The sequence below is a fragment of the Notamacropus eugenii genome, chromosome 6 (genome assembly GCF_028372415.1).
Source record: "Notamacropus eugenii isolate mMacEug1 chromosome 6, mMacEug1.pri_v2, whole genome shotgun sequence".
NCBI classification, from domain to species: Eukaryota; Metazoa; Chordata; class Mammalia; order Diprotodontia; family Macropodidae; genus Notamacropus; species Notamacropus eugenii.
The window spans coordinates 13,986,566-14,049,129 of record NC_092877.1 but is presented as its reverse complement, the minus strand read 5'-3'; the positions used below and the strand labels follow the sequence as shown (position 1 = coordinate 14,049,129).

General features: G+C 36.3%; 1 long non-coding RNA gene across 1 annotated transcript; it reads right to left on the bottom strand.

Annotated features, from left to right (window-relative positions):
* Positions 1-6,620: 6,620 nt before the first annotated feature.
* LOC140511966 (uncharacterized) lies at positions 6,621-28,107 on the bottom strand. Its single transcript, XR_011969735.1, has 4 exons — positions 28,010-28,107; positions 19,302-19,405; positions 7,780-7,891; positions 6,621-6,825 (listed from the first exon to the last, which is right to left on the bottom strand). It is a non-coding gene; the product is annotated as an uncharacterized lncRNA (long non-coding RNA).
* Positions 28,108-62,564: the final 34,457 nt, after the last annotated feature.

Sequence of the window (62,564 nt, the reverse complement as noted above, 5' to 3'; positions counted from 1 at the left end):
ACTTCCCTTCTTAAAAAAACAGTTTAAAATTTATTCTAATGTTCACTAAACTCTTATGAAGAAAATTAGTTAGAAACTTTTAAAATGCTTAATCTTTCTTTTTTTTTTTTCTTAAGCAAAAATAAACCTTTAAAACTGGAATTCATTAAAGCTGAGTTGTTACAAAAAAAATGTTCTTAAGTAATATGAATTTCCAAAGTATCATAACAAACTGAATTCTTAATTACTGCAGTATTCTTAGATACAAGAGACTGACTCACAGAAAAACACTTGCTTTTAAAAATCCTTTTAAACAATGGGAACATCTTAAGATGAGTCTTAAGTAGTTTACATAAATTTCTGCATATGTTCTAATTTCAGGTAAAAAATAATATTAGATTTTCCAGTAAGATTACACAAAAGGCTCACATATTTTGCTGGTCACTTGTTATTGACCACAGAAATTTGCTATAGAAAGAAAAAGCAGGGACATATGACATACCAAATACGACAGGATAAAACATCCTTTACTCTGTTTGAATTCAGATATGAGTGAAATTCTCCAGTCATGCAGTATCTGTTCATAGTCAGACTCAGGAATAGACAGGTGAAAAACATTTCTTTTTAAAGGAACACAATAGGGAAACTGAGCCAGGGGGATCCCATCCTAGATTGAGTTGAGAATTGTCCCCTCAGTGTTTAGTCAGGTGAGAAATATTCCTTTGTGGCATATGTCTCAGATGCTGATTTAATGCAGAAAACTATACCCAAATTCAAACTCAAAACCAAAAATAGTTGTGGTCCCAAATGCCTTTTACCTTAAACAGCAAGTTTCACTAATCACAGCTTAGAGTCAGATAACAGTTATTTCCACTCTCTTGGAGTTACAATAAACAATAAAGATTTACCAGGACACACACACATAAGGGATTCCATTTAACATCTTTCCTTCTCAAATTTAAAACTTGTCCTGATGTAAAAGCCAATTATTAAAAATTTTCTCTATTACAACTTCTGCGCAAGTAATATTCATTGTTTAGAATTTGTATTAACCAACCAAATTCCTTTACTAGGACTGATGATCTTACCCACAGGAATGGGAGGACTGTTCTGAATGAACAGAAGGAATTTAAATAGAGTTCACTCCATTCCCTCCTTTCCATACATAGGAATCATTTAACAGTTTTAGGTTTCAACATTCAAACAGTAACCCCAAATAACTTAGTTAACAATCCTACAACTTCACAGAAGATAGCCAAATTGTTTAGCTTTAACTTTTTTAACAGACAAGGGTGAAAATACCTGGTTTTCTAAATGACAGTTACAAAACATTAAAAGACAAGGTTAGCAGGACTGATAAAGTAACACAACTGGTGTTACACAATTTTCCCAACATCTTTTAGTTTCAACAAAATTCAAATTAAAAATTGCTTTGTCTAACACTATTTCTAGATTACAGTGGTCACTCAATTTTCACAATCTAAGAGAAATTCAGAAATACAATCCTAGAAATACAGTTTTAAAACAGCAATAACTGCAGATGGTATAATTTGCATTTCCAGAAATTATTGATCTTATTACTTTTAGCAATTAAAACCACTTCAAAGGTAACAATTACATTAGAGAGATAATAATGTTGTATGTAACATATACCAGTCATTACGTTAAGCATTTTACAATCATTTTTATCATTTTGATCCCATAACAACAAGCATAATTATTTTTACAAATCAGAAAATGGGTCAAACAGAGATAAAATACTTCTTGCAACTGAACAGAGAAGTGAAGCTTACCAAGAGCAGAGAAACTGAGGTCCCAGCCGTGACTTTTGCAGGCAGAGTTTAGAGAATGCTCGCTACAGGCCTGATTCTTCCATCTCCCCCAACCTCCCACTGCAGCAGAATTTACTGAGCCCTTAAGGCTATGCAGGTGATGGGACAGGGTGGGCGGAATGTCTAGGACCTGGGTGGCATTTCCAAGCTGTACCTAGAAAGGTGGGCTATCCACAATCTTAGGAGTAATTTCAAATGATCAGTTCCCGAAATATTTCTGATTAATTTCACAACATACAAATTTGCTAAAATGATTTTACCTAAGATGATCTAACTTTCCATTGTAATTCCAGGTTGGCCAGACCTGAACAACAAGGAAAAGTGTTAAACTTTTGTTTATTTCCCTAGCTGCAGCCCTTGAAGTCTGGCTGCTTGCACTTAAATCTTACAAGATAACACACTCATTCACAGCACACATGATACAGACAGGGACATACACCAACAGACAAACTGACAACAGGACAAATACAAACGTAGCTCACAAAAAAAAACAACCCAGAGAGAGAAGGCAATTAGAAGCTTGCTAGAAATCCCCATCATGAATTGACTATTATCATTCTGAGGAAAGGGGGTTGCAAGAATCCAAGGTCTGATAATAAAGAGGAATCCTGCAGCCTTTGCTCAGAGTACCCCTGCGGTCTTTGGAGGGGTTGGGGAGCCTTGGTGCTCCAAAGTTTCTGACTGTCTTAAAGGAACAGGCCCCATAGGAATAGGTTCAGGCCTCTAGTTCTTAGGTAGATTGTAACTGTCCTCTTCAGGACCAGAGCCCTTACGGGAAAGCAGGGAGGGGTAATGGGGAGGAGGGAGGCAACGGAGGCTTGAACAGAGGCTACCTTCCTCAGGTCTAAGGTAGGGGAAGGCGAGGGGGAAAGATTGCATCTAGGTGCCCTCAGTTTCCCCAGATCAGAGGCCTTCAAGGGGAGGGGGAGGAAGGAAAGGGATGAGGAATAGGACAGAGGGAGTGAAGGGAAGGACAGACTGGAGCCCTTGAAGAAGAAAGGATTTTTGCCAGGACACAGCTAGGTGCTGAAGCAGCTCCCAGCCTTACAGGGAAGAGGCTACCTGTCTTTTGTTCTCGCTCAGCCAAGTCTGCAAGCCCAGGATGAAAAGTTCTCGCTGCTGGCTAGTTGTTTTGTTGGCCTTTCTTAATTTGGTTGTAAGATAAAGTAACTTTGACCGGTCCAAAAGAGCCCTGTGGTGGCCAACATAGTTTAGGGCTATCTTTAGGTGATTGACACTAGTGCTAGCAATACCTGTACTAAGTTTCCTGAGATCAATCGCCAGAGGAGACCTAAGTAATACAGAGGGATTTAACGCGACTTGGTCTCTGGTCCCCAGAGTTTCCTTTAAAGGGAATTTAAAGTGAGAGTTCTTTGGAAGCTGGGAATGGAAGGACTTACCCCGACCCCGTCAAGGCCCAGGACTCTAGGAAAAATAGTTCCTATTGGCGCTGGAGTCCTGGCGTTGGCGAGATGAGGCAATGTCCATTTGCTTCCTCAGTTCCAATCCACGTTTGGGTGCCATAACTGTTGACCTGAAAACTTTGTTAAGAAAAAGGCAACAGGCTAAATGCATACATTTTATAATTTAATTAATTAATCAATTCCCCATAAAGAAAACAGTAACATAATGCATTATGGAGCCAGAAATGTTCTGGCTACCCAGTGCAGAAATCTTCTGGCTTATACACATTTTGCCGTGAGAAAGGAACTCTCCTAGTTGAACAAATCATAAATTTAGTAAGACAAGACAATTAACAAAGTAATGTTGGTCAGGTCTTGGGATTCCAGCTGGGTAAACATATGTCTCGGTGATAAAGAAGGAAATCCCACCACTTGTAAGTGGCAGGCTTCCTGCCCTAAACAGATAATTGACATAGGAAAGGGTAAACAAAGTTCAATAGAAATTATGACCTAAGATGTCTGTGTTTTCTTTACCATTAACATGCCATAACATAGTATATGTCTACAAATATTAAGATATGGAAAATGTCCCATTATTCAAGATAGTGTCTTAGGTTAAAGGTCTCCTAAGGAATGTTAAGTCAGCCTGGGCTGTCTTTGTTGACATAGGAGGAAGCATTCTCTGAGTTTGCTTCGGAGAGAACAAAGGGATTATTCCAAAATTTTATATTAAACATTATCAGTTTCAAAAGGAATAGAACCAGATTGAATGGTTTCTTAAATGCCAACTTTGTATGGTATACTTAAAGACAATATATAAGCATTGATTCATTGTGATAAGTAATGTGACAGGAAGAAACTTGTGCTTTAATGAGATTTTTTTTTGTGTGTGAAGGATTGATTAGGAATGGGAAAGAATGATGTTAGGCAGAGGTCACATGACTAAGTTGCAGAGCTGGGTCTAGGACTCAGTCTGACTGAGAGCCTAGTACTCAGCAAGAAAATCACAAATAGTCCCCTGGTTACTGTATAAGCTGATTTCTAACAGGTTCCACGGGGTAGCACACAGCTGTTTAATTTGGAATATTAGTGTCCTTATGCAGAATGACTCTTTGGGGGATTTTGGCAATATACTGAGGTGGCCTTCATGGAAAGTGATCTCTGCCCATCAGTAACTGATTTAGACTTCTTTTGTGAAAATGAGTTTTTTTTTTCTCTTTCTCTCTCACTTTTTTCCACTGTGAGCAATGGCAACTCTTTCTGCTTGGAAGATCTTTGCATGTCAAGGCATCTCTAAATGAATTCTGTAGCCAACTTATCCTGTACTTATATGATGGATGATTGTACTCCACTGTGATTGGAAATGACCTTTTATTAAAAAAAATATCAAAGGAATAGCTTTTAGATGTCAGGTTTTCTCGAATAGAATTTTTTTTCCCCAAGGAAGAGAGTAAGCTTTGTGCTTCACACCTCCCTTTATTGTGCTAAAATTTACTAGTTGTTATTTAAATGATGTTGAATAAGAGCCTATTTCTGAGATTCAGAATTAACAGCAGGCTTTCCTGACATTTGATTCTTGTGCATAGTGCTTGAGGATAAAGAATCCAGTGAATTGCTTGTCAAATTCAATATAAGCAAAATTGAGGAAGGTGATAAAATAAAAGAAAAGAAAAATAAAATAAAATCAAAGAGTTTCTCACCATTTCTTTTGCTATTTTGAAAAAGGATGACCTTTTTAAAAATAATCTATTCTGGTTATGGAGAAATGTGTGGAATTAAAATAATAAAAAAAGGCATTTCAGCAATTGCAAATAGATCATTGGAACATTCCATGTTCTGAATTTATGCACTTTTTAAATGAGATTTATAAAATCAAGAGTTTCCTATAATTTGGGGAGCTGAGAGTGAGAAATCTTTGTTATCATCATAATTGTCTTCATCATCAGCCTCATCATCATCATTCCCTTCTTCACCATCACCATCACCACCACCATCACCAGCAGCCTTTATACTCTCATAGTCTTTTAGAATTTTCAAAACATTTTCACATCTATACCTCTAGTGAGTTCTTCATAAATGCTTGTTGACTTATTCTCTCTCTCTTTCTCTCATTCATCCCATTCTATTTATCTACCTATGTCTAATCTGCATATCTGTATTATCTCTCTCACTCACATGCGTGTGTGCACACATGCATACACACACACATATTCCGTCTGATCCTTATGACCATAAGAGGTCGGTAGAAATGATAGGTTAGTGTTGCCCCCATCATGCAAAAGAGGAAACTGAGTTTTTAAAGACTTTGTAATTATCATTTATCATAATCAATAACATCGTCACCACCACCACCGTTATCCTGATCACTGCCAGCATCATTATTTGCTCATTGAAAAGGTTCTGATATGAGCTTCTGCTATCTCATCATTGTTCTATGATGAATGAGATATCACATGATAGTTAGACTTATTTTTGTAATTGAATAAAAACATAAGCATGTAATTTCATCTTTCTAGGCCTACTGACAATATATTCAGGGTTAGTAGATGTGATAATTCAGGTAGCACATGTGATAATGGAAATGCTACATACTTCATTCTGCTCCCACATGGTTTTGATTTCTTTGCTTAGAAAACACTTGGAGTGCTTTCTATTGTCATTCTGAGCTTTTGAGTACGGGGTTTGGTGACACATGTAGAAGTGTCCTGAATTTTTTGGATCAATTCTATTTTGAACACTTGGTTAAAGTAGTGTTGGCTGTAATTATTTTCCATTTTCAATAATCTGACTCCCACAAAAATCAAGGATATTTTGTTGTCTGTGTTCAAAGAACAAGTGTTTTTTCTCAGTTCCTGAATAGCAAGACTCTTGTAAATAATACTGGTCGCTTGACCATGCCAGTCCAAGTACTTAGCAAGTGCTAGATATTTGTAACTGCAGTAACACACAGTGTTTACCACTTCTTTGAAACAGCTCTTTTAAGAATTAAATTAATCAGGATAATACATTACCACCTGTTAAATATCTTCCGCCTATCAATGGATGACCACTTAGTGCCTTGTAGCAGAGATTTTTATTCATGTTTGGTTTGGACTAGATGGTCAATTTGTTTATTTTTGAGATTCTTTGTGTGTGTGACTCAGTGACATTTCAGAATTCTAAAAAATCTCATATGTACCATTACTGAGGTATTGTGAGGGATTTGGAAGACTGTGGAGACTATAAGAGATGTTTCAAGATTAAAGAAGGGAATATGTTACACCAATTTAAAAAAAAGTAAAAAGTAAAAAGAGTGAGGTCTACAAACTATTGTCCCAGGTTATTTGACATGTGTTTGTTGATAATATTTAGAATGAGTCAGTTAAGGGATGGTTTACTAAAATAAAAAAAAAAAGAGAAATAGTGATCACATAGTGCTAACATGATTTTATCAAAAATGTGTCTTGAAATAACAATGTAATTTTTTATATAGGGTCACATATTGGCACATCAGAGAAAATAAATGGATTTAACTTGCATAGATTTTAAGAAAGCATATGTGTCTATAAGCCTGAGTTTATTCCCAGGGTAGAGAGGATCTGCATGCTATACTTCTTCATACTGGAGGTCCTCTGTTGGGAAAAAAATGACCAACATTTTGTGTAATTCCAGATCAGAACTCAGTCCCATGCTATATTTGTGAAGGATAATAGACCTGTAAAGCTACCTCCTGTGCCAATATTTTTGCTTGTGCTAATTTTGTACCTAGTGACATATGAAATGCTGTTTTCCCCAAATGCAATGACAGCTCTTTGAGTATTGAGACTGTTCCTTTTGTCTTTGCATCCCCAGTACCTAGTGTGGGCCCATAAAAATAAATGTTCAGTCATTGATTCAACCAATTTTCTAGCCAAAACAAGAACTTTAAGACTTGAGAATTATCAATTTACAACTGCAAAGTATCTTATGTCTTCTATTTCAATCACTTATAGATGGTTCAATTGACTCATAGCTTTCTGTCAACCTCAAACTTGAAAACACACCATCTCTATCTATATAATTTTTTCCTTATTCATTGGCAAAGCACTTTAAACATCACAGGGCCAGTCATAAAATCCTGTAGAGATTCCTTCTGTGTGTTTGTCCTTCATTGCCAAAGAAGACCATGCCATCAGAGAAATAATGACATGACTTGTAATTGACTTTGTTTTGAGTGAGGGAGGGCTGTGCAGATCACCAGCCTCCTTTCTCCTCCAGAGCCATCTGAATTCAGTGACCAGATATTCATCAGGATGACTGGAGATGACCCAGGCTGAGGCAATTGGGGTTAAGTGACTTGCCCAAAGTTACACAGCTAGTGAGTTTGAACTCAGGTCCTCCTGACTCCTGCACTGGTGCTCTATCTACTGCACTGAGCTGCCCTTAGATTTCCTTCTACATTGACATTGGACCACTAATGAATGCTCTTTGGGTTAAGCTAATCAGTCCATTCCAGAAACTCCTAATCTTGCACTCTGTCTACCTTAACATAGCATGAGAGACTGCATAACTCACCCATATAAATAATAAAAATAGAGACTACTTACATATTCTTTGTCACTTGCTTTTCTCATTGCATGACACTCCCCTTTCCCCACTCCTTAAAATGTCCCCAATTAAATTATTGGATATTAAAGTCAGGTGCACTTGCCTTAGTTCCTGATCAGAAATAGAAGATAAAAGATAAAAATAAAGCAAAATGAAACAAAAAAGCCGTAGATTAGTCACCAAATTTATCATAAAATTCAAAGCATACGTATTTTAATTGTATTGGTAGATTAGCAAAACTTTGAGATACAGAATGCTGCAGCTTGTGTTTCAAATCAACAATTCAGTCACTAATTGCTTGAGCACCACATATGGAATCAGGGAAGACCAAACCTGAAGTCCCATCTCTGACAATTTGAATCTATGTGAGCATCCTCAAGCCACTTAAACCATTCTGCACCAAACTTTCCTCATCTCTAAAATGGAGATAATAATAATAGCTACCTCACAGTGTTGTTGTGATAATCAAAGAATGTTTAGGAAATATTTGGCAAATATCAAAACACCATATAAATTGCATCTATTATTAATATCATCATCATCATCTCCTTCACATTCTTTTTCGTAAAGAGAGGTTAGAGATAATCCTAGGACAGGTTATTATCATGATATTACTTTTAATATTTAAAGGTCTCAACATATTTCAGAGGCAGTTAAAATGGCTGTTTTAAAGAGTTGGATACAAGGAGTAATATATACACATCCTTTCTAGACTCAGAAAGTTTCTTAGGTCTAAGTTCACAAGCAGATGGGACAGCAAGAATCATATACAGCTCTACCTTTTCCCATGTGATTTTGTTTTCTTCTGCTAGATCCTTTTATTTTGAAAGCTTTTCAGTCCATGCAGTTGATGATTATGAACATTTGTATCATGATGGATATTTATAACACGATCTTACGTTTTCATGGATAGATGTCAATGCAATTATTGTGTTATGTGAGTTTGGTCTGTAATTCAGGTCTGGTTTCAATTTTTTCCAGTTACATGTTTCTCTTCTAGTTTTAAATACATTGATTTCATTCATGCAAAAACTTTTCAGTTTTATGAATCAAAACTATCCACTTTATCCCTGATGGTCTTCTTTATCCCTGTCTGGTTATGAACTCTTCCCTCTCCATAGTTATCAAAAGACCTTTCAAATAAAGATCATGTAACCATTTAAAGTTTATTATGGTATGTGGGATGAGATGTTCATTTAATTTCAGCCAGACTACTCTTTAGTTTTTCCAGTAGTTTTTGTTGAATAGTGAGTCCTAACGCCAGTAGTTGGGGTAGATATGTATTAGAGAATGAAGTAGCAGAGGATACAGCAGTCATACCTACTCCTGTGTAAGGAGTTAAAATAGAAACCAACTTGCAGCTCTTTTCCTCTGACCCCAGAACTCATTCTGAAGTCCAGTGTGGATTGAAGAGGGCTTCTGCTCAAAAGGTGATGAACCTAGGGCTGCATATCAAGTCCAGGAGCAATTAAAACCTTTAGGCAAGGAGCTAGAGCAAAAGTAAACAATAGACTTTTGGTTTTGACACATAAATAAGATATGAAATTCAGCCTCTAGTTCAATAGGAGGCCTGTAGCTGATCAACATGGACAGAAAGCTCAGATAGGAGGAGCCTATTATTTTGTCATATTATTCTGCAGAGGAATCAATCTATCTGAGAAGAGATGGGGTGAGTACTATTCATCCAGAGTTCTACCCTGGAGGTAGCCTAAAATTGTGCTTCTTAGACCTAAATCAGAGTCAGGAGCTTATAAAACTCAGAATTAGAGAAAACAATCAGATTCTGTCTGTTATTCAATGGTGTTGGATGCACCAAAGGTTTGTAGAACCTTGACATAAACTGAAAGAAGAATACCTAACTAGGACCCTGTGGTGAGTGGGACAATATGGATGGAAGAAAGCCTCAAACATTTCTTGCAGTCTTCAACACAAAGCCTCAATTTAGGAAATTGATTGGAATAAGGCAAAGCAGAATTATTATTAAAATATTGAAATAATATATCTACCACAAAAAGCTTTTATGTATCAAGAGAAGCCCAAGAAAAAAGTGAACAGTAACTTCACACTGTTTTCAAGCAAAGTCTCAAAGAAAAACATAATCTTCCTATAAGATGAATTATAATTCCTGGAATAAATAAATCTATAGTTAATAGTTATTAATCTATAATTTATAGGTGAAATGAGAACACTGAAGAAAAGAATTATAAAATGAATGAGAGTTTTGGAATATAAACTTCTAAGGGGAATTAATAGCTTAGTTTAAGTAGTACACATTACACAAATAACAAACTCCTTGAAATTTAGAGTAGAGCAAAAAGAAGTCTCCATGAGACAATAAGCATATATGATACAGTCAAAATTAAAAAGAGAAGAAAATATAAGCCATATCATACAAAAATAAACAATCTTGGGCAACAGATCAAGAAGAGATAATTTTAAAACCAGTGTACTACCTGGAAGCTATGACAAAAAAGTAAATAAAGAAACCCGGGTGTCATGTATCATATTCAAGAAATCATGAAAGAAAACTTCACAAATCTTTAACCCAAAGAAAACTAGAAAGGTTACTAATACTTTTTAATTTTAACTTTAATATTTAATTTTCTCCAACTGCATGTAAAAACAACCATTAACAGTCTTTTTTTTAAAAAAACATTGAGTTTCAAATCATCTGCCTTCCTCACTACCCTCCCTCCTCATTGAGAAGATAAGCAATTCAATATGGATCATGCATGTGCAGTCATGAAATATATATTTCTATGTTAGTCATGCTGTGAAAGAAAACAGACCAAAAAAGAACAAGAAAAACAAAGTAGAGAAAAAAAATATGCTTCAATCTGCAAACTCCATCAGTTCTTTTTCTGGATATAGATGGCATTTTTCATTATAAGTTTTTCAGAATTGCCTTGGATTATTATATTGCTGAGAATAGCCAAGTCATTCACAGTGGATCCTCTGCAATATCACTGCTGCTGTATACAGTGTTCTCCTGGCTATACTCTTTTCACTTTGCATCAGGTCATATGAGTCTTACTGGGTTTGGCTAAGAGCTTCTTGCCCATCATTTCTCAAATCACAAAACTATTTCAACACAATCATATAAAACACCTTGTTCAGTCATTCCCCAATTGATGAACATCTCAATTTTCAATTCTTTTCTACCACTTAAAAAGTATCTATATATTTTTTGTACATATAGGTCTTCTTTTACTTTTTTATTTCTTTAGGAAAGAGATTTAGTAGACTTGCTTGGTCAAAGGATGTTCATGGTTTTATGGACCTTTGGGTATACGTCCAAACTGTTCAACAGAATGGTTGAATGCTCTATATACACAGTCAATGTACAACCATACCAATAGTCCATTAATGTCCCAATTCCCCCCACATATCTTCCAACATTTGTCATTTTCTTTTACCGTCATAATGTCATAATAGCCAATCTCCAAAGTGTGTGGTGGTAGTTCAGAATTATTTAATTTGCATTTTTCTAATCAGTAATGGTTTAGAGAGTTTCCCCCTATATAACTGTAAATAGCTTGATTACTTCATCTGAAAACTGCCTGTTCATAACCTTTAATCATTTGTAAGTTGAGGAATGGTTCTTATTTCTACAAATTTGATTCAGTTATCTATATAATGGAGAAATAGAGTCCTTATCAGGGAAGTTTACTGTTTTTTTCAGTTTGATACTATATACTATATATTTGCCTCCATCCCATTTTTCCTGTTTTCCTACTTGCTCTCTCTCTCCTTTCACCCTGTTCCCTCCCAAAATTGTTTTGTTTCTGACTGCTTCCTTCCCCAATCTGCTATCCTTTCTATCACCACCCCCTTCTTATGTGCTTCTGATATTTTCTGTATAGTAAGATAGCTTTCTATTCCCTAATGAGGGTGTATGTCATTCCCTCTTTGGTTCAGTTCTGATGAGAGTAAGGTTCAGTCACTCCTCCTCAATTTTCTTCTTCCCCTCCATGGTGCAAGCTTTTTTTGGTCTTTTTTATGTGAGAAAATTTGCCGCATTCTACTCTTTCTTTTCCCTTTCTCCCAGTACATACCTCTCTCACCCCTTAATTTTGTTTTTTAGATATCATCCATTCATATTCAACTCATACCCACTGTCTATATTTCTTGTATCTACTCTCATAATTAGAAGGTTCTTATGAATTATGAGTGTCATCTTCCTATGTATGAATGTAAACAGTTTAACCTTAAGTCTCTTATTATTTCCCCTTCCTGTTTACTTTTTTATGCTTAAGTCTTGTATCTGATCTTTTCATCAGGAAAGCTCAAAAGTCCTCTGTTTCACTGAATGTTCATTCCCCCCTCCCTGAAGGATTATGCTCAGTTTTGCTGAGTAGATGATCATTGTAATCCTAGATCTTTTACCCTCCAGAATATATATTTCAAGTGCTCAGAAACTTCAAGGTAGAAATGGCTAAATCATATACTAGCATAATTGTGGCTCCAGGATATTTGAATAGTTTATTTTTGGTTGCTTTCAATATTTTCTCCTTCACCTGAAAGCTCTGGAATTTGGCTCTAATGTTTTTGAAAGTTTTGTCTTGGGATCTCTTTCAGGAGGTAATTGGTGAATTCTTTCAATTTCTATTTTACTCTTATGTTCCAGAATATGACAGCAGTTTTTTCTGATAATATCTTAAAAGATGATGTATAGGATCTTTCCTTATGTCATAACATTCATGTAATTCTTAGCTTTTCTCTACTTGACTTGTTTTCCAGGTCAGTTGTTTTTTCAATGAGATATTTCACATTCTCCTTCATTTGTTCATCCTTTTTATTTTGTTTTGTTGTTTTTTGATTTCTCATAGTCATTAGCTTCCACTTGCCCAAATCTAATTTTTAAAGAATTATTTTCTTCTGTGAGCTTTTGTACTTCCTTTTCTCTTTTGGCAGTTCTACTCTGTAAGAAGTTCTTATCCATAGTAAATTTTTGTATATCTTTTTTTCATTTTGTCCATTCTACTTTTCAAGACATTCTTTTCTTCATTGGATTTTTCTGCCTCTTTTACTATTAGGTCTATTCTGGTTTTTAAGTTGTTATTTTCTTCAGTATTTTTGGCATGTCCTTTATCAAGCTGTTGATTCTTTTGTCACGATTTTCTTCCATCACTATCATTACTCTTCCCAATTTTTCCTTACCTCTTTTATTTAATTTTGAAATTCTTTTTTGAGCTCTTCCATGGCCTGAGATCAATTGACATTTTTATTTTGAATCTTTGGATGTAGTTGTTTTGACTTTATTGTCTTCTTCTAAGTTTGTGTTTTGCTATTCGGTGTCACCATAGTAACTTTAAGGTAACTAGGGATGGAGGTTGTGTTAAAAGACTAGTACTGTGGGTGTGAGAGCTGCTGAGCTCTTTTCAGGGCTGCGTTCCACCTTTGGTGATGGTCAATGAATTGGATTATTGCAAATATATTGAAAATAAAATATTTGCATACATAGTTTTATTTTAATACAAATTACTAGGGGGAAATGGTTGTTGGTTGATTGGTGTCCTTCATTCTTGAAGAGCACCAAAATGACATCATGATAAAGTCAAGCTTCACTGTGTCCAACGGTGACTGATCAAACCAATACAAGCTTGAAATGCACTACCACAGAGTGGGCACAGATAGTCCATGTGAACATTTGGGGCGCATAATCCAAATTTGCACATCCTACATTTCCTTTGTGCAGTTTCAATTCTACTTTGCTCATACAGCACAGCACCCTTTCTGATATGGGCATGCTATGGTGATTGGTCTTGTGCCAGTGTCTCCCATGTTGCACAATCAAATCCAAAGATCTTTGGAGAGACCTTGAGAGTGTCCTTGAATCTTCTGACCACCATGTGTGGGTGAACAGGAAAGAATACCCACAGTTTTGCTTGCTTTTTCTGGATGAAGCCTCATATTTTGATGCCATACTCCCTTGTAAGTGAAATAATAATGATAATAATGTTGATAAGATAACTCACATTTATATATTTCTTAAGGGTTTATGAAGTGATTTTTTTTTTTATTCTTTTTTTTTATTTTTTTTTATTTTTTTTTCTTTTTTTTTCTCTTTTTTTTTTATTTTTTTATTTTTTGCTGATTTCTGTTTAAATTTATTTATTTAACTTTTAACATTCATTTTCACAAAATTTTGGGTTACAAATTTTCTCCCCTTTTATCCCCTCCCCCCCCAAACACCAAGCATTCTAATTGCCCCTATGACCAATCTGCTCTCTCTTCTATCATCCCTCTCTGCCCTTGTCTCCATCTTCTCTTTTGTCCTGTAGGGCCAGATAGCTTTCTATACCCCTTTACCTGTTTTTCTTATTTCCTAGTGGCAAGAACATTACTCGACAGTTGATCCTAACACTTTGAGTTCCAACTTCTCTTCCTCCCTCCCTCCCCACCCCTTCCCTTTGGAAGGCAAGCAATTCAATATAGGCCATATCTGTGTAGTTTTGCAAATGACTTCCATAATAGTTGTGTTGTATAGGACTAACTATATTTCCCTCCATCCTATCCTGTCCCCCATTACTTCTATTCTCTTTTGATCCTATCCCTCCCCATGAGTGTCGACCTCGAATTGCACTCTCCTCCTCATGCCCTCCCTTCTATCATCCCCCCCACCCTGCTTGTCCCCTTATCCCCCACTTTCCTGTATTGTGAGATAGGTTTTCCTACCAAAATGAGTGTGCACTTTATTCTTTTCTTTAGTGGAATGTGATGAGAGTAGACTTCATGTTTTTCTCTCACCTCCCCTCTTTATCCCTCCACTAATGAGTCTTTTGATTGCCTCTTTTATGAGAGATAATTTGCCCCATTCAATTTCTCCCTTTCTCTTCCCAATATATTTCTCTCTCACTGCTTGATTTCATTTTGTTTTAAAGATATGATCCCATCCTATTCAATTCACTCTATGCACTCTGTCTCTATGTACGTGAGCGTGTGTGCATGTGTAATCCCACCCAGTACCCAGATACTGAAATGTTTCAAGAGTTACAAATATTGTCTTTCCATGTAGGAATGTAAACAGTTCAGCTTTAGTAAGTCCCTTATGACTTCACTTTGCTGTTCACCTTTTCATGGTTCTCTTCATTCTTGTGTTTGAAAGTCAAATTTTCTTTTCAGCTCTGGTCTTTTCATCAAGAATACTTGAAAATCCTCTATTTCATTGAAAGACCATTTTTTCCCCTGAAGTATTATAGTCAGTTTTGCTGGGTAGGTGATTCTTGGTTTTAGTCCTAGTTCCTTTGACTTCTGGAATATACTGTTCCATGCCCTTCGATCCCTTAATGTAGAGGCTGCTAGATCTTGTGTTATCCTGATTGTATTTCCACAATACTTGAATTGTTTCTTTCTAGCTGCCTGCAGTATTTTCTCCTTGACCTGGGAACTCTGGAATTTGGCCACAATGTTCCTAGGAGTTTCTCTTTTTGGATCTCTTTCAGGTGGTGTTCTGTGGATTCCTTGAATATTTATTTTGCCCTCTGGTTCTAGAATATCAGGGCAGTTTTCCTTGATAATTTCATGAAAGATGATGTCTAGGCTCTTCTTTTGATCATGGCTTTCAGGTAGTCCCATAATTTTTAAATTGTCTCTCCTGGATCTATTTTCCAGGTCTGTTGTTTTTCCAATGAGATATTTCACATTATCTTCCATTTTTCCATTCTTCTCTCTTTGTTCTGTGATTTCTTGGTTTTGCATAAAGTCATTAGCCTCCATCTGTGCCATTCTAATTTTGAAAGAACTATTTTCTTCAGTGAGCTTTTGAATCTCCTTTTCCATTTGGCTAATTCTGCTTTTGAAAGCATTCTTCTCCTCATTGGCTTTTTGAACCTCTTTTGCCAATTGAGTTAGGCTAGTTTTCAAGGTGTTAATTTCTTCAACATTTTTTTGGGTCTCCCTTAGCAGGGAGCTGATCTGCTGTTCATGCTTTGACTTCATGTCTCTCATTTCTCTTCCCAGCTTTTCCTCCACCTCTCTAACTTGATTTTCAAAATTCTTTTTGAGCTCTTCCATGGCCTGAGCCCATTGGGTGGGCTGGGACACAGAAGCCTTGATTTCTGTGTCTTTGCCTGATGGTAAGCATTGTTCTTCCTCATCAGAAAGGAAGGGAGGAAATGCCTGTTCGCCAAGAAAGTAACCTTCTATAGTCTTATTTCTTTTCCCTTTTCTGGGCATTTTCCCAGCCAGTGACTTGACCTCTGAATATTTTCCTCACACCCACCTCACCTCCTGATCCTCCCAGCCCGTGTTTGTGGTCTGAGATTCAAATGCTGCTTCCAGCCTCCAGGCTTTTGGCGGGGGCAGGGCTGCTATTCAGTATGAGATTATGTTCTGGTGCTGAGGTCGGGGCAGGGCCACCTCTCAGGCTCAGTTCCCTCAGGGGGTTTATGCACAGACCTTCCGCAATGGATTCAGGCTCCCGCCCGCTTGGGGAGCCCCTGTCTGCACCCGCCTCTCAGCTTCTACCTCCCGGGGGGGGGGCCTGAATTATGGGGGCACTCCACTCCCCTCTCGACCCGCCAAAGAGACTCTCTCACCCACCCCTGTCACCTGTGGGTGGAGGGACTTGTGCGGCCGCTGGAGATCCCGTCCCTGAAGCCTGCTCGGATCTGTTTCTCTCGGTGCCGCAGCCGTGGCCGCAGCAGGTCTGGGCTGGGCTTTGTGTCTGCAGCGCGACGGACCTTTTGCGAGAGGTTTGCAGATCCCTCTGTGGGTGGAGGAACCCGCGTGGCCGCTGGAGATCCTGTCTGTGAAGCCTGCTCGGATCTTTTCCTCTCGGTGCTGCGGCCGCGGCAGGGCTGCACTCAGCTCCCAGTCCCGGCGCCCAGTCCGCAGCGCGAAGGACCCCCCCGCGAGAGGTTTGCAGGTCTCTCTGGAACAGAAATCTCCCTCGCTCCAATGTTCCGTGGCCTCTGGGTGCGGAATTCGCCGTGAGTTACTTCCCTGTAGCCATTCTATGGGTTGTGGGTTCAGAGCTATGTGTATGTGCGTCTTTCTACTCCGCCATCTTGGCTCCGCCCCCCTGAAGTGATTTTTTTTTCAAAGAATCCCATGAATTTTACGATGAAGATGTCATTCTCATTTCATTCTCTATTTGAAGTACTTAATATTTTTTGTTTTAGTATCATGATGATTTACAGATATGAAACCACACTCCCACTTACATGAATCTAATAATCCTTCCATTATAACAAATGTAAATAGGCAAAATCAATTGACTCAGAAATGGTGGATAATAATGTATAAAACATTACTTCCCATGGTACCACACTTCTGAAAGAAAAGGAGGAAAGTGAATTTTCTCAATTCTTTTCTAGGGCAATGATTTAAGACTAAAATTATATAGTAATTTATATTGTTTTAGTGTATGTATTATAATAAAATATATGTATTTCTCTTAGCTCTGCTTATCTCAATGTGTATAATCATACTTGTCTTCCAACTTATCAATAAGTTCTCATATATGTCATTTATTATAACATAACAATATTCTGCAAATTTGTTTGGTCATTCCCCAATTAATGGGTAGTCTCTTGATCTCTCTCTGTCCCTCTTTTTTTCTCTCTTGTTATTATGAAACATTCTGTTCTTGATGTATATTTTAATATTGTATATGTAAAAATGATTAATATCTGCATTTTGATATACATTGGATTTTTCTTTCCATCTTCATTTTACAGGTGAGGAAATTGACCTGACTGAAATTAAACCATTTGCCTGAAAGACACACAACCAAGGAAGTTGACACCTATGAAAACAAGTATGCAGGTTGGTTACGTGTAAAATTGATGTAGTTGCAATTTTTCCTCCTTTTTTACAACTCTTTTTCCCTTTTACTATTTTCCCTTTATCTAACCCCAATTGACCAGGCTCCACAGGTTGATCTATATGTAGCACCATTGTCTCAGAAGAATGTCCTGAACTTTACACCAATATTTCCCATACTTCTTTTTACCATACTTTAAAATCATAGACTCAAAAATGTTAAGCCTAAAAAGGACCTTAAGGGTCATCTAGCTCAGTCTTATCAAAGAAAATTTTTCCTGTTGAGGAATATTGGTTATTGAAGGAGAAACAGAGGGAGCATCAGGGAGAAAGTGAATGTTTCATTTTAGAATTTGTTAGAAAAAAAGGAATCCAGAAAAATATGACAAATATTCTAGTTTAAAAGAGAGTAGATTTCAAAAGATTTAGTGGAAGAATAGATAAGATCCCAGGACATAAACATTATGTTTTTGGTGGAGGAGGGGTTAGCACAAGAGCAACAACAAAAAGGAAATACTTAAGACTGTGATTCTGCATGCAAAAAGAACACACCAAAAGGGGAAGAAAAACTTATTTAAAGAAAGGTAAATATATTAGAATCTGCCTTCAGACACCTTAATTATCTATCAAATGTGTTAATTTTAGATTTCACAAGCATACTGAGTGATTTTGTGTAGAACATGTGTCTCTTGATAGGAATTTAACCTTTAGGATCACATCCTGTCCAATATGTCACTGTTGAAAAGTTCCATTGAGTACGGAGACAAACTTAGTCCTATCTCCTACTCTGACTATCACTATTTCCACAGTAGGCATAAAAAAAGATCAACCATCACAACAAATATATCTCATTGCTTGTGGATAATAGTATTGCACACACACACACATACATACACACACACACACACACACACACACACACACACACACAGAAAAACAAGCCAGAAGCAACAACAACAAAAGAAAATATCTTCAGAGACTTAAAACTTTAAAAGTGTGTGTTTCCTTCCACTGATGCATTGTGACCCCCTTCTATCGAATTTCATGAGTTGTTGTGCCTGAAAATGGTGACCAAAGCTTGGTTGATGTGTTTCTCTGAAGACTGGTCCTCAACTGACAGATACATTGTCTATATTGGGAAACTATCTATCTTATTGGCACCAAATTATACTCTACTTGTGAATACTTTAGGATTCAAGGATGTTTTACACATATTAAAAAATCAAGTAGGAAAAAAATAATAAAATACATTTATATAAAACTTTATACTTTTTAGAATGTATTCTTACCCATTCTCTCTTCAAAGTAAAATCTGGATGGATTTGTGATATTAGTCAGGTGAATAATTCCTTCCACAATGCAGAGTCTAAACTATATGTGACCTCCAATTGTGGGTGACTCACATCCACATCCATTCTGATGAGTTCTTTGTGTATCTGTAGATCAGACTCAGATTTTATAACCTTCATTCCTGAGTTATTTCCACTAGATCATGCTATCTCAATCAATCAACAAGCATTTAGTAAATATGTACCCTTTGCGAGACATTGTAATAGGTTCCAGGAACCCCAAAACAACAATGAATCAGTACTTCCCCATAAAGTACTTATGATTCATAAATAAGACAATGTACATGGTTTTAAGCATATACAAAATTAATGCTCAAATTGATCTATAACATTATGGATTTGGATGTCAACTCCAAATGATGGAACTCAAAAAAATCTGTATGTATGATAGGGAATCAACTCACATTTTTCTTTTTGATATTAGTCCATCACATATGACTTAAAGATCTGTTTTTCAGCCATGCCTGTCTGAGGAACTTGTGTAGATTACTTCCTGCTTGGGTGTTTCCTATAAGCAATCAGCCAACCAAGTTTAATTGACTTTTGGAAAAATTACTAAAAGCAAAAAACTATGTAGCAAAATTATACAAGGATTTTGTCATCAATCTATACAAGTTCCTTTTTTTCTAAAAAATGTCTAGAAACAGAAATACAATTATATCAATTTGACTTGTTTGAAAGTTGGCAAAGCTTTTTGGTGTTTGGGTTTAGACTTCTAGAATCATGAAAAGTTTTCCACTTAAAGACTCACATGCAATGTTTTTTTAGCTGTGATTTAATTAAAAAATAAATTCATCATTTTTTAAAACATTCATTTTTTTTTTAAATTTTGAGTTCTGAATTCTGTTTCTCCCTCATGCCTCTCTCCTACACATTGATAAAACAAGAGGTGTTTTCAGGCAAATCATATTTCCATATTAGTTAAGTTGCAGGAAAGGCAAGAGAAATAAAAGTTAAAAACTTATGCTTCAATCTGTACTCAGATGCATTAGTTCTTTCTCTGGAGGTGGACAACATTTGTCATGATAAGCCCTTTAGAATCGTCTTGAATCATCACCTTGATTAGAATAACTAAGTCTTTCATAGTTTATCATCGTACAATATTCCTATTATTGTATATAATATTCTGCTGGTTTTGCTCATTTCATTTTGCATAAGACCATATAAGTCTTCCCAGGTTTTCCTGAAATCTGTTTGCTCATCATTTGTTATAGCATAATGGTATTCCGTCACAATCATATAGTGCAGCCTGTTGAGTCATTCCCCAATTGTTGTACATTCTCTCAATTTCCAATTCTTTGACAAAATAACAAAGGCTGCTATAAATATTTTTGTACATGTAATTCCTTTTCCTCTTTCTTTGATCTTTTTGGGATATAGACCTGATAATGATATTGCTGGGTCAAAGGGTATGCACAGGTTGGTAATCCTTTTTGGCATAATTCTAAATGATTCTTCAGAATGGTTGAATCAGTATGCAACTCCACCAAAAATGCATTAGTGTCCCAAATATTCCATACCTTCTCCAACATTTGCCACTTTTTTTCTGTTATGTCATCCAATTTGATAGGGTTGAAGTGGTACCTCAGAATTATTTGAATTTGCAATTCTCTAATAAATAGTGATTTAGAGCTTTTTTTGTATGGCTATAGATAGCTTTGATTTCTTCCTCTGAAAAATGCTTGTTGATATCTTTTACCATTCATCAACTGGGGAATAATTTGCAATTTTTAGTTATTATATATACATGCATATATTTAAATCTTATTTTTTTAACTTATGAAATAAAGCAAAAATTCCCATAACATAGTAGAATGAAAAAATATGGTTACATATGGAACTGCAGATATATCATGCACAACTTGATATTCCTTTTAAATATATAATACAGTTATGATGTAATTTTATTTTCCCCCTTTTTGTCTTTACTGCTCCCTTCCCTACACATGGCTACCATTAATCACAAATGTGTGTATGTGTATATAAAATAATTCTATGATTTTTTTCTATTTATCAGTTCTTTCTCTGAATGCAGATAATCTTCCTTCATAGGTCCTTTGTAGTTAATCTGGGCATTTTTAATAGTTAAAATGACTTATTTGCTCAAAGTTGCTCTTAAAACAATATTGCTTTTACTGTATGTAACATTCTTTTAGTCCTATTCATTTCACTTTTCATTATTTCGGGCAAATCTATCCATGTCCTCTAATACCAACAAGCTCATCATTTCTTATAGCAGAGCCATATTCCATCATGATCATATATCCCAACTTATTCAATTAGTCTCCAGTTAACTGGCATCTTTGCAATTTCCAGTTCTTTGTCACCACAAAGAGAGCTGTTATAAATATTTCAGAACAAATAGGCTCTTTTCCTTTTCCCCTAATTTTCTATGCATCCCACCAAATTACTTTGCATTTATATGTGACACTCTTCTCCTCTTCATCTGAGCTTGGTGACACAGTGTATAGAGTGCCCTACCTGAAGTCAGATATACCTTGAGTTCAAATGTTCCTTCATGTACCTATGAATTGTGTGACCCTGGGCAAGTGACAATTAACAAATTATTTAACCCTCTTTTGCTTTAGTTATGAAATAAGGATAATAATAGCATATACTTCCCTGGGTGTTGGAAGCACCCAATGAGATTATATCTGTAAGTGCCCAGCTTGTAGGAGGAGCCAAATAAATGTTTACTTCTTTCCTCACACTTTCCCTTATGAGTTAGATTGATTGATGCCCAGTAGATTGATTGACAACTTACTCTCTTAGGGATTTAGGGGTAACTGAACAGATTGGAATTTTTAATACTGTAACCCATGTGCCCTGCTCCTCTGAGCAGGGTACTGTAGCTGATTGTTATCTGTTAATTTTGTTACTTTAATTTGTGGATAAAACTCTGCTAATGGCCTATTGATTATCTCTCATGTCAGGCATTTGGAATGGGTTATTGCCCTGTAATTGTTCTACGACATTCTAGGTATCAAAGTTTCTTTTTTATGATGGATGGGACCTAGAATTTCTTTGGAAAACTCTGGACTCCTTGGGCTGTTTGAAGTGCATTTTCTTTTCATCGCCCAGGAATGGCAAAGCTTAAAATGGATATGAATAAGCTCTCTTTGCTGAGAGTGGATTTTATTTTGTCCATAAATCTTTAAGAGAAAAGAAAAAAAAATCACAGAAACTTGAAGTGGCTTATTGGAACAGTGGGCACTATGAACAAAAGTCAAATAAAGAGAAATGTGGGTCATTTAGAATAGTAACCTCATCTAGCAAGGATTTGAGGGTTTCTTTGGGTAAAGGAAGGAGCACAGGACTAAGAGTTAAGAGATGTAGATTCACCTTTCAGATCCTTGTAAACTGCCTGTTTCTTCCCTTCATTCAATGTACATATTTTTTAAATGGAGGTCAACACATTAACATTGGATTTTATGTAGGGATAGGGTAAACATCAAATGAAATAACTGATGAGAAAATATTTTGAAAAATGATACATTGCCCTCTTGCATATTATTTTATATTGTGATTATGATGCTTCTATTGGAGCATTGCTGTCATGGGTTTCAGTACGTAGGGTGTTTGGCTTTGGGTCAGGGAACCTTGGTTCAAATCCTGGCTTGATCTGTTATTATCTGTGTGACCTGGGCAAATTATAAAACCTTTCATAGTCTCAGTTTCCTCATGTGTTAAATGAAGATATTTGACTGGATGAATTCTGAAGTATTTTACAGCTCAAACTCTATAATCTTATGATTTCTGAATTGTCACTTATTAGCCAACCCTGGACTGTGAATAATAGTCTCACCTTGGGTCACCTTTTCTATCTTAGGCAAAGAAATTATCTTCTTTAATACCTGCAATGACTTCTAATAGTTTTTGTCTTCTTTATGAACCCATTTGGGTTTTTCTTGGCAAAGGTACTAGAATGGTTTGCCATTTCCTTCTCCCACTCATTTTACAGATAAGGAACTGAGACGTACAGGGTTAAGTGGCTTGCCTAGGGAACAATAGTTTGGAGGTGTCTGAGGTTGGATTTGAACTCAACTCTTTCTGATTCCATGGCTGACATTCTTTTCATTGCCTAGTTGCCTTAGTAGTTTAATGGATGGTTACTGATTGAGTGATTCAGTTGTTCTTCTAAGGACAAGCAGATTAATTGCCAAAAAACATGGGGAATTTACAAAGTTTTTAAAAATGAAATCTTTGGCTTGGATAATCAGAGTGCCCTGAAGAAGAGGCAATATAGACCATTATTTGGGAAATCAGGAGAATGGATTTTCTACCTCCAAAACTCTCCCCAACTAGCTTACCACATTGTGTGAACCTCCAACTCTTGAAATTATAACTATGATTTCCAAACCATGTTGCCTGTACACTGTCCACCATTCTCATTCTCCTTTCACTGAAACTCAGTCTCTACCTTTGGTATGCTAGAATACCCATGTTGTTGTTATGGTTCAGTTGTTTTTCAGTCATGTCTGACTCTGTTTCCACATTTGGGGTTTTCCTGTTAAAGATTCTGGAGGAGTTGGGCATTTCCTTCTCCAGCTTATTTTACAGATGAGGAAATTGAGGCAACCAGAGTGAAGTTATTTGCCAAGAGTCACCAAGCTAGTTAGTTTCTAAGGCCAAATTTGCACTCAGGTCTTCCTAATTCCAGACCTGGAGCTCTGTCCACTGTGCCATCTAGCTACAGAACTATTTATATATCTATCTGTCTACCTATCTAGCCATATATGTGTATATATATAGAGAGAGATATATATGTATATTTACATATATAGATACATATTCACCCTCCATAAATACACATACACACACATGCTTTTCTTTTTTGATATGAAGTATGGACTGAATAAATAATTAAAATGAACATATTTTACCTAAACTTGTGTTTAGCATTTTTTGCATATTTTTAAAGGGCATATTTTAATAGGCATACCAATAGAAAATTTTCATCTTTTCCTGAACATGAACTGAAAGACAAGAGAGGATGAAAATAGAAAATGCATCTCTCATTCGTTTAAGTTAAATTTGAGTAGAAGCTTCTGTGAAGTATGGCAAAAATGTATTTAAGATTTCACACTGCCACTCATTTGTCATGTGACATTGGGGAAGTTACTTGCCCTCAACAAAGCTCAGTTTCCTCAGTACTGATGATGACAATATTGGCAATAGCTATCTCTCAAGGGGTACAGTATATTGTGAAGAAATTATTCTATGAAATTTACAGAGCTGGGGGCAAAGCCAAGCTGACAGAGTAGAAACAGGTATTTGATACAGCTCTCCCTCCAAACCCCTTAAAACCCTGCAAAAAGGGCTCTAAACAAATTCTGGAAGGAGTAATCAGAATGCAAGGCATTATGGGGTGAGGGGACAGGAGTGATGGGGAGAAAATTTGGAACTCAAAATTTTGTGGAAATGAATGTTGAAAACTAAAAATAAATAAATGAACATTAAAAAAAGAAATGAAAAGAATCCACCAATTTCCTCCTGAAAGATATCCCCAGAGGAAAACTCTTAGGAATATAGTAGCCAAATTCTAGAGTTATGTTTATATATATATTTATGTATGAATATATACACATATACATACATATGCATATATGCATACATTTACACATACACATATACATATACACATATATATGTGTGTGTGTATATATGTATATATATACATACAGAGTAAGAGAGCATGGGGTGAGTTGAATATGAAGGGATTATATCGAAAAAAGAAAATTAAGTGTTGAAAGGAATGTACTAGGAGAAAGAGAAAGGGAGAGGTAGAATGTAATAAATCATCTCACATAAAAGAGGCAAGAAAGAGCTTTTACAATGGAGGGGAAGAAGAAAGGGAATAAATAAGCCTTCCATTCATCAAATTTGACTTCAGAAGTGAATAACATACACATTTAATTGGATATCGAAGTTTATCTTACCCTACGGGAAAGTGGGGTGGGGGAAGGGGATAAGAGAGGGGGATAATAGAAGGGACAGTAGATTGGGGGAAGGGATAATTGGAAGCAAACTCTTTGGTAGAAGGGCAGGTCAAAAGAGAAAATAGAGTAAATGGAGGGCGGAACAGGATAAAGGGAAATAAATATTTCACAGCATGACTGTTACGGAAATGTTTTGCATGACTACATATGTATAACCTATTTGCATTGCTTGCCTCCTTAAGGAGGGTGAATGGGGAGGGGAAAGGGAGAAAGTGGGACTCAAAGCTTAAAAATGAATGTTAAGAATTGTTTTTACATGCAAATAGGAAGTAAGATATATAAACAATGGGGTATAGAAATCTATCTTGCCCTGCAAGAAAATAGAAGGGAAGGGGATAAGATGGGGTGGTGTTAGAAGGGAGGGAAGACTGGAAGAAATGGCAATCAGAAGGCACACTGTCCTGGGGTGGGGGCATGAGGGAGATGGAGTGTAAACCTGAAATCCACAATTTTGTGGAAGTGAATGTTAAAAACTGAAAATAAATAAATTTTAAAAAAAGAGAGAGGAGTGGGTTTTGTGGGAAAGAGAATAAATTCTGTTTTGTTCATTTGACCTCTCATGGTTTTGAGTGTACCTTAATAAATTGACATAAAATAATAAAAAAATAAAGTTTTATAGATATGAAATATCTTTAATTTCATAGATCATATGTTTTTATAGCTAGAAGAGACTTTAGGAGGTGGAACCAGAGGCCATGAATTAAAAATTTCATTTCTAATGCTTAAAACCTGTGTGATACTGGACAAGTTACTGAGCTTTTCGAAGCCTCCGTTTCCTCATACGTAAAATTAGGAATTTGATGCAGTGACTTTTGAAATCTCTAGATCTTTGATTGTGAACATTTCAAGAAAAAAAAGTTATTACACTGAAGCACTCCCTAAATTACACTCCCTAAATGCAAGTGTAACCTGTAACTGTCTGTGATTTATTAGTTAGGCTTTGCAAGCTTCTATTAAAAAAAAAAATCACCATATAATCTACAATAAACAAAGACATATGAATGTAGCTAGCTTGCTTAAAATAGAAAAGACTTTGGGTTACCATTTTAAGACTTCCTAGTTTGATATACAATTTTCAGTGCCTGAATTCCACTGGAAAATATCCATTGGTTCACTCCCAGGTTCCACCCTTTGCTATAATAATACATTGGAGGACAGTAGCAGAGGAGCTACTGGACCACCTCTTCTGTGATCCTGGATCATTTAACTGCTCTGATTGTACTTCTTTGGAACTAGCAAAGTTATCAATCTTTCCCCAACATTATAAAAATATCAAAGGAATTAATAAAAAGAAATGTGTAAAGGAAGGAAGCTTAACGTACTAAAATGTTAGACTGTACCATAAAGTGGTAGATATCAAAGCTATTTGGTATTGGAAATAGAAAGGTACATCAGTGGAATAGAGTAGACATGCAATTTACAGCAACAAATAAACACAGCAACCTTGTATTTGACAAGGCTAAAGACATAAGATTTTGGGATAAGAATTCATTATTTGGTAATAATTTTGGGGAAAACTGGAAAGCAATATGGAAAAAATGAATGTAGACCTATGGGCCAATACCTCCCATGATTTACGAAGATAAAGTATAAACAGAGATTTTACATGAAAATTAGAAGAACATAGAACATATTAATTATCAGACTTATGGATAGGTGAACAGTTCACGAACATTATATAGAAACCATTTTTGAAGTCACTAAGATCTGTCTCTATATGACTATGTGCAAATTGTGATCAGAATTTAGTATTTGTCTTTTTTTAGGTAAACCAAGTCGTATCAGATTTCAAAGACTATCAAAGTGTACTGTTAAGCTAAAAATGTGTCTTCTTGGGGAATATATCAAAGTTATGAATATTACCAGTCCTAACAGTACACAAGAAAATATACATCCCCTAGTTTATTGACATCTAGGTGGCACAGTAGCTAGGGCACTTGACCTGGAGTCAGGAAGACCTTATTTGAAAACTTAACTTCAGAAAATTACTAGCTATGTGACCTTGGGCAAGTCCACTTAACCTTTGTTAGTTTTAGTTTCTTTATCTATAAAATGTGGATAAGGATATCACCTGTCTCCAAGGGTTGTTTTGAGGATCAAATGAGACAAGAATTGTAAACCCTTTACCCCAGTGCGCAGTACATAGTAAGCACTATACAAATTGAAGCTACTGTTGTAGACAGCTATTTACTCAGCTGTTGAATCCTTATCTTTATCTGACCCAGAGCAGTAAGACTGCATATATCACTACTCTCAGAACTTGGTTTTATCCACTCAGTAAAAGCCTGACCACCAGATGGCCAGGGAATGTTAGGGAATATAGGATTTTAGATTGAGGTAGAAAAAAGGGAGATTGGACCTTTTCCAACTGTCCTAAATTTGAATGGGTCAGATGTGGTTAGACACAAGGCTTGACAGAATTCCTTTGGAGACAGGACCTATAATCATGGGTATTTATCAGTTGCTCTGCCTGTCTCTATCTGCATATCATACCCCAATCTCCTCCTCCCCTGAGCAGGCTAATGTATATCAGAAATAGAGTAGCATGTGAGAGTTAATAAGTCACATTCCTTTTCCACAGTTTATGGATCAATGAAAAACAGAAGAGAGTTGACTTTTTCATTTACAATAGAAATCTGCTGGGTCATGGAGACAGAGACTAATGGGAGGGAACGGCAACATCTAATTTTTTATGCATGTTCACTTGAACTCTCTTGTTTTGGCTTTGGGAAATGGAGCATGCTAATTAAGATCATGGGGGCTGGCTGGGATGGGGCAGCCAATTCACAGGTGTAGGGAACATCTGAGTCAACCCCTTCCAGTGGTAAGGTTGCCAAGGAGAACACCTGGTCGTGTATGGGAGTAGCTATGCCTTCCAGGATTGTTGCTATGAAATGATTGGAAAAATAAACAGTGGTACAAGAAATGAGGCTAGCAGAGAGATGAAGGAAACAAAGCAGTTTGAGGGCGCATACGTCCCACTCGGGTACTCAGAGACTAAGCAGAGGTTGCAAATTCTCTGTTTCGAAGTGTAAGGTAAAAGGAGGAAGGGTAGAGAGGATTAGGAGGTAGCACTGTGGGGAATGATGTTTCTGTAGAAAAAGATCTCTGACCTGTGAGATGAGTGACATATTAGCTATTATCCAAACTGTTCCTTCAATAGCTCCACCCCTCTTTCCACTGTTCCTGGGGCTGGACTAGAACAGGACTGTGGTTGCTGAGGCTTCTGAGTTTCAGCAGTCTTTGTTCTCCCTCTTACAGTCATAATGCTCAGTTTGCAAGATCCCAATGAGAGGCTGTGGTGATGATTATGGTTTCACAAACAGGAGATTATGACTCTGAGAGAGGCTGAAGCAGCAGGAGCAAATGAACTTTGGAGGCTCCTAGAAGCACGTTGAGTGGAAACGGGCTTAAGGATTCATTTAAAGGAGAAGTAATTTTTAAGCAACGTGGGCATATTTATAGGTGCGTCCTGGCAGAGATCCTTCAAATCTTCAGTGGCTTTTAACTTGGCATTCAGTGGATAGGAAAAGATTTTAAAATAGGCTGCTGTCAGGCTTCACTAGGTGTTTCATCACATAGATACATTCATTACCCACTAACCTAGTTCCGGTCTTCATTACCTCTTACCTGCACCATTACAATGGCCTTTCCATTTCCATTTCCACTGTTCTCCCAGCCTTGTCTCCTCCATACCCTCTAATTGGTCCTCCAGATAGCTGTTAGTGTTATTCTCCTGTATCGTAAGTCTATCAGTTACATTTCCCTCTTTAAGAAACTCCAGTAGCTCTCTAGTCCCTCAAGGACTTCTTAGCTCTTCAGCATGATGATAGCAATCTGACTGTAACCAGCCTTTCCACTTTTTGTTCAATTATTGCTTTTCACACGCAGTATATTCCAGCCAGATTGGTCTGTACTTCATTGAACATAAGATTTCATTTCCCTACTCCTTATGCCTGGGATGTCTTCCCACCTGATGTCAGCCTCTTAGGATCCTTGGTTTTCAACAGTTTCAGAGAAAACTGGAAAGACTTATATGAACTGATACAGAATAAAGTGAGTGGGACCAGGAGGACAATTTGCACTATAGTACCAGTGTTGAGACAAGCAGTTTTGAAACAGAGGTTGATCAGTCATTGGAAGTTTCAGATTTCGGCTATAATACAGTATCTTCTGTCATTAGACTTAGCTGTTTTTAGTGATGACGATTTTTAATAACTTGGAAAGCAATGAACTTAGGATGAACTCTAATCAGTGAAATGATCAGCCATAATTTTAGAGAACCAAGCATGAAGGATACTCCCTAGCTCCTGATACACAGACAATAGATTCCGAGGACAGGAGGGGATATACGTTCCTGGATATGGCCAATACAGAAATTTGTTTTGCTTGCATGTATATATATATATATATATATATATATATATATATATATATATATATATATATATATATATATATATATACACACACACATATGTGTGTGTGTGTGTGTGTGTGTGTGTGTGTTTGTTACAAATATCCCTCCCCATATATGGACAGGGGAAAGGGGCCTGATGATGGAAGGAAAGGAAATAAGAGCTTTATAATTCAAAAAATAAAAATGTATATTTTATTGAGAATTAGGTCAGATTCTGCATCCTACAGAAGCATTTCTTGATCTCCCCCATTTACTAGTACCTCTTGGTCTAGTTCTCTCTCTCTCTCTTTTTCTCTCTCTCTCTCTGTCTCTCTCTCTTTCTCCCTCCCTCTCTCCTCTATGTCTATGTGTAGCTTATCCAGCTCTCTTTCTCTTTGTATATATGTTTGCATGTGTGATTATGTATGTATGCATGGATGGATATGTATATATGTATGTAATTTGTGTATATGTAGCTTTCCACTAATAGTATGTGAATCCCTCCTAGAGGACAAATAACTATGCTTGTCTAGTACTGAGCACAGTTTGTTCCTTCTAACAAACATTTACTATATGCGTATTGAGACAGTTAAGTGGTGAAGTGTATAGAACTCAGGGAATCAGGATGTAAGAAAGTCATGAGGATAGGAAGTCAGGAAGTCATGAGTTCAAATCTGGTTTCAGACACTTGCCAGCTGTGTGATACTGGTCAAGTTGCTTTACCCTGTTTGCCTCAGTTTCCTTCTCTGTCAAATGACCTGGAGAAAGAAATACAATCCACTCATGTATCTTTGCCAAGAAAACCCCAAATGGACTCATGAAGAGTGTACATGATTGAAAACGCCTGAAATGTATATTCAATGTTGAATCTGAATCAATTGTGTGGGCGGCAACCCACCCTTATCTCTCATTCTGTGCCCCACTTATCTATGTTGCCTAATAAGTCATCTACTGAGAGCCTGTCCCAGTGCTGAAGCTCTTTCTTTAGATGTCATAACATGGCACAGATATTAGCCGAGTGTACAGACTGTCCCTCATGTATTCCTCCTTCTTGTTACATAACTAACTTACTTTTTCTTAGCATACACTTCTCTGATAACAGTTTTATGCTGTTTTTCTTGAACAATTTTTTCATTGGCAACAATAATGATAATAATCATAGCAATAAAATACTTAATAATTGTGATAGTTTTAAGTTTTGTAAAATGTTTTCCTTGATGTGTTTTCTCATTTGATTCTCAAAACATTTCTGTGTGGAATTTGCAACCATTACCGCAATAGCAAACTGAGGATGGGAGATGCCAGTTGTTCAAAGCCACATGGCAGGCAAGCACAAAATTTAAGCTTTGAATAGAAATTTTCTTGGCTCTAACTGCAATGTTCTATTCACTATTAATTTTTATTGCCCATGTCCTACTATTTTATCCTTTGGATGATACTAAACTCTTATTCCTCAAGCCATTCAAAATCAGGATCATTGAAAACAGCTTAGTCTTGAGCAAGATGATATAGTATTGGAGTCCAAAGCTTGCAATAAAGGAATTTAGTCCTGGTTTTGTCCTTTTGTATAGTAGCTACATGATCATGGTAAAGTCCCCTTTCCTCTGTGTGCTTCACTTTCCCTGTATGCAAAATGAATGACTTGTACTTGTTCATCTCAAAGATCTCTTTTAGGTTTAATTTAAGATTCCATGATTCTTTTAATAAACCAATTAGAAGAACAATTCTTAGGATTGTGGTGGAGAATTCTTGCACTTTGCAAGGTGTTGTGCCGAATGACCTCTTACGTCATTTTATAAAAATTCTGAGCATTTCAAATTAGTCTACCTAATGAAGCTGACTTCCCTCCTTTTTTTCCAGGATAAATTTATATAAGGCAGTTTAGAAAATGTGTCTATTCAAATCACTGGTTGAATTTTTCTCGCATTAGGCATTCACCAAATGTTTCACTGATCTAATTTTTATTTTTGGTGTCAATTCATAGTTTAATTCAACAAATATATATTAATTATAGGCCATCTAATCATAGGCATAGTGCTAAGTGCTAGGAATACAAAGATAAATATGACATTGTCCGTGCTCTCAAGGAGCTAATTAAGAGCAGAGAAAGAAATGTATGAAAATAAAATTCTTATATAAAGAAGCATATGGCGAGTGAAAGTGAGAGGTCTAGGCAGTGCGCTAAGTGAAATCTGAGGAGGAAAATTAACCTTCTCCTGGGGGTGGATTGGTCAGGAAAGGCTCCATGTAGGAAATTATACCAGATTTAGGTTTTGAAGAAAGGGAGGGCCTTCTACAAGCAGTCAGGATAGGAGAAGAATTCATTCCTTTTTCTCCAGTATCAACAGTTAACAACAACATTAGCAAAGCCATAGATATGAGAGAAGGCAAAGCAAGAAAAGGTTATACAGAGTAGTCCAACTTTAACTGAATATGGAGAAATCAATAGGAAGAATTGTAAGAAAAGGATAAAAGCTAAGTTGGAAATGGATTGTGAAGTGTCTTAAATTTCAGTACCAAGTTCATTATATATTTTTGCAGGCAATAGGGAATAAATTGTCTTTTAAACAGATTCATGCAGGAGCTGGCCTTGAGGTCACATGCGACCTCAAATGCAACCCTTTGATTGAATCCAAACTTCACAGAGCAAATCCCCTCAATAGAAAAATTTATTCTGTAAAACTTGGACTTAGTGAAAATACTGCAGCCAAGTACCTAGAAGGTCACATGGGGCCTCAGAGATGCAGATTCCCCACTTTTGACTAATGATTTGATCATAATGGTGCATTAGAAATATTTTTCAGGGATTGTGTGGAGGATGAAACAGAAAAAGGGATGAACTGTGTATAGGAACACAATATGGGATACTAGGTCAATAGTTCAGGTAATTAGAGGCAAGGTCCTGAACTAAGGTGCTTCCAATATAAGAAGAAAAGAATGAATTGGTATAAGTATTATTGCAGAGGTAAGGTCAAGTGGTATTGCTAACTAATTGAATGTTAAAGGGCTAAAGAAGTCAAAGATTTCACTAGTGTTGCCCATTGGTGAAATTGGGAGGATTATGGGAATATCACCAAACACAGAGAAGTAAAAGTGCATGCAGGGGTGTAGGGGGAAAGATGATGATCTACATTGTGGTCTATGAAATTTTTGATGCCAGTAATGAATCCAAATTGCAATAACCAAAAAATTGGCAATATAGACTTGGGTTCCTAGAGAGAGGTGAGAGATAGAGCCATAGTTTGAGCATCATCTCTGAGATGTTAATTGAATTCAGTAGCAGTGTGGACAAGACCATGAAAGAATGCAGGGAGAAAAAGTTCGAGGACAGAGTCTTGGCAGGCACCTGTAATTTAATAAAGACCTAGCAAAGAACAAGAAATGGTGGTCAGAGGAGTATCAGAATAACTGGAAGAGTGCAGTATTTTGGGATTAAAAGGAAGAAAGTACATCAATAATGAAGGGGTTTATCAATGACAAATGCTACAGTGAGATATGTTAAAGAAGGGGTCACAAAAAAATGATCTTGGTAAAAAGGAAGCCATAACTTTAGAGAAACTATAGCTGGTATACATGATTGCAAGAAATAAGTGAATGAATGAGGAGGAAGTGGAGGAATATCCTCTACAAATAAAGGATAGAAAAAATGGTCCTTTGGGAGCGGAAGTGGTTTTAAAAATGTTCTTAAGTGGTGGTGTTCTTTTCTTAAGTATAGAGCTAGAGATTCAGGATGCATAAGAGAGAAAATGATTTGTGAGTGTGATTCTGGAAGAAATAGCAGGGGAGAAATTGAGGAGGGTTAGGGCATAGCTCTAGCAAACAGAACTATGAAGAATTTGGGAGGAAGGACAGAGTTGATGAGGACACCATGAGCTTCAAGATAACAGAAGAAAGGAGTGGAAGATCACCTCAATATAAAAGACTCTCATCATCTGAGAGCATTAGAGAAGAAACAGGGCAGTGTGTGAAGTTTGGAGCTTAGGAGAGAGAGCCAGCTTTAGAACTACAAAATCCTTAGTTCAAATCTCACTTCTGAATCCAAGGGGGTATCTACATCACCTAGGCTCTCAGTTTTCTTGTCAATTCCCAAACTACAATTTGCAGAGAAGTTTTTGATCTGAATTAGCAGAGACTTTTCTCAGTTGGGAGTTTTAACAAACTATTTTAACATTAGTCCAATTCCTATCCCACAATAGATAGCATAGCAAAAGATGAAGAGCCATCTACATGCTCTCTGAACCAATGAATCTGATCTCCTTTTCTGTTTCTTATAGAAGATATTCCCATCTTCCAACTCTTTCACTGATACTCCCATGTAACTGAAATTCCTCCCTACTCACCTCCTGGCTTTCTTTAAATCACAGTTAAAATTTCACTCTCTACAAGAAGCCTTTCCTTCTTTATACTAGTACCTTCCCTCTTGATGATTTCCATTTTTTTCTGCATATAGATTATACATAATTGTTTACATGTTGTCTCCTCCTTTAGATGAAGAACTCCTTGATAATAGGAGAGTCCTTTACCTGTTTCTATATCATCAGTGCTTAACAAGGTGCCTGACATATAGTAGGTGCCTAAGGAATACTTGTTGATGAAACAGAAAAGACCATACCATCCTAGCACTGGGGAGCATTACCTTCTCTCTACCAAACACAAGTGGGTGTATAAATGATCGGTAAATGCTGCAAATGGCACCAGTATGAAGCATTTTTTCTCTTGTCTTCCATCATTGTTTGAGTATAATTTAACCATTTTTAAAATGAGCCTTTGAACTTGAACTCATTTTAAAGACAAGAAAGTTATGGCTTAGAGAGGGGAAGTGATTTGCCCTTGAACACTGAAAATACATGCCCATAATTCCTTTCCAGCATTAGGTTCTTAATAAATGCTGAGTGTTGAATTGAGTCATGAAGTCTGTAAGGCTCTTATTCTAAGGCATTTTGAAATGAACCTACAGCATGTTTCCTTTCTTTGTAAAAGTTTTAGATGAGAATTTATACATGTAATATGTTTGTCAAATGAGATGCTCTCTTAAGATATGAATAATTATTGTAAAGAACTTTGGAAGTACAGCATGACCTAGATTAATGGAAATCTAAATAAAGCAAAATCAAATGGAAATAACTGAGCTCTTTGAATACATTACTTTTGATGCTCTGGCTAACATATTCCTTTCTGTTTTATGTTAAATATCAGTTTACCCACTTAATAGGTACTAGTGATTCCATGGTTTATATGGCTATAGGTAGTTGATACTACTCTACCAGAAGAGTAATTTCTTTTAAATAGATGTTGTATTATAATACTACTTTATGTGGGAGGGAGGGATTTCTTTTCATGATGTCTAGGGTTTGTGAATTTTTGACCAACTTCCTAGAAAATAAGTTACTTCTTTCATCTTGTCTGTTGATTCTGACTGGGGGAGACATGTATTAAATGGACTTTTAGAATGTGAAAATTGTAAAGAATCTAATCCAACCTTGTCATCTTTTAGATCATAGAATCATAGGGGGCAGAGCCAAGATGACAGAGTAACAGCACGCACTTTCTAGAGCACTGACCCCAAGCCCAGCCAAATGTCTGTAAGAAATGGTTTTAAAAAAATTCTGGAGCTGCAGAACCCACAGAATGATGTAGTGAAACAAATCACCAGCCTAAGAGAACCTAGAAGGTCGACAGGGAAGAATCTATCAAGCCTCCTTGGGAACAGAATGCAGTCCAGCATGGACAATGCTGCACAGACAGGATCTGAGCAGACCTTGGCAGGACTGGATCTCTGGCACCTGTGATGGTTTCCAAACTTCAGGACCACAAAATGCAGAGGACAAATGGGAAGGTCAGTGGAAAAAGCCTGTGGGAATAGTGCAGGAGACTGGAGTGATCCCACCCCAGGGCAGCAGAGGAGAGAGGGCAGGAGGAACTCACAGTAGCCACAGCAGCCACAGCAGCAGTAGGGGTAGCTGCAGCCACTGTTTCTGGAGCCCTAGGCCCACAGAATGTGGGAGGATCAAGCAGCTGACAGTACACCTCCCATCTCACTGGAAGCAGAGATCTACTTTGACCAAGAGCTCAAAAGTCAGATCATAGGATCATCGATTTGGGCCTGGACCTTAGAGACAATCTAGTTTTAACCCTTACCTCTATTTTCCAGGTTAAGAAACTGAGACCTAGAAGTGAAATGACCTAGCTATGACCACATAGTCTTTGCAGAATGGTGGCTCAGTTTAAGGTCTCTTGCTGCCCATTCCAATGCTCTTTCCACACATTTTCTCAGACACTGAAATTAAAGTATGGGCAGGCAGAGTTATGTTTGGCCAAATCTAAGTCCTTGGATATGTGATCAATAGAGACTTTGTTTTCATGTGAAAGGAATTCATGCATGACAAGATCAGCATGAGTATTTGGGGATGAGGAAGGACTATTTGATATCACCTATTACCTTCACAAGCTGTTACATAAAAGTTTAGTACTGCAAAATTTGAGATGCTATTTATTTTTCCTTAACTTTATCTTCAGTGTAGGTTAAATTAGTATTTGCTAGAAATCTCCACTTTAAAAAGTGTGTTATCCATGTCTTTCATTGCTTTTTATAACAACTCCTTACTTTCAGGAACAGGATAAATACTTAGGTCATTACAAAATCAGAATTACAGAATTTGAGACTTGGAAGGGACATTAGAAAGAATCTTGTCTAAATCATATCTGATAAAAAAAGTCTTCTACAACATATGGAGCATTTATTCAATCAACCTTCGATTAAAGATGTCAAGCATAGAGTAACCTTCTGGGGCAACCCATTCCAGGTTTGAACAATTCTATTTATTAGAAAAATCTTTCATCCATCAGGTCTACATTTGCCCTTTTGCAACTCAGTGCCTTCTATGGTCCATCAGAGCAAATTTCATTCCTTTTTCAATGAATGTATTTCAAAAACTTGGACACGACTATTCTCCTCTGTCTGAAGCATTTTTTCTTTTTAAATAACCATTGTAAGGCCTGACCTGAAGTCCCTCCTTCACTATGCTTGTCCTGTTGCAAATGCTCTCCATATTTTTAATGTACTTCCTAAAGAGGGCACCCAGAAGTCATTATAGTACTCCACATATGAGTTGGTCAAGGCAGGTTATATAAAAGGTTGATTACTGCTTTTTCTTGGATGCTGTCTCTTAATTTAATGTAAAATGGCAGTAGCTTCCTTAGACTGTTATGTCACATGAAGCTGTGTTGAAAAACTCAGAAGTTAGATACTAAACCCATTTTTTGTATTATTCATTCTCTAATGATTACTTGGAAGGGTATATGAATCCAATTGGATGTGCTGGGGTCCAGCATGCTGTCAAATAGATAACTCCTTCTTAAGTCACTTTTGATTCTCATAGCCCTGAACATTTAAACTGGTATAAAACTATCCACACATGTACCTATATAATATATATACACACACCTATATTGATACATTTTGCATATACACATGTGTTCATATCTATGTGCATCTATGTATGCTTTGCATACACACATACATACACACACATACTCATACACAATACTATCCTCACTGGCTCTCTCTTTACTCTAAGATGAAATCAAGATTCTTCTATTTCTATTTGGAAGTCCTTCACTCCAATCTATCTTTCCAGTTACTGTGAACTTTATTGCCCTTCCAATACCCTTTGATCTAGGCAAACTGGAATTCTCTCTGTTTCTCATACATTATACTTCACCTCCCATTTGTCTTTGCGATGACTGCCTCACATAGCTGCATGAACTCCCTTTTTTCCTCTGCCTGAGAGATTCCCTCTGCTCCTTTAAGATACAGCTTAGACATTATCTTGTGCATGGAGCCCTTCCTAAATGTCCGCCCTACAAGTCCCCTCATTCTCAAACTACCATGTATTTTCCTCCTATGGGTGTAATGGTAATTTAAGTGGAATTTTATATTCATTAATAGGCCCATATGCCCTGCCTGGGTCACATGGAAGTCTGTGATGGGAGGAGTTTGCTGAATGTGTGGAATAGGAAGGGTGGAGCAGAAACTGAAGGAAGTGAGTAAGGGAAGTCTGGGCAGAGAAGGAAGGACAAAGGTGGGCAGGCATGCAAGGCTCAGGCTCTTGAGTATTTATTTGCTTGTGAGGAGGCCCTGGTAGAGGACGAGACTTGGAAATGTCTTTGCCTCCTGTGGTGATCATGTTTATTGACTTCTTGGTCACTGTGATGGATTTTGCTTTCTGGGTCTGAAATTTGACTTTCTGATGTCTAAATAAATGTTTTTCTTCTGCTTCTACATGAAGAGTCTTTTATACTTAGCGACTGAGAACTACACTGGCGTATTTGTAGTCACCACCAGTGCTGTGAATACTGCCTTGGCAATACAATGGGATGTTCAGAGAAAATGAGCATCCCTGGTGCTAAGACCTTTTCAGAACTGCTCATCTACCTTTGGCATCTGTCTGACACTCAGTTCTCCCCTGTGTTTCCAAAAAACTATAGTATGTGTAGTGCCTGTACTCTAGTAAAACTCTCTTTGCCAATGGGCTAAATCAGGTTAAGGGTAACTGAAGTATGTCAAGTTTATGAGTTAGTTAGGGGATGTCTACTCTAAGTATACAAAGACTTCCCCTTTTTGACTGGGTGGATGAGAGCAATTTGTTTCAACAGCCATAGGGACAGAGGAAGCAGGCTCTTTGGGGGGCACTTAGAGATTGGTCAGACATGGAAGACACCAAGGTCGTACACTGCATCCCATGACACTGCCCATTGTCTTGACTTTTGCCCTTTGACTCTGGAAGAGACAGTGAGGCTGCTGACTTTGTGCAACTCTACCTCACTTAAATCTAACTCACAGACACCCCTTTGGGTCATTAGTCCTCTTTGAAAATAAAGAATAAACAATCATTTTACTACTCTGTCTGTATTTGTATTAATTCACTTTATATTCATGCTGTCTATATTCATATATGCACCTGTCTCTCCCATTAGAATGTAAGCTCATGGTGGAGTAGGGATTGCTAAATTCTTTGTACCTTTCTTCAGTGCTTAGAATCAGTGCCTGGCACATGACAGTGCTTAATGAATACTTTTTGAGGGATTGAGTATGTAATTGAATGATATATCCAGAGAATGTAGGGGAAAGGGCATTGTTAGCTATTTGAATGGACAATGCAATATAATTTTTAAAATGGCCTCTGATAAAATATGCAAATCCTCCAAATCTATGTTCATCCTCACTTTTTCTTAGTCACTGATACCTTTTGGAGAAATAGAAAGTTCTTGGATGAATGTCATGGAGAAATCGCAGCAGTTTCCTCAGTTGTAAAATAATGGGATTGGGCTAGAACGTTCTTCAAGCTTCCATTTAGTTCTACCACTGTATGATTTTATGATTTATATTCCTCCAGCCATTTTTTTCTTTTTTTCCATTCCTATTTAGAATTTGCATGGGATATAAAAAGCCCATTATTAGGGCCCTGGGATGGGCAGATCTTGATCAGATCTGTAAATTTACAGAAACGAACAGAACTAAACCAAAAACAAAATGAAAATCATCCTTGCCTTATTGAGCTCTGTAAAAATAGAAGACTTTATTATTTTTTAAAATTTTCTTCTGTATGCAATGAATGTGTGTCACATTCACAGTTCTCTCAAATAGCACCCCAAACAGTGAATGTATAAGGAAGGAAATGCAGAGTGCCAAAGTCAGCTTCGCTTCAGTCATGTGGCCAGTCCCCCTCATTTACATTTTTTCTTTTACGAAACTTTCCTTACTTGAGTCCCAGAAAAAAAACAAAACAAAACATAGCAATAAGGTATGTCAGCAATAAAATGTTAGCTAGATATAGTGCCTTTCCTCTTACAACACTTTTATGTACTCTGAGCTAGTTGGAGAATAAATTACTCAGCGTAGGAAAGTGCACTAAGACCCAGGTTCTATAACACAGAAATAACATTAGCTAACTTGGGGAGTTTTTCCTGAGAGTCCTTTTCAGGGCATTCAAGTAACAGAGAATTGGAGCCACTGCTGAGAGGGACCTTAAAGATCATAAAATAATACGTTTAAAGGTGCAACAGACTTCAGAAGTTCTATGATCATCACTTTAGTGTTTGAGGAGACCTTAGAAGCCATTGAACCCAACCACTTCTGTTTACAGATGAGGAAACTGAGTTCAAGAGAAGTTCATTGGATCATAAATTTAGAGCTTGAAAGCTCACAAGAGGCCATCTAATCCAACTCCCACATTTTACAGATGAGAACATAGGAATTTGTTCCAGGTCACCCAGTGAGTCAACAAGTCAAGTCAACAAGCATTTATTAAGTACTTAATATATGAAAGACAATGTTCTGAGTCCTGAAGATATAGGCACAGGTGTAAAAAAAAGTCTCTGACCTTAAGAAGCTTACATTCTAGAGGGAAAATATAACACAAACCCATAAAATGGAGTTGGGAGAGAAAGGATAGCAGACTTTAGAGAATGAAAGAAGATTGGCTTGGCCCATCAAACGGGGCTTGGAGGCAAAAAAACCCACCAATAGGAGAAAGGGGTATGCAGAGGAAAGGCAGCTGAAATGTTGACAAAATCTCGAGAAAATAGCAAATATTAGAAATAGCTAGTATTTAAGCCTAAATGTCATGACCCCAACTCACTTTGTCTTTCCACATGGCTAATTCAATTGTCTGAGGTCATAAGGATGGTATGTGACAAAGGGAACATATACAGCCTTGAGGTCACTTGTAACCCTCTAGGTCCTCAAGTGCAACCCTTTGACTGAATCTAAACTTCACAGAACAAATCCCTTTAATGAAATTTGGAATCCATCAAAGTGCCACGCTTAAGAACCTAGAGGGAGACCTGTGACCTTGAGGTTGAAGGTTCCCCACCCTTGCACCTAGATAATCTTCTCTAATTCTAACAATTCAGCAACTGAGGGGCAGAGAGTGAAAGTGACTTTTTCAACTTGTAAGTAAGAAAATGGGAATTTGAACCCTAGTTCTCTGGCTATAAGTCCAAAGCTCTTTCCACTATACCTCATTGCAAATTAGCATTACGTTTGAGGCATGGGCTACTTCTCACCCATGCTGTAGTAGTGCCTCTACTAACAAAGGCATGTGAGGATCAGGGAATCAAAGCTGCATCTGGCTTGAGAGGCCATCTGCCTAGCCCAACCCCCTCTTCTAACAGATCAGGAAGCTGAGGTCAAGGGAAGGCAATTGACCTGTCAAAGACCACCACCTAGCCAGCATGGTACAGTGTTTAAAGAGACATCCTTGGAGTTAGAAAGAGTTAGGTACAGGTTCAACCTCTGAAACATACTGTTATATTCGTAGCTGCCATAGGGTCCGTGAGTATCACGTTGACACTACATCTAGATGGGTGCAATGACTTCACCAAGGTTATTCAGACAATAAGTAGAAAACCCAGAATTGAAGATCTAATGTGAACTAAGAAGATATGTTCTTTTACTTAATTCTCCCTAGTCTGAGGGTTCTTGGCTCCTGCTAGCTGGAATCAGAAAAGGTCATGTGATACAGTGAGGAGAATACTGGGCTTAGTTTGGGAACAGCTAAACTGTACTGTAACTTGTCACACTGGATTTGGTTCCTGGGCTACTCATTTAGCTTGTGTGCGTATCTCAAGTAACTGTGCAACACGTGTCTACAACATCATAGATAGGCCGGAGTCTGTGTCACTAGAGAGAGACACTTGCCCAGGCTTCTGAAATGTCAGTTTCTGTATGTATGTGTTTATTTATTATATAAGACACTGTAGTAGCCCCTGAAATAAAGACAAGAAAACATGACCCATGCTGCCAGGCTCATGATTGCATCTTCAGCAAGATATTGGATTGAGCTTTGGATATAGAGTAAGAACAATGTGCACCTGAATCTTGTTCAGAAACATTAGTTCTCTAACCCTGGCAAGTCACTTAAATTTCTTTGGGCCTCTGGTCACTCAGCTGTGAAAAAAAAAAGGTGTTTGGAATGAATGACTTCAGTATCTATGATCATATGATCCTTCCAACGTTGTGCCCTGTTCTGCTCTGAGAAAATATCTGTCTCTCTGTCTTTCTCTCTGTTTCTGTCTCTCTCTGTCTCTGTCTCTCTCTGTGTATTTGTGTGTATGTGCATCTTGGGCCACTTTGGCACTTTGGTGAAGCCCATAGAACCTTTCCATGATAATATTTTTAAAGCATAAATAAAACACATAGTACTACAAAGGAAATCAGTTATGTTGAAATGCAGTGATTAGACCATTTGAAAGAGCTCATGGGTCCCAGGTTAAGAACCACTGATTTAAAGGGATTTCTGTTCAATTATTGTTTGGACTAGATGACCACTGATGTCCCTTCTAACTCTGAGAATCTCTCTCCATGGAAAGTATTGCCATATATTGCTGTGAACAGGAGGCTGGGATTTTTTTGTGTGTGACTATGAAATTACCCACTCTTGAAAACTTCACTAATTATTGTAATCAGCGCCATTGCAGGGATAATGTTAGATAGGATGTAGACCACAATAAATCTATCAATTGTTCAAGTCAGTGCTAGGGAGTGTTAAGAATAAAGGGTAAGAGTCAGAGGAGTCTAATTTCCTTCTCTGAAAAATGAAGGGACCATTTATTCATATAAGTCTTTCCGGTTTTCTTTGAATTATTCATGTTTGCCATGTCTTTTTTTGAAATGGGCAAATAGATTAGCAAATACTTGTTTAAAAGAACACTAACAACAAATTGAAACTGATTGGTGCGGGTGAATACAACCTTTGACTCACTACAGGTACCAGGTGAGGGGCTTCAGATTTTCAAAGCAAGATGAAAAGTTAATCTTCATGCTGAGAATGAGATGGAGAACTTGGATAGGGAGAATGGAAGCCCAATTAATTATTTCTGAGTCATATTTGAAAAGGATTAATTCATGGGTAGAAAACAACAATCATGATTTTCTGAAAAGATGTGAACAAGGAGCACACTGGAATTGGAAATTGGCAAAGTCAAAAGAAGCTTTAATAAGTGTAATTAGAAGGAAGGAGAGATATCAGCAGATGCTGTGCTAACAGAATTCCAACCAGTCCAATTATCTGGTGGCACTTTACACCTGTAAGCAAATTAGATGGCTGGTTGCTAGAGCTTTGGAAAGCTGTGTTGGGAGAATTCATCATCACATTTGGCTTTTCTGGGAAAAGAATCAGGAGTGGGAAGCTGACACCACAATTATGGGGAATCCTTTTCTGTGTTAATTATGGATAATATTTCATAACTGAAAATAATTAATAACTCATTAGCACCAGGTGTTGGGGAGCTTAACTGCTAACTGGGACAGGACTGTACCAATGGCAGGGTTGTCTTCAATATAATGGTTGCCAGTTTTCTTTGGGTTTTCTTCATCTTTTTGAGAAGTTTCCATACATAGTCATCACTCTTATCCAAGAGCTCTTCCTGTTGAAATTCTCCTGACTTTTCCTATCCCAATTCAAGTAAAACCTGCACTCTGGTGTTTTTCTTTATTCTCCAATCCTTCATAGATGCTTGACCCTTCTGAGACATCCAATTGCATTTTGAAGGTAATTCATTTTGACATCATCCAAAAAACAGTGGAATGGTTTCTGGTGGGTATAAGCAGTGTGCACTACATTATTAAGGAAGAAATATATAAAAGAAGTGACTTTACTGGAGATAGAATCACAGTTTTAAAATTGAAAAGGCCCTTAGAGATCATCTAGTGCAGATTGTCCTCCCATGGGGAGCATGAAGTAGTTTTTAACATATTTGATAATTGTTTCTCAATATTATTGGTTTCCTTTGTGTTTTAATTCTATGATTTCAAATGATTTCTGATAATAGATATATAGGCTTCATCAAAATGCCAAAGGGGTCCATGTTGCAACAATAGTAATAAAAATTCAGAATCTATGATGCAGTCCAAGCCTCTCATTTTACAGATCACAAAATGCAGGCCCCTAGAAGAGGTCATGTATTTAAGGTCATAAAACAGCAAACATCATGTCCTGGATTTAAGTTAAGGTCCACCAATTCCTAACCCTAAATACTTTCCACTGGTTTATGATGCCTCCACTGGCATCTGATAGATTCATGCAAATATAAAGTATAAGTGATGGAGAGATCCTGCTTTCAACTGACTTCCAAGAAATATCCATAGATCTCAAGGAAGGTATCTAGGACATTGGAAGAATCCTCTCTGGGGGATTTATGGAAGGACTTGAATTAAAATCATGAACAGTGAGAGGATATTTATTAAGAACCCATGGTGTTCCAGGCATTGTGTTAAGCACTGGAAATACAAAGAAAGGATAAAAAACAAACTAACATGTCTTACCCTTAAGGAGCTTACAATCTAATGGAAGAGATATGCCAGAAGGAGTATTGTTATCTATGAGTGTTCTATATACTATTAAGCATTTAACAATCTATTCTGTACTTTCAGGGGCAGTTACATGGCTCAATGACTAGAGGGCCAACCTTGGAGTCAGGAAGATCTGAGTTCAAATCTGACCCCAGACACTTATTATATGTGTGGCGTTGGTCTAGTCACTTAACTCTGTTTTCCTCAATTTCCTCATCGATGAAATGAGCTGGAGAAAGAAATGGCAAACCAAATCAGTATTTCTGCCATGAAAACCCCAAATGGAGTCACCAAATATCAGACATGGCTAATTAAATAAAACAACAATTCTGAAGTATTACTGTACATGCTTTATCTAATTTTCTAGACTAGAACTTTCATGAAGGCAGGGTCCAAGTCTTTTTTCATCTGTGTATCTCCCCTGAGAGATGAAAACAGTGCCTCCTACATTATAGGCTAAGAAAAAGGACTGGACTTGTGCTTTCATTAGTGGAGCAGACTGATGCATAAGAAAGTAACTTCAACCAAAACAAGTCAGAAGTTTCTCTGTAGTATAGTCTTAGAGTGTTGTCAGTGCCATAATAATGAGACATTATAACTTGCCCAGGGTCACCAGGACACTGTGTTTTGAAAGTGGTACTTAACCCAGGTCTTCCTGGTTTAGAGGTTGATTTCCTATTTACTTCTTCACTCTACTTCATGAGTAGAAGGCATTAATTGAGAGGAGTGGGTTAATTGAGTGGGGTGGGTGGTGGGTGGACAGGTATAAAATAAGTATTGAACTTAATGTCATAGTTTCTGTCTCTGAACCATCACTCTGTGTTGCTTACCCATATATATGAGTTAGAGTAAGCCGTGTCTTTTTTGTCGACTTCAGTATGCCCAATGGTAAAATGCTGGTGTTGGACAAGATGATCTTTAAGCTCTAAATCCTATGATCCTAATATCACAAATAGCAGGCATACCCTACAGCCACCTTGAGCAGTCTTGAGAACTAACCCATTGTTAAATTTTAAGCAGGAACATTTATGCCTTTGAGATCAGCAGACCCTATAAGTCAAGCCTTATATTATTGCCTTGTGGATTTTTAAGACTGAGGAAAGGAATGGAGAAAATAATAATGAAGATTAAACTGAAAAATATCAAGCATATTTTTTTCAGAAAACTGATGTTAAACACTTACCAGAAGATGAATGGCTAATGGTATGAGGTTCTCAGATCTACAGTAGCTCACTATAGTGCTGTGCCCCCCATAACAGAACTTAGCATGCAGTGGGACCCCAAAAAAGCAAGCTTGATTATCCACAACTAAGCTTGATATCTATATCTATCTGTATCTGTATCTATGTCAAGATAGAGATCTATTAGTGTTTCATTTATTTACTTATTTTCAATTTATGGAATAAAAAATGCATTTCCGTAACATAGTACAGTAAAAAAGAAGATTATACATGAAACTGCAAATCTGCTATGTACAACTTACTATTCTTTCAAATATACAACAGAATTACCAGATAGTTCTTTTTTTCTGCTGTACTCTCCCCTGCACCAAAGATGATTATGATTAGACACAAATAGATATATTTTTGTACAGTTATCCTACATGTACTTCTATTTATCAGTTCTTGACAAAGTTACAGGAAAATTGGTCTTGGATCAAATGTCTGTGGTGCTTAAAGGTTTACAAAGATATTCCCTCATCATAACTCTTATAGGCAGATAACATAATATTATCACCCTCATTTTACCGAGACTCACAGAAATGAATTATATTGCCCTCAGTAGTAGATCTAGTAATTGCATGTGCATGGACTTGAACTCAGACACTACTAATATCAAGTCACTGGACTTGGTTTAAACTCTACTTTAACTAGGTCTTGACTTCTCCGTTGTCACTTAAAAGAATCATAGAATCTGAAATTTATCAGTCCTCAGTGAAAGCTGTCTAATCCGACTGACACCTAAATCCAAATTTCCTGCATGACTTATCTTAAGAGGGGTAGAGGCAGCTAGGTGGTGCAATGGATAGAGCACCAGTGCAGGAGTCAGGAGAACCTGAGTTCAAATCTCACCTCAGACACTTCATACTCCCTAGCTGTGTGACCTTGGGCAAGTCACTTAACCCCAATTGCCTCATCCTGGGTCATCTCCAGTCATCCTGATGAATGTCTGGTCACTGGATTCAGATGGCTCTGGAAGAGAAGTGAGGCTGGTGACTTGCACAGCCTTCCCTCACTCAAAACAAAGTCAAGTGAAAGTCGTGCCATTATTTCTCTGATGGCATGGTGTTCTTCGGCAACGAAGGATGAACACACACACCCTTTCCAATGAAAACGAAACACAACACACACAGTCTTAAGAGGAGTCAAGTCATCGTTGAGAAGAGGTTCATTTGGGAGACTCCATTACGTTCCAAGGCAGTTCATTGTAATTTTAGATTGTAATTAGGAATCTTTGCTGTTTCCTTTCTTTCTTTCTTTCTTTTTTAACCTCTAGCCTACATTTGTTTTGTGTCAATGTCTTTACTCCTAATTCGATTCTCAAGGACCAAACGAAGCAAAACTAACCACTCTTCTGCACGGCAGCAGCTAATGGAGTTCCACCTAAGTCTTCTCTTTCCTAGACTAAACAATTCCTTCAGCGGAACCTCAAATTCCTTGAACATCGGCCTTTCCCTATCTCATTTTCTTCCTCTGGTAACTCTAGTTTATCCTCTTTGTTCATGCTGTTGGTTGTTTATCCTGCATTTTTGCCTCTGGCAAAAAATTTCTAACTCTGTGCCTCAAATAATAAATTAGCTTTCTCTCCACCAAGTGGAATTCTTTACCAGCCTTTAGCTGTCCCACCACCTGATTGTTTATGTTCCACTCATTATGGGATGTATTGATTACATTTCTTACAGGCTATCAAACTATGAATGGGTTTCCTTTTGCAAATGAAAAATGACCCTGCTTGGAGGATAGCTAATGATGTGCAGTAAATGAAATCTCTTTTCTTTCTCTCCCTTATGAAATGTAGCTACAGTGAATTTTCAAAATTTTTCCTGCATTGAAGCATACTTGATATGTAATCAAAGCTCATCTGAAATTCTATATGATATCCTGAAAAAACCTGTAGATTGAAAAAAACTGACTTAAATGGATAGCTTGATACATTCACTAAACATCATTATCCTTTGGATTTCTTTGGTACTGACAGTGCATTTGGATCTATAGTGATCAAGATCTGTGGTCAGATCTTTCCTCCATGACTGACTAACCATGTGACTCTGGCTAAGTCAGTCAGTAAGTCATTGTAGTTTTTCACTGATTAGTTAGTATTTGCCTCCCAAGGCTATTGTGATGCTCAAATGAGATACCAGAAGTCAAGTGCTTAGCAAATGTTAAAGCATTAGGTGAATATTGATTATTTTTATGGTTGCAAAACATTTCACATATGCTATCTCTTCTGAGACTCACAGAAACTCTGTGAGGTGAGGGGCACAATGATTTGTATCCCCTTTTTACAGATGAGGAAAATGAGGTGACTTGCCCAGGGTGTCACATTTAGAAAAAGGCAGAGCTAATTTTTGAGCCCATCTTCTCATTATATGTCCTGTGCATTACACACTGCATATCACATCTTTTATCTTACTTATATATCCCTGATATTGTTTCATGAAGTGCAAGATACAGAATCTATCATGATGCCTTATAGCTGTTTTTTCTTGCATGTAATCTCTGATTTCACAGCTGTGGAGTTTTCCATGTTGTGGTAACAACCTCCAGTGAAGTAGATTGGCAGTTCTTCTCTTATTTACAGTCTTAGAGATTTCCTGGGACGACTGAGTGGTATGGTTGCTGTCCAAAATAATGCAGCTGGCAGCAGGACATCAACTCTGGTCTTATTGACTCCATGACTGGGGCTTTAATAAAAATATCACAGAGTGTCTCGCCTTGTACTTAGTACCTTGATATTGAACTTGACCATTTGTTTCCCTTAACACCATCTCTTTCCTTCTCTTTTTCTCACCAATGAATTAGCATTTTCTCTTTTAGTGTTTATGCTTCTTTTTCCTCTAAGAACCACCCAGCGAAGCCCCTATGCCTCTGTTGTTACACAGGTTTGGGGAGGATGGAGCTTCCTGTAGCTGAGGGACAAAGAACTTATATATCTAGCTGATCAGAAAACCCTGCCTCCAAGTTACAAGCATATCACATGCAATCCCACTTTTGCCTTGCATTCCAACTACTAACATGGTGTAAAGCACATGGTAGGGATTGAATCAATGCTTGTTTGTTGATGGATTGATGGATATTATAGTGATCTTCTCTACTTATATATCTTACCAAAAATCTCTTGTTTTTGCAGAGACTAAGTATAAGAAATAATGTTCTCTGACCTATAGTAGCTCCCTTATCATGCTATGGGAAGCAGCAAATTCCTCCTAGACCCTCCATTTATAGAGGACTTAGAACTTTCCAGGTAACTCTCCTTTTTCCATCAGTAGCTCTGCTTAGTTTGTATAGCAGAGAACATTATGGTCCCAACCATGTACCCATTGGTGGCTCGCCATCCCCACTTTTCAGCCTCATTTTGTATATTGTCTATTCCTATTAGAATATAAACTCTTTTTTTTTGTTTTTATGTAGCCTAAGTGCTCAGCACAGATCCTAGAATAGATTAGGCACTTAATAAATGTTTACTGAATTGAATAGGGAACTCTGTAAAGCTATTGACAGATAAGATGCCAATCTTTTTTAGCAGAAGGAATTTCCTATGTAAATGAAATCACCATTCCCTTACTGTATCATCATGTATAATGACTCTCCCTTTCTTCATCCTCTTATTCAAGGTAATTTAACTTTTTGTGCAGGTGCGGGGTGGACTAGACTTACAATTCAGTTAATCTGGCCAGTCAAAAAGTTTTTGAATGAATGGCCTTTGTCTTCTTTCTACACTCATTTTTGGTTATCTCATCAGCCACTATGAATTCAGAATGGTCACTATGTGGATGATTTCTGAAACAACATATTTAATGCTTATCTCTCTCTTAAGCATTAGAAGCATTTCATTTGAATCTTCATATCCACTGTTACTTAATGTAACCAGCCCTGCAATCTCTTGCTACATCATTATTAAGAGCTAGTATTTTCTATTTGAATAGAATTTGGAGAGGTAACACGTTCAGTCCCCTCAACATTTAGTCTTTCCCCTTTCCTCTTCTTTTCCTGTTTCTTCTAGTTCTCCTCCCCTCTCATCAGCCTCTATGAGTTCAAATCATGTTCTATAATTAGATAATTTCCAAGGTGAAAAGATTTTCAGAATAAAAATGTATCAGACTGTAGAGACCTTTCAACAAGCCCACTATTGCTCATATTGGAGAGATTTCAGAATGTAGGAGACTCAACAGCTTCTGTAGGGGGTGAGGTCACCTCCTCTGTCCCTTGGTCCATAGTTACAATAACAAAACCTGCAGGCTTTATAATCTCAAAATTAACATGTTCAAAGCGTATTACATATTGCTTCTAAACCTTCCTTCTCCTATGACCTTCTAATTCCCTCTTTCTGTTGAGGGCCACACTAAGTTCTTTTTAGTCCACCTGTTTCACAGTCTTGGACCTTCACTCTCTCTTATTTTCCAACTGGGAGATTTTTATGATTCTATAATATTAACCTTCACAGTATATCAAAATCAGTTCTGCCCTTGACAATAATCACTGTAAGAGGCAGTACACTTGTCCTAGAGATACTATCCTGGCTCTAGACATTTCTGGAACTCATCTTTAGGGAGTGCTGTCTGAGCCACCTAAGAAAATCAGTCTCATTGCTTCAGGGTCACAGCTCATACTTCAGTCAAGGAGAGAACTTTTTTTTTCTCATTAAAGTTCTCATGTCACTGCATTACTACTTAAATAGCAATTTGAAAATGAATGAGTCATCCTCTTGCCATTAAAAATACACAAAAAGTGATGATAAAAGGTATAAACCAAGTAATGAGTGGCCAGAGGGGGAACTTACCTCTTTTCACCTTGGTTTGTCATATGCCATCTTTATCTAACACAGTGATATGCTTGCTGAACCATTATCTCTGTTTTAGGTCTGCTAGGATATCCTGAGAATAATAAGTCATTTCTAGGTTTGAAAAGTTTATTTGAAAAAGTTTTCTTTAAAAAAAGTTATGTATTTACATAAACATAGGCACACATGGGCACATATGTATATGCAGGTATACCCATATACATTTGTGCAAATGTGCATGTACAACATGCTGTGTATATCAATATGTATGTATATATGTACATATATACATATGTGTATGTTGATACATATGTATACATATATGTGTGTCTACCTATTTATTGCAGGACAAGAGACAAAGTGCTGGATTTGGAGGTAGGTAGTTCAAATTCTGCCTTTGGCACTATCATTTTTCTCTCCCATTTTGGTGAAAAGTTTATGTATGTCACTGTGTAGGATCCAGTTACTACAATGTCACCACTGTCTTTCTTCCTTATGTCATTTGTCTTAGGTGATTTAATAAGCCACACCCTATTATAATAACTCTCTCTGCCTCTCTTGCTGACTGGCAATATAATGGCCCATCAAGGATAAGTAGTGCTCACCCTACACTGCTTTTATTTTAGAGTAAGGAATCAAGGAATGAGGAGAATAAACATTTATATAATGTTTAATATGTTCCATGTGCTGTGCTAAGTATTTTACAAATATTATTTCATTTTATCCTTTCAGTATAGATGCTATGACTCTATCCATTATACAGCTTAGGAAAAACAGAGGTTAAATGTCTTGCCTAGGGTGACATAGTTAGAAATAGTCTAAGGTTGGATTAGAACTCAGACAGGTCTTCTGAGCTCCAAACCCAGTACTCTACCCACTGTGCCACCAGTGGCATCTAATTGTCAACGAAAAATTGGTACTATACTTCCAATAGCTTATTTAGGAAAAAACCCAACAAACATTTAGACAGAGATTTGGCTTTTCATTCTGATTTAAGTTTACTTTCAGGTTGCAACATGTGTGATATAAGCATACGCATGGGAGCTCCCATGTTTCAGGAGAGTTCCAAAATTTTTTTAATTCAGTCAAATATTCTTACATAATTCAAAAACTGTAACCATAGTAGATAACTATAATCTCTATAACTCACTTTCCATTCTGTGCCTATATATATATATATATATATATATATATACACACATATACATATAATGTCATAAAAAGAGAAGAAAAAACAATCTGCAAAACATTGCCTCTTATCTTCTAATATATAACTCAGGGGTGCTCTTATTGTGTACATGAACCATTTTCAAAGGTTTCATGGAGATAAGAAAATGGACGTGTGAATTTGTTACGTTCTAAATAATCAACTAAAAGTTAAAAAATACTTCAACATTTCCCCCTCCTTTCTTATAGAATATTTACTTTTTAAAAGATAATTTGAAAACTCATCCTTATATACTTTTAAAATCATGGTTCAGGAAGATTTTTTCCTCCTCCTCCTTCTCCTCCTCCTTCTCCTCCTCCTCCTCCTCCTCTTCCTCCTTCTTCTTCTTCTTCTTCTTCTTCTTCTTCTTCTTCAACTTCTCTACACTCTCCTTTCTTCCCTCCCTCTATCCATTCCTTCCTTCCTTCCTTCCTTCCTTCCTTCCTTCCTTCCTTCCTTCCTTCCTTCCTTCCTTCCTTCCTTCCTTCCTTCCTTCTTTCCTCCTTACCTTCCTTGCTTCCTTTCATCCTTCTTTCCTCTGTATAAATTTAACAAAATCCCAAATAAAATAAACATTTTCATATATAAAACAAAAAAGAAAAAGTGTTATGTCACATGGTATTGCAAATTTTCACCAGCTATGGCTTACTTCTCCCTCTGAGTACCTAATACATTTAATATGTTGTTTTTGAAGCTGGTACATCTGTTTTTCATACCTAACCTACTTTCTATTCTCTTCTGTTCATTATTGAAATGTGTCAATGACCCTCTTTTCTGAGTGACATTTCCTCCTTCACTTTGGTAATTCCTTTTACTAACCTCAGTGCTCCCATGTCTCCTCCTCTATCAACTGAAATAAAAATAATAATATCCTTTTATGAAAATGGACTATTTTTTTATTAGGTCCTGCTTTAAGTGAAGTAGAGATATTTTTTTCTGAAGTACATCTCAAATTTCATTTCAACTTCATCTTTCTATAGTCTAACAATTAAAATACATCAAAATCGAAACAGAATATTCCATCAATAATAATAAGTGACATCTATATAATGCACTATAAAGTATTTTGCAAACACTATCCTATTTGAGTCTCTCACCAATGTTTTGAGGTAGATTTATGGTCAGATATTATTATGGTCATTGGAGGCAGGGACTGAAGCTGTGAGTTTGACCTATTTGCCTCTGGGCATATAGACTATGAATCAGATGTAAGATTTGAATTCAGATCTTTTTTGAGTCCAAATCAAACATGCAGTATCCACGACATCTACCTCCTAAGTCCTAACTTCTCTAACAATGGAGATATTGAAGATAAGCCTAGATCATAAACTTAGATGATAAGCATGCATAAGGCATTTTCACATTAATCTAGAGGTTGAACTGAACAGCCTCTAAGGTTACCATATATCACTGCATAATCAGCACAGATTTTATGCCAATTTTTTGGGCAAGAAAGTGGGGTAAAACCATTATGTGAAGCTTTAGCATTTTTCCAGTGTTACTTTAGAATCTTTAATAACTAAACAATATTACTATCAGAGAAACTATACTGTTTAACTAGTGCAGGAAGATGTAAGTCCTAATATATCATGTGATGTACTCATGGCAGCTTCACCTGCCCCCCTGTGCCCCTTGAGTCTATGGGTCTTCATTAGGTTGAGTGACAATACCATTAGTACTGTAACACTATAAACAAAGCCACACAAGTTAGTTTTTGGAAATACACTGACAATGTGACTGTGCTGAGAATACTAGGCTCACAGCTCACAATGTGTGAGAGACAAATGCGTGTTTGTCTGCCACTGGTGAATACATTGCTTCTCTGTTTACCTTTTAAGTGGCATGATGAACAGAATTATACTATGTGATGATTATGCAATGAATAATTATAAACCAAGTTTTGGACTGAAAATAACACAGGACACTATGATTGCATGGTGAAATATGGTATTAACACTTTTAAGATATTATTCTATGGGAAAATGTGGATGGTTAAGTATTAGAACTTGGTTGAATTTATGATTTGAATTCTTTCCATTTCAAATGTATTTTGAGACATTAGCAACACCATTTAGTCATCTAATCCCTCATTTTTCAAGAAAAAAAAAAGCAAATATGGAGAACAATAAGGAAAAAAAAAAACATTTCCAGGATTTTAAATTAATTTTGAGAAGTTCTACCTTAGTTTTCCTGCGTGGCTAAACAACAGTGGTATACTTTGCATTGTACTAGGCTTCATGAAGTCATTTGAGTTCCAACTGGAACTTTACTCACTGCACAATATCAACCATATTTCTCTGGTTTTTTTTGGTAAAACTTCTATTCAGAAGTGAACAGCTTCAGAACAACCTGGATAAATTAACACTATTGATCCAAGATTTTCTATTTGGTTTTTTGGGGAAATTATAATCACAAAATTTTCCAATAGAAACTTTACAATAGAAAACTCACAAGTCCCTACTGAACCTTCTTGTGTGTGTGTATCTTTAAAAGTCAAATCAGACGAATTATGTTGAGAGTTGTCTAGAATAATTTGTCAACATATAAAAATATACTAATTTCAAGGTTATACAATAATGGGAAAAATATACAGCATGCTGAATGAGAAGAAAAATGTTTCAAAACTCATTTAGATATCTAGAAAATTGGTTGGATTTTAATAAGAAGAAATTTAGTAGAAATAAGCTTATAGTATTACTTTTGAGACTAAAAAAATCAGTGCAAACAGTATAATATAGTGTAATCATAGCAAAAGTATGTCTAAATAAAAATGAATGATAATAGATCACAATTTCTATGTGAGTGAATGATGTGACGGAGGACATAAAATTCAAGATGCTCCTAGTCTGAACTAAGAGAGACAAGGAGAGTTCATAATTCTACTTTATTCTTCCAATTCAGAATACATCTTGAGTACTGTGTTCAATTTTGGGACCCACATTTTAGAATGACCATAGCTAACCTGAAGCTTCAGGTGAGGGAGATAAGAGTATTTGAGAAGCTAATAATCAGAGGAAAGTCCAAGATACCAGAGTAAAGGGAGCATTCAAGTCAAACATTCCCAATATTCCCTAAAAAAATCCTTAAAATAAAATGTCAAATATAATTTTATAATGAAGTTCTATAGATTTCTAAAGTTCTAGTCTATAAATAAATACAGAGACATAACAAATAAAAGGTAGGGGTGAGACATTATTTGCAGCTCAGAACAACTTAGAAGTTCAAAAAGAGATGTCTAGGGCACTGTGTTATGGGCTGGTCAAGAGGAAAGCATAATGACTGCATTAACTGTGGGATTTAGAGGCATCAAAATCTTATAAGCCCTTAGAGCTATGTGTTAAAAGAGCAGGGCAGAAGAGGCATAAAGTCTGGGACAGTGACTAATACCTTACACCACAAGTGAGTGCAGACTGTTCTAATATAAAGTTCAAAATTGAGACATATGCTGGACAAGCAAGCAAACATTAAAAAAAAAGGACCTGACCACAAAAACTTGTCTGTGAAATAAAAGGTCAAGACACAAACTGAGAAGAAAATGATGTGAAAATATGTACTGGTAAAGCCTTACAGAAAACTGCAGATCAGACATACACTTAAGAAGAATTCCTTTAAAAAGGAACTAAAAAAGTGATGAAAAAGGGAAAACAAACAATAAAAATCAACAAGAACATATTGGAATAATTGGGACAATAAATGAAAGCAATTCAAGAACATTATTAAAAGAAAATTGAGAGTTTGACCAAACAGGCACAAAAATGCTGAAGACAATTACTCCTTAAAAATTAGAATCAGTCAAGTTAAACCATAACTTTAACCTATAAACTTTAACCAAGTTAAACATCTTGATACATCAGAAATGATAAAAAGAAATTTAAAATAATAAAAATAGAACTTGTGAAATATTTCATTTGAAAAGAAACTGACCTCGACAAAATTAAACTGAGTAACGTTAATTTAATAATTATTTGACTACCTAAAAGCCATAATCAGAAGCAAAAAGATCTTAGATATCACATTTCAAGAAATTATTAAAGAAAACGTGCTGGATATCTTAGAACTATAAGAAATCAACTGATCACTTCTCAAAAGAAATCTGGAAATGAAAACTCCAAGAAATATTACCGCCAAATTTTGGAGATTCAAGATCAAGGAGAAAATGCTAAAAATATCAAGAAAGAAATCATTCAAATACCATAAAGGAACAACTAGGATTATGTAAGATTTATCTGCTACAGCATGAAAGGAATACAGGGCTTTTAATATGATATTCCAGAAGGGAAAGGATTACCACAAGAATAATCTATTCAGAAAACCAGAATATACCCATAGAAAGGAAAAATGAACATTTAATGAAAAAAAATACTTCCAGGCATTCCTGATAAAAGAAGGCCAGGGTTGAATAAAAAATTTAACATTCAACCACAAGACTTGAGAAAGACACAAGAAAAGTAAACATTAATGAGAACTCATGAGGAACTCTATAATGTTAAAGTTTTTACACTCATAGCCAGGAAGATGATACAAGCAGTATTATTCCTAAGAACTTTATAAGCATTAGGGCAATTAGAATGAATCTATTTAGACAGAGGGCATGGGAATGAGTTTATTTTGTTGGGTTGAGCTCAAGAGAAAATGGATGCTAAAAAAATGGTGTACTGGTAGAGGGGAGAAGAGAGAGAAAGAATGAAGAGATTTTTCTTACATAAGAGGTGTATAAAGAATAGTATTTTATAGCAGTGGGGGAAATGAAAGTGCTAGCAATGTTTGAACCTCATTCTCATTTAAACAGTTTTAAAGAAAAAGAATACATACTTGAACTAACACATACACTCAATTTGTTATAGAAATCCATCCTATTCAAAAGGCAAGTAGGAAGGCAAAGGGCTAAGAGGCAGGGTACATAGATGTGTGATAAACGAGAGGATAGATGAAGAGAGAAAGTAATCAGAAATAAAATAAATTCTTGAGGAAGGGTAAAATAAAGAGACAATGAGGAAGAGAAAACAGTAGAATGGAGGGAAATATGCAGTTATCAGTGTAAATCTGAATGTAAATGGGATGGACTCACCCATCAAAAAGAAAAAAAAAAGAAAAATGGATTAGGAACTAGAATCTAAAAATAAGTTGTTTACAATAAGTATAAACACACTTAAAAAAGAAAGAAATATACAGAGATGGGGCTGAAATAGAATCTATTTTGGTCTAGTTGAAGTTAAAAAGACAATGAAAGCAATCATGATCTCAAAAATGTTGACAGTTGATTTAATTAAAAGAGATACTTTGGGGATGGAGCCAAGATGGTGGAATAGAAGCAGACTTGCTAGAGCTCTCCCGCCAAACCTGTTTCTTGAGCTTTAGGCTCACAGATTTTGGGGACGTCAAGCAGGTTACAGTACACTCTCCCCACTACCACTGGAAGCAGAGAGCTACTTTGACAAAGAACTCAAAAGTCAAGTACATGGCTGGGGAAATGAGCAAAAAATAAAAAAGAAGAATCAGAGTGTAGAATCTTACTTTGGTGACAAAGTAGATCAAAATATACAAACAGAAGACAAAAGAGTCAAACTCCTAAGTGCAAAGCCTCCAAGAAAAGTATGAATTGGTCTCAGGTCATGGAAGTACTCAAAAAGAATTTTGAAAATCAAGTAAGAGAAGTAGAGCAAAAATTAGGAAGAGAAATGAGAGTGATGCAAGAAAATCATGAAAAATGATCAATTGTTTGCTAAAGGGGACTCAAATAATGCTGAAGAAAGCAACACCTTAAAAACAAACTAACCCAGATAAACAAAAGAAATCCAAAAAGCCAATGAGAAGAAGGATGCCTTAAAAAGCACAATTGGCCAGATGGAAAGGGAGGTCCAAAAGCTCATTGAAGAAAATTAAAGATTAGAATGGATCAAATGGAAATTAGTGACCAAGAAAAATCAAGAAATTATAAAACAAATGTTAAGGAATAAAAAAAAATCAGGCAATGTGAAACATCTCATTGGAAACACAACTGACCTGGAAAATAGGTCCAGGAGAGATAACTTTAAAAAATTATTGGACTACCTGAAAGTCATGATCAACAAAAGTGCATAAACATCATCCTTCAAGAAATTATCAAGAAAAACTGCCCTGATATTCTAGAATCATAGGGTAAAATAGATATTGAAAGAATCCATCAACTACTTCCTGAAAAAAGGTCTCAAAAAGAAAACTCCTAGGAATATAGTAGCCACATTCCACAGCTCTCTGTCAAGGAGAAAATATTGCAAGCAGCCAGAAAGAAAAGAAATCAAGTTTTGTGGAAAAGCTATTAGGATAACACAAGATCTAACAACTTCTACCTTAAGGGACTGGAGGTCTTGGAATATGATATTCTAGAGATCAAAGAGCTAGGATGAAAACCAAGAATCACCTACTCAGCAAAATTGAATACAATTCTTCTGGGGAAAAATGGTCATGCAACGAAATAGATGACATTCAAGCACTGTTGATGAAAAGATCAGAGCTGAACAGAAAACTTGACTCACAAACACAAGAATCAAGAGAAACATGAAAAGTTAAACAGGAAAAAGAAAACATGTGGAGCTTACTAAAATTGAACTGTTTGCATTCTTACATGGAGAGATATTTGTAACTCTTTAGACTTTTCCCAGTATTGGGGTAGTTGGAGGGATTAAATACATTAAATACATATAGGGTGAGTTAAATATGAAGGGATGATATCTAAAAAATAAAATAATAAAATTAAGGGATGAGAGAAGAAGAATGATAGATGGAGAAAGGTAGAAATAGAATGGGGGTAAATTATTTCTCACATAAAGGAGGCAAGAAAAAGCTTTCTCAATGGTGGGGAAGAAGAGGGAGGTGAGAGGGAAAAAGTGAACCTTATTCTTATCAGATTTGGCTTATGGAAGCAATAATATACACACTCAATTTTGTATTAAAATATATCTTACACTATAGGAAAACAGGGGGGAAAGGGATAAGAGGGGTTGGGGGATGAGAGAAGGGAAGGCAAATGGGAGGAGGCAGTAATTAGAAGTAAATACTTTTGAGGAGTGACAGGGTCAAAGGAGAGAATAGAATAAATGGGGAGCAGGATAGGATGGAGGGAAATATAGTTAGTCTTTCACATCATGACTGTTCTGGAAGTGCTTTGCATGACAGCACATGTATAACCAGTATCGAGTTGCATTCCTTCTCTGTAGGGATGGGTGTGGAGGGAGGAAGAAATAGAAGTTGGAGCTCAAAGTTTGACAAGATGAGGACTCTGGGAAGCTGCTAAGGAGTCCCCCAGATCTGAGAACCCAGATGTCATGCTTCCATCTCTGATAACTGTGGTTAGAGAGTTGGGGTCCAATTGTCTGTTGAATTGAGGCAGAGGAAGCCATGTCTGTTGATCTTTTGATTTCTCTATATTTTCTTTGAAATTCAGGGGGCTGACTCTGTGAACTAACTGAATGATATATGTACTTGGTTAATGGAATGACATATGTGCTTGATTAAAGTTATTGTTAACCCATTGAGAGGTGTTTTCCTTTTATGAGTGCAGATCTAAAAACCTGTGATAGCAGGCCCCCTGTGTACGTTGGGATGCTTACTGGTACAGGTACTCAAAATCTTGTGGAAGTGAATATTGAAAACTAAAAATAAATTAATTAAAAAGAGATACTTAGGAAAAGTACATTTTGCTAAAGGTATCATAGAAAATGAAATAAAATCATTACTAAATAATGCATCACATGCCAGAGAAATAAAATCTTAAAAAGAAAATTGAATTGCAAGAAGAAACAGAGAGTAAAACAATGCTAATGTTACTTGTGGGGTTCATGTACCCTTCTCAAAGTAGACAAATCTATGCACATAATAAATGATATAGATTTTATATATATATATATATAATATATATATATACATATACATATTGTAGCTGTGTAGACATAATTACAAATGAATAGAATTTGAAGAAAGTTAAACAGAAAAGACCTCCTCAGAAATTTGAATGGTAATAGAAATGATCGTATCTTTCTTTCAATTGCTTAGCACCTTCTAAAAACTGGTCATGTATATGCAAATAAAAGTCTCTGAAACATACAGAAAAGAAAAAAATATTAAATGGTACCCTCTTTAATCCATAATGCAATAAAATTTCACTCAATAAAGGACCTTGGAAGCATTTATTAAATTTTAAATTGAACTTAATTAATCTAATCGTAAAGAATGTTTGGGTCAAAGAACAAATCATAGAAATAATAATTTCATGAAACACTGCCTACAATGAGACAATATACAAAAACACTGTGGTTTACAGCCAAACAGTATTTAGGGAAAAAGTTTATATCTCTAAATGATGATATCATTAAAGAAAAAAAAGTAGATTAATGAATCAATGAATCAATGAGTAAAGAACTAATTGAGAAAAGAATTAATTCAAAGTCTCCAACATAACACCAAAATAGAAATTCTGAAAATCATAAAGGAGATTAATAAAATCAAAAATAAATAGTATCAATAATAGTGATACTGAAGTATTAAATTAAACCAGCAGTCAGTTCTATTAAAAATCATTAAAAAGAATGAAGAAAACTAAATTACCAGTATAAAAAAATAAAAAAAGTGAATCTACTAATGATGAAAATGAAATCAAAACAAATACTTGGTGCCATTTTATCCAATTATATGTCAACAAATCTGACAATTTAAATAAAATGGATGTATATTTAGAAAATTATAAATCATCAAAGTTAACAGAGAGGAAAATAGCACACTTAAATACTTCTATCTTGTAAAAGGATAATGAAAAAGGCACAAATGAGCTCCCTAAGGAAAAAAAAATCTTTAGGACCAGATGGATTTACAGATGAATTCTCCCAAACATTCAAAGAAAAATTAATTTCAATAATAAAATAACTATTACAAAAAATAGAAAAAAATGAATTTACCAGTTTTGTTCTATGACACAAATAACGTTTTTCTTCTTCTTTTATTTTTCCAAGTATATGTAAAGACAATATTTAGCATTAATTTATACAGAATTTTGTGTTCCATTCTCCCCCTCATTCCTTATCTCTTTTTCCTAAATTGGTATGCAATGTGATGGAGTTTATATATGTTCAATCATGCAAAACTTATTTCTGTATTAGTCACACTGGGGAAGAAGAAACATGCCAAAAGGACACACACACACACACACACACACACTTTTTGAGAATAGTTTTCTTTGATCTACATTCAAAGTCTGTCAGTTCTTTCTCTGGATGTGGACAGCATTTTCTTTCATAAGTACTTTAGAATTATCATGGATCATCATATTGTTGAGAGGAGTTAAGTCATTCATAAGTGATTATCTTTACTATTACTGTATGCAGTGATCTTCTGGTTCTGCTCATTTCACTTTGCATCAGGTCACATTAGTCTTTCCAGGTTTTTCTGAAGTATACCTGGTAAACATTTCTAATAGCACAATAGTATTCCATAATATTTGTAAACTACAACTTGTTCAGCCATTCCTAATTGATGGGCATCCCCTCAATTTCCATTTGTTTTGCCACCACAAAAAGATCTACTATAAAAAATATTTGTGCATGTAGGTTCTTTTGATTTTTTATGATCTCTTTGAAAAAAAGATATAGTAGTGGTATTGTTTTATCAAAGGGTAGTAAAGTTCGATTGCCCTTTTGACATAGTTCCACATTGCTCTCCACAACTGTTGGATCAGTTCATAAATCCACCAACAATGCACAAATATGATTTTGATATGTAAATGAGGAAGAAAAATGGACAAAAAGCTATAGAATAATTTCCCTAATGAATATTAGTAAAATAAAGTGTCAAATAAAACACTAACAAGGAGATTACGACAACATGTGATGAAGATCATACACTGTGACCAGGTTGGATTCATACCAGAAATGCAAAGTTGTTTCAATATTAAGAATAACTATATATACAAATGATCATACCAATAACAAAAACAACAAAAACCATTTAATAGACTCAGCAGGTGCAGAAATGGCTTTTGACAAAATGCAACACCTTACTTTTTTTAAATGCTGGAAAATAAAGGATTAAATGGAACTTTTCTTAAAATAGTAGATGGAATCCATCTAAAACCAAGACCAAATAGGGGAGACTGGAGGATAAGTTTTCTTTTTGTTGTTTCTTTAAGCAGCAAGTTTCTCTGATGAAGGTTGCATTTCTCAAATATGTAGGGAACTAAGACAAATTTATTTAAGAGCTGTTCCCCAATTGGAAAAGCGTTGAAAGACAGGAAGAAGTAGTTTTCCAAAGATATCAGCACTATTGATAGTCATAAAAATGCCCTAAACCAATAATAATTAGAAAAGATGTAAATTAAAATAACTCTGAGGTACTATGTCATATATATCAGATTGGTGATGCTATTGCACTGTTGGTGGAGTTGTGAACTGTTCAAACCATTCTGGAGAACAATTTGGATCTCTGTCCAAAGATATATAAAATTGTGCATACCCTTTCACCCAGAAATACCATGACTAGTTGTAGATCCCAGAGAAATAAAAGGGGAAAAGGACCTGTGCCTACTATGTGCCAGAAACTTTATAAATATCTCACTTGATTCTTATAACAAGCCTCTGAGGTGTTATTATTATCTTCATTTTACAGTTTAGAAAGCAGAGGCTTTGGAGGTTAAGTGACTTGTACATGATTACACAGCCAATAAAACACCTATGGTTTGATTTGAACTCAGGTCTTTCTGACTCCGTGCCCAGTATGTATTCACTGTGCCACCTAGTTGCTTCCTACTAGCTAAACCTCAGTGTCTAAACAGCTCTCCAAGATAATAAAGTTCTGAGATTATGAATTATATTGGTATCAAAATATTGCCCAATTTGGAGTTCCATATATCATTGAAATCACAGTACTACTTCCTATTGCCTGATTTTGTTTGCCGTGCTTGAACTCTGTTTATTCCATTCTGCTTGAGTGCTGACAGAGCCCTCTCAGTACCTTGGAACAAAGTTCGAGAAATACCACTTAAGTCAAAGCTTTGATTGGCATGACCACCATACCATGATGAGGTATCCATAAAGGACTTTGGTGGAGCACCCTACTGTTTAGGGAATGAGGGAAAAAGGAACAGAATCAGTCCTAGGGGTCTCCTGAGTTTAGAATACTAAATGTTAGCTAGAGCCATTAACTGTGTGCTTCAGTATTTTTAAATCATTTGTTTTACCTACTTCAAATTAACCATAATCTCACCAGCCACTGAAGGAAAGTAACCCAAACAGCCTTCTCCATAGTGCATAAAAAAATAGCTAAAAATGGAGATCTTCTTTTTAACAACAAACTCTCAAAAAGCAACTAATTATTAACCACCAAGGGAAAGAGGATTTACTAACCAATGAAGATTTTTTTTAATAAGTACTAAGCATGCTGGATATTTCCAATGACATTTCTTTTAATAGTCAGGACATAGCAGCTATGAAACAATTTGTTCTGGGGAGGGGGAATTAGAATGACATCCTTTTTTTTTTTTTTCAAATTCATAAGATCTCTCACAATCAAACATTTTTCAACTAAGAAGTTGATAAAAAAATCTCTTCCTAATGCATTCTGTTCCTGGAGGCACTCATTCTTGCTAAATTGTAATTGACTTCACTCAGGCTGTGAAGAAAGCAAACAGCCCACTTCACATTCAAGGACTTTCATCATATGCCTTAATTGAAACCTTGTTTGAAA